The sequence below is a fragment of the Strongylocentrotus purpuratus genome, unplaced genomic scaffold (assembly GCF_000002235.5).
Source record: "Strongylocentrotus purpuratus isolate Spur 01 unplaced genomic scaffold, Spur_5.0 spur5_scaffold_9, whole genome shotgun sequence".
In the NCBI taxonomy this organism is placed as follows: Eukaryota; Metazoa; Echinodermata; class Echinoidea; order Camarodonta; family Strongylocentrotidae; genus Strongylocentrotus; species Strongylocentrotus purpuratus.
The window spans coordinates 7,372,789-7,426,630 of record NW_022145615.1 but is presented as its reverse complement, the minus strand read 5'-3'; the positions used below and the strand labels follow the sequence as shown (position 1 = coordinate 7,426,630).

The 53,842-nt window shown below is 38.2% G+C and overlaps 2 protein-coding genes across 2 annotated transcripts; both read left to right on the top strand.

Annotated features, from left to right (window-relative positions):
* Window positions 1-17,319: 17,319 nt before the first annotated feature.
* On the top strand, window positions 17,320-18,804 carry LOC115920706 (solute carrier family 35 member G1-like). The gene has a single exon (XM_030977184.1). The coding sequence runs from the start codon at window positions 17,589-17,591 to the stop codon at window positions 18,702-18,704; it is 1,116 nt and encodes a 371-aa protein (XP_030833044.1). The 5' UTR covers window positions 17,320-17,588; the 3' UTR covers window positions 18,705-18,804.
* A 5,400-nt stretch (window positions 18,805-24,204) lies between these two features.
* LOC100890113 (stimulated by retinoic acid gene 6 protein-like) lies at window positions 24,205-50,526 on the top strand. The gene is made up of 18 exons (XM_030977252.1): window positions 24,205-24,420; window positions 28,371-28,456; window positions 30,453-30,589; window positions 31,871-32,000; window positions 32,863-32,905; window positions 33,740-33,862; window positions 34,044-34,120; window positions 35,076-35,137; window positions 35,658-35,719; window positions 41,250-41,325; window positions 41,999-42,074; window positions 42,913-42,985; window positions 43,924-43,972; window positions 45,033-45,129; window positions 45,604-45,708; window positions 46,385-46,548; window positions 47,187-47,327; window positions 48,100-50,526. The coding sequence occupies exons 1-18, from the start codon at window positions 24,319-24,321 to the stop codon at window positions 48,267-48,269; spliced, it is 1,773 nt and encodes a 590-aa protein (XP_030833112.1). The 5' UTR covers window positions 24,205-24,318; the 3' UTR covers window positions 48,270-50,526.
* The last annotated feature ends 3,316 nt before the right edge of the window (window positions 50,527-53,842 follow it).

The window sequence follows — 53,842 nt, the reverse complement described above, 5'->3', positions numbered from 1 at the left end:
CAAACTATGCGTGTATTATATTATTTATTATTGTAGCTCACAGCACACCGATTATTCAATTCAAATTTATTTCCATGTTTGGTCAAAACAAAGAAATAAATACAATCAACATATAAATATATGTAACAAAGACAAAATCGAAAACATGATTTAGGTAAAATATCTGAAATATCCAATAGCTTTGGTATAATTAATCGATATTAGAAAGTTCTTCTTCTTAACGAATACAAAGCCATGTGCTCATTATTCAAACTGATTTACAGTTAATTGTTATTAATTTCCGAGAGATTTTGAAAGGCAGACGAAAAAAACAAAATATTTAAGTGGGATACATGCTTTTCATGCAATTAGAGAAAATAATTCCAGCATATTGCTTTAAAAAACAAAACATAAATAAATAAATAAATGACTGATAATTATTCGCCGAAATGATACGTCAGGTGCGTTATCGTGCAAACTCTGAATTGTCATCCAAAACATTGCGTCATACATCAACGGATCCGCCATCATGTCCATAATAAAGCTGACATTGGGAGAAAGAAGAACTATAACATTTTTCAAAGTTAGTACTATCATGGAAATGAGCTTTCAATTATTCCCCTGTATCAGATCCACTAAAAAAAAATACGGTGACCGTTAATTTAATAATTTAATAATAATATCAATACACGGGCTGGCTGGTTGTGCGAATAAACCCACGCAAAAAGGGCAAACAAAAATCCAACATTGGCATTTGCTGGATTAAAATGTATAAGGCGCTATCTCGATTGTTCAACGGCTGGTTCAAAAATTATTTTTAAATCGTTATATTTATGGATATTTCAGCCGTGACTGAACCAATTTAGATCGAACAAAGATGATTTCATCATTAACATTGTATGCTCTTTCAAATATGACACTCAATTTTGTATTATTTCACCAACAAAAAATAGTGTAGCGCCCTCTATACCAAAACTCAACTGTCTCTTTAAAGGGAAAAATATGGACTGATTTGTTACTAACGAGAGTAGTGCTTCAAAAGGTTATCTTCTACAGTTAGTGGTTTGGGATGTATAGGCGCAAGCTATGAACCCCACCAGCCAGTATACTCTTGAGGTATAAAGTATTTAAATCCAGGTCTCATTTCATGCATTATTATTGTTTTGACAGATCGCTTGAATTTGCTTCTATAAACACATCGTATGTTCTAATGGATAATAATTGTACCATGTCGAAACGAGAAATCATTATGACCAATTCAATTCAACTCAATTCAATTCACTTTATTTGGCAGGATAACAAAATTAAGTACATAAAAGTCATAAATGCAGTATATTATAATAGGCAAGGACCCCCAAGAAGCAATTTGGGCTTGTAAATGAGGCCCCTCACAAGTTAAACACAACATCAAATCAAATCGGAGGGAAACAAAAGTTACATTTACAAGCTACATATTACATGTATATCACAATAGACGACAGCAGGTATCCACCTTATAGAATTCTCATAGACACACCAACAAACATCGTGTCACTGTTGTCATGCAACTAGAATTCATAGTTTGGTTTATGTCACATACACACACACGCGCGCGCGCGTCAACGGGCAATCATCCGATTCTGCTTTCACATTGCAATTTACACTGACGTTTGGCGGGATTTTCGCCTGGGTTTTTCCCACTAACATAAAAGGCAAAGACACTCAGTGAGATTCCCAGGTTTGCGTCGCTATCAATATTGAAAGGATGTATTGTGTTGAAACTGTGAAACGTTCTCTCTCTCTCTCTCTCTCTCTATCTCTCTCTCTCTTTCTCCGCACTATGCCAGAAGTATTTGTCATAACGACGAGACCGACATGAGAATGACACTACCTGGCGCAAAAGACGAACAAATATTGCATTATAACTTATGTACAATAAGTACAATTACTCGGAAAGAAATATTATATCCAATACAACAAAATCCAACGACTTCATGTCAAAGAAAATCAATGACATTCGCATAAATTTGCATAATTTACTTATTATGTAGAATAGCTGTGTGTATGTGTATCATGGGCGGATCTACGGGGGGAAGGGGGTTACCCCCCCCCCCCCCATCCCTCCTCGGCTGCCAAAGGAAAATGTGATGTGCATAGAAAAACGCAATCATGTGTCCAGACCCACGCAGTATTAGTAGATGGTAGATGCCAGGAAAACATCACTTACGGGGGTTCAAAATAGCCCCCAAAAATATTTTAATTATTATCAATATTATAATTATTATTGAAATTATAAATACTAAATTTTAATCACTCATGCGTGAAATATGCATCATAATGAATTGCATCAAATGAAAGAGGAGGATCTAAGCTTTCCAAATATGTGTCATTTATTAATTATAAATGTGATTAAGTCATGATAAAACATCGATAATTCTCGGTTTCGTTTTTTCTGGGACGCACTGTATATATATATATTGTTCAACGCTTTCAACTTTTGTACGAGAGGTCTCGGTTCGATTCTTGCTCAGTTCTGACATCCTTGGACAATAGTTATGCCCCAAAAATTATTTGGCCTGCATGAAGATATTACAAATACTGGTGTGGCTACCCTCAGTAAAAAAAAAAAAAAACTATAGCTGCCAAACAAAATTCTATTCTTTTGAAATTCTTTGAAATTGATTGAAATTTGTGAATGAGCAATCGATTCCATATGCAAATGTATACAGATGCGAGAAACAATGTCGGAGCTTTAGAGGAATCATTTCAACAGGAGGCATTCGGCGTGTTTCTATCTAAAGCCATTATCCGCCATTATCCGGTTAATGGCCGGTAAGGGATAAAGTTTTCCTAATAGAAACACACTTTCTCCGGCATTATCCGGATAATGCCGGAGAGAGCTTTTACGCGTTCACCGGCAAAATTATCCTTCTTTTAGAAGGATAATGCAGGGGAGGCTAACCGGATAACGTAGATAGAAACACACCCCGTTCCGATTGAGTGCACATGCCGGTGAGAAACCGGAAATAGGAGTGATCACGTGATCGGAAAATTTTACCCCGACACGCGCGACACTACAATCCCGGGTTGACCTAGCAGTCCCACAATACCTTGCGGTGACCTGTTTAGCCAGAGTTCGATGAACTTTTTCACCGCCTTTTTTCTGGCTAGATCGGAGTGGTGTATTTTATCCTGGTAATGCGCGTAGATATTAACTGCTCTTCCCTGGCATTATACGCTTATTTCTTCAACCGGATAATTCAGTATAACTAATATACCCTTTTCACATCTACCAAATATTGCTTAACCCCGGGAAATAGGTGGGGCTAAGGGGGCTCTTAGCCCCACCAATTCCTTCCTTAGCCCCACCAATTACCCGGGGTAATTTTAGCCGGCTTTCTGTTCACATTACGTTTTGCCAAAGTGGGCTAACCCCACAAATAGTACGGGACTATCTGGCCCTGCAAAATAGCAGGGTTAGCCGGGCAATTGCGGGGTTAGCCGGGCAATTGTGGTGCTAAGCTGCGTAGTGTGAATCCGAACCGGGCTAAGGAGAAGCGGGGCTAAGCAACAGCCAATCACAGACAGCGTGGTCGTGTGGTCGTGAATTTGCATTTATCGCGCGCTATGCATGCAGTTCACGTTACGCATGCATGCAGTTCACGTTACGCATGCGCGGTAGCAAAAGCATTAATATTCATGAGCTATCGAATAGTCCGGGGCTAAGGCGAACGTAGTGTGAATCGCTTGAAATTTCTTAACCCCGGCTAAGCACATAGTCCGGGGTTAAGAAAATAGATGTGAACAGCAAAAAAAATAGTATGGGGTTAAGGATAGTATGGGGTTAAGGATAGTCCGGGGTTAAGAAAAATAGATGTGAAAAGGGTATAAGAAGTTGATTAAATGTCTGTTGCATGAATTCATATATGAAATAGGTTTACTTCATAGAAATGTGTATTATTTGGTAGATGTGAAAAGGGTAATAGAAACACGCTGATTGAGTGGCCTGATAATATATTATAAAAAATGGTGAATAAATCACAATATCTCTGTGGAGTATCTAAATAATAATTATAATATTGGATGATCAATTTTCGCGAAATACGTGAAATATTGTTACTCGCTGAAGAAAAATATTTTCACGTATCATCCATTATTATGTGTATTCAGTTCGTTATCTCCAAAGTAAAGTGCGGTGCACGCCTCTGCGCCCATGAATCCGCCTATGTTCAGATCTCTTTTTATCTACATGTGCATGTATTTTCAAATAAAAATTTCTTATAGTCATTTCTTGCATCTAAATCTTAACACTCTGTCAAATTATCTGTTCAAATTTCTACTATTGTTTGCTTTCACTTTTACTACATATTCTTCTTTATATAACTATTTATGCATACACATACTCCTGTATCTTTTGTATTACTTCTCTGACATTGAAGGATTAGATTACCTTCACGAAAAAAAAAAAGTATATGAATGTAAAGCAGTAAATAAAGTGCAAATGAATTCATGTAAAACTGGTGTATAATTTCCTTTATATGTTATGTGTCTGTACATTACACTAGACAAAGTGATGAATGGAAAAAGAGAGAAAGAGAGGTCTTATAAACAAATATCATGAATTTAAAATGAGAAAGAGAGAAAGGGAGAGAGAGACAGAGGTCTTAGAAACAAATATGAATTCAAGAAGTGAGAAAGAGAGGGGGTCTTAGAAACAAATATCATGAATTGAGAGCTAGAGAGAGAGAGGTCTTAGAAACAAATATCAAGAAATGAGAAAGAGAGGGGGGGGGTCTTAGAAACAAATATGAAGAGAGAGAGAGAGGCCTTAGAAACAAATATGAAGAGGGGGTTAATGAGAGAGAAAGAAAGAGGGGTCTGAGAAATACATACGAGAGAGAGAGTGGGTCGAGAGAGAGAGGTCTTAGAAAACAAATATGAATAGAGATGGGGGGGGGGGGCGGGGGAGAAATGGGTCTTAGAAAACAAATATGAAGAGAGATGAGGGGGGGGGGAGGCCTTAGAAAACAAATATGAAGGGAGAGGGGTCAAGAGAATTAGAGAAATTAGGTCTTAGAAACAAATGACATGAATTTAAAAAATGAAAGACGTGATCCCACAATAATAGAAAATGGTACGAGTGCAATATTTAAATCACAGTTTATGTATTACATTACCATTACACATATTATGTCGAGTGTAGTCTGTGTATGTGTCGATATGTGTACACGTGTGTTAGGGGGGGGGGGGGGTCCGAATCAGCAAATGGTTTGAAAGTAGGCTACACGTCAAAAATTGAAACCCTGAAGAAGGCGGAATTAAACCACAAAAACCATAATATTATTTGATTTCTCTCTTTCCTTACTTTGATTAATTCCTTCTCTAATTTCTCTCTTTCTTTCAAGTTAGTTTTTGTTTTCTCTCTCTGCTTATGACATTCTTTGTTTCCTCTCTGTTCTTTAATTATTTATTGTTTTTCTCTATTTCCTTCTGTTGTTATTCGTTGTTTTTCTCTCACTCGTACGTCTCGATACAAAAGTACATGTACCGCGTACCGCGACACTGGACATATAGGACGTACGTTGAGCATTGCAGAAGAGCTACGTGCGCGCGCAATATCTTGTCATGGATAGACTTTTCCCAGTCGGTTCCTTGAAATTTATTGGGAAAAGGTCCAGGCCAGGGTGTAAAACGCAAAGTCGCGGCCGGGGGAGGGTGCATGAACCGGTCTCACCCGGTGAACGAAGAGCAACCTTTTTGGTAAGGGGCGTGGGCAGTGGCCGGGTCCTGTCATATTATATGGCTACCCTTTCCTCTCAACTTGTATTTTCTCTCTTTTGGGGGAACTATACTTCCTTTACATACGAGAATATATCCAGGAATATACCCCCCCCCCCCCCCCCATAGCTAGCTAGCTAACACTCCCTAATTGCAGGTACAGGTTTCGCAGCTGTAAGTCTGCACATTAGACTACAACCGCAGCTGATGGTGTGAATAAAGTCATAATAATAATGTCCTTTGTTACACAAGTAGGTCAGCAGTGCGACTCATGTTGATATGAAACCCGTTCAAACTACACGATTACTTAATTGCTCTTTCAAATGCAACATTCATTTTCGAGGGTATTCGATTACACATCAGAAAGCATCATGTAGGTGTATGAGTGTGTATGCAAGTAAGTGTTGGTTGCGTCTTTGTTTCTGCGTTAACCCTAATAAGGCCCGGGGGGCATTATGCCCCCCCCCCCCCTCCACGTTTTTTCTGATTGCTCGGGAACGCATATGGATGGTGCCCCGCCGCTCGCTGACTTTTTCCTTTCGAGTCTTGCGATCTTTTAAAATAAGTTTTTTGTAAATCGGCCCTACGGCTATAAGGTCAGGTGACCTTTAGTCTTTGCATGTCAGCCCGAAAATCGCTCATTTTCGTGATTTGTGTACAAAACATAAGGAAATGTCATTTTTCCTAAAAATAGATCAAACATTGGTTACTGGGTCTTGTCTAATGTTTAGATGATTGTTTTTGGAGTCAAAATAGTTGAATTGTAGTTAGAAATTAAATAAAACAACAAAAACAATAAAATACACAAGTTAAAAAAACAATGAAATTATCAAATCAATATCAATGTATTACCCATATAGTTATTATTCATATTCTGATTACGTAACATGTCTTTGTCCTGTTCGTCTACGTGACGCACAAAGCTAATAAACTAGCCTTTATTTCTTTAGTACTTGCCATTGTGTTTTTAAGCTTAACTGGTCGTTCTGAACTGAACTTTGAAACAATTAACCACCAATGCACAACATCAACTCTAACCTATATTTTGTTCTTTATAATCAGGAGCGAATCGGAATGAAATTAATATTTGATTCCACGGGCCGAAAAGTGTTGAAAACCGGTCAATTTGTGGCTGGAGGGTCGGTTTAGTAACTCCAGAGTTTATCCCAATTTTAGTTCCTATAACCAATGCAAGAGTGTATATACCGCATTATATCTCTATGGAACGTATCCGTATTTGCTTGGTCGTGATATTTCCAATATACACTGTCGCTCATAAAGGTGGAATATTTATTTTTTATCCCAATTTATGGAATTATTTTAAAAATTATTTAAAAATAATAGATCTCGATAATAGTATACATTCTCAGATTTTATTGAATAATAATTTGCCAATGTGTGTTTTCCTTCTTCTTCTTCTTCTTCTTCCTTTGCTTCTTTTTCATCATGATCATGATCATGATCATCTCATTCTTCTCTTCAATGGGGAATACGACCTCTAATGTAAAGACGTAATATTTTCCATAGCTATAGCTTGCACTCCCTGATCTACATTTGCCACTCTCCACCCAGGTGTTAAATGGGTACCGGTAGGAAGGAATTCCTTAAAATGATGTGAGCGTCGAAATCGGCAGCCTAGCATAGCCGGGTAATGTTGGAGCGCCTTGAGGACCTTCCAAGGTCGATACGTGCGCTATATAAGAATCTAATATTATTATTACTAGCAGGACCCGCGAAAATCCGCGGGATTCTACAGGAGGGGGGGGGGGGCGGGTGGTGTAATATATAGAGACTGTCTAAATTAAAACCACCAAGAACTTGATTTGCCATTCAGGCCATTGAAAAAATATACATGTTTAGCGTCTCCGCCCGCTTCCTTTTTGGGGGCCGCCTCCTATTTTTTTTTATTTATTTTTTTTTTGAAAGAAAAAAAACATGAAAAGCACTGCTAAAATGTATTTCTGATTTTAAAAAAGAAAAAAAAAAAATTGTCGGCCGCCATCTTGAAAAATAGTCTAAATGTCAGGGAAAATGTACGGAGCGGACATTTTAAAAAAAGAAAAAAAAAGGGCCTCCTCCTTCCCATTTTTCGGAAAAAACAGGACGCTAAACATGTTTTTTTTTAAATTTGGCCTTATATAAAAAAATTAAAAAAACGATCCAACTGTACCGGTAGTTATTCTTTAAGCCACTGGAACTGGGTAGAGTTCCGTAGTGTGGCGTACCGACTACGCAGAAATTAGGCTGCGTATTAATGGGAAAATAGTCCCTGCGTAGGTTATATGCGTAAGCTGGCGTACAGGTTTGTTTATGGTTGCTTACTGTGTGGAAAGCTTTTACTGCTTTGTCGATCTGGCGTAGGGTAGCATACTGTTGCGTAAAAAGGCGTACTTTCTGCGTCAAGTTTCTACGCCAAAAGTACGCGAAAAAAATTTAACATGTCGAATTGTTTTCGTTTATCTTGCGTACCCCTTTACGTCCCTCAGCATATAGTAACGTAGGCCAGCGTATTTGGTACGCAATACTACACAACTCTACGTATTGATCCCACGCCATTAATTAGAGACCTGCCAGTGTCACAAATAAAGTATTAAAAATATGCTCATCTGACCTTAATTAAATGTCTAAAACCCTCAAGCTTTCGGGGGTTTGGCCCCTTGAAACCCGTGGACCCTACACCTATATTATATATAGAGGTCTACACTCAACTCGCTGCGATCTGATCTCCGCCCCCCCCCCCCACTTTGAAGAACGTTTCCTGGAGCCTACATGTTACATGGAAGAATGGTGCATGGTGATGCAGATTTTCTTTCTGCATCGATTCCCCCCCCCCCCCAACGATTTTACTCATTACGCAACTGACTGTTTTGCAATGCATGAAGTCACATACTTCTGTCTGGTTGATATTGAACTATTTATATGTAAATGTACAATTCATAACCTTATATAGACTCTAATGCTTTCTTGTAATTTACTGTAAATATTAAGAAACAAATTTATGGCACTTCGGCCTCTACGCTGTTGTGTTGACGGGTTCTTCGATGGATGGATAGACGTATATGTAGTTGTAGGCCTATAGTTATACGAATATTGGCCTGCTTGGCCCCCCAAACTCTTCGACTCTAGCGCAGCTCAGTCAAAGCATCTTCGTCAAAGCGCCCCGGCCGCAGCACCGTGTGTACTGTATGTGTTGACTGAAGTTAGCTTGTGACTCAACTGTCAGTCCAATGGTTTTCTTGTCAAAACTTTCCTTTAGAAAATGATAATCAAAATTGAGTATACATGGCCGTAATAATCACAAAATAAGCTTTGATTTCATACCTCCATTCACGAAAACTATATAATCGCGGCAATCATGATGGAAATAGGTCTCTAAGTTTGGACGTCGACGGGAAGCCCCGTGTATCTCTTGTGCAGCTACTACATGCAAAGCACATCCTAGCTACAACAAAGCACATCCTATAGAAAGATGCTTTACTCGGGTAAGCCCGACCCTGTGCATAGTGCATTTAATACGCAACTTAATGTGAGTGGATGGTCATCGGTCGTGTGTCTACGGATGTAATGTTGAATATCCATGAGGTATCTCTGTCGTCACGCATATCCTGCATTATGCATGTCGCGTCTGTTTTCGCCCTGGACGTCGACACGGAGGAGGACCTCGGGCGGAGTATAGCCAATTCGACAGAGTAGACTCTCCCGCGGACGATGGCACCGGTCACCGGGACCCCGAGGGGAGGGTTCAGGAGGAGATAGCTGCACCAACTTGGGTCGGCGATCTCATTAAAAAACAATAGAATACAAAGGCCAGCGGAGACGTCATGCCCCCCGCGGAGCCTTCTCGTATTATTATTATAATTATTATTAATTGGAGATACAGATTTCGCAGCTGTTAGTCTGCGTATTAGACTACGAGGCACCAAAATGATAACATCCATATCCGAACTGCAACCGCTGCTGATGCTATAAATAAGCTCGTAATTTCAGTGTCCTTTGTACGTGATAGGTCAACAGTGCAAATAACGTTGATATGAAACCCTTTCGAACTTAACAATTACTTGCTCTTACAATGAAAACTGTATTTTCGAGTTACACATCAGAAGGCTTCTTATTAACATGTGTGTGTGCGTGTATGCGAGTGGAAGTTGGGTGCGTATTTGTTGATGTGTCAAGTGAAATATGAAATGATTTCAAGGCGTATGTTGTATGATATTGTGCGAATTCATTGAACAGTACATCTAAAATGTTAATATTGTGAGATGAACAAAGAACCTGTTAATGGTTTAAGGGTTTTTATGGCCCTCTTTGTTTATGTGTATATTCAGCTCGGAGTAATTTATCGCCGGGGCATCATTGAACCATTGTTGGATTAAATCATCTTCGCTGTGTGTCACATTAATAACAGAGCTTCCCATGATTGCATGGAAACTGAAGTTTTGTTGAAAATTTATTGAATGCAGGTAAACAGAACTTGGTGAAATATCACTCCACGAGGACGGCTATAAGCGGCATTCGTAGGATATTCAGCAGTCTCGAATAATGTTCAAGCGAAAGAAAACTGACTGCCAGAAAAGACATAATGACATCGACTATCATGATGTTAACGTCAAGGAGAGTACGACAAGTGATGACAATGTCCGCAGCGACAGTATTGCACCTCCATCTGTGTCTTCATGGTCAGTTATTATTGGGACGTTGTACCATCATAGAGGTGTGATCTGGGCCATCATGTCCGTCTTAGTTGCTACAGCATGTTCCTTATGTATCAAACTGCTTACAGGTAAAGTGGCAGCTACTCAGATACTCTTCTTCCGCGGGCTTGCTCAAGTAATATTTTCTCTGCCCCATCTGGTGTTTTATAGGATTTCACTTCGGTTCCCTTTGAAAATAGTAATGCTGATATTGTCGAGAGCATTAGTTGGATCTCTTAGTGCATTTCTGAACTACTTCGCGTTTCAAGTCATTCCAGTCGCAACTGCTAAAGCGTTGCTGTACAGTTCTCCGCTATTTACTGGTATCTTTGCACGTGTTTGTCTGGGTGAACATTGCTCAGTTGCAATAGCGTTCTTCTCGTTTCTCACCGTCATCGCCGTTACCCTTGTTGTTCAACCACCGTTCATATTCGGCGGTGGTGACATCGGAAATTTGACTGGAATACTATGCGCGATCGTGGGTGCTGTTGTCATGGCCGGGAACACCATCATTTTGCGATTCATGCAAATCTTACGCATCGATGCACACGTCATCATATTCATCTATGGATTCATTGCCATGTTCTGCAGTTGTGCCGTGACCACAGCACTCGGTGAATGGACGACCCCTCACTGCGGGATTGACCGCTGGTTTGTAATAGGGCTGGCAGTATCTGGGTTCCTGGAGCAGGTCACAGTGACACTCGCTCTGAAGACCGAACCGGCCCTTGTTGTTTCCATTATTCGAACCAATGATATTTTCCTCGCTTTTGCGTTCGACTTTCTTATATTCCACATCGTGCCCAATGCGTGGACCGTTGTCGGAGCGATCTTGGTCGTCGGAAGCGCAATTGGAATGACGATATCGGCAAATTATGAACTTAAGAAACAGATGCAGGTTGAGAAAGAGGAGGAGGAGGAGGCCTCTTTCTAGAACAGGGATGATCATTTATCGCGGATCTAGGATGTATAATAACTAACCTATCAGTTCAAGTTGATCTAGCACACTTGCCTTGTTTAAAAAGTGGCCTTTACAATATACATTGAGGGCATTAGTAAGAAATACCCAAACAAGGTACCTTTGGAACACGCCGAGGGTGTTTGGACTATTTTGAAGGCCGAGTGTGGGTAATTTTACTAATGCCGGAAAAATTATGTGTATCTTTTGTTTTATAAGATTATTTTTAATTTGTTTTATAAAATGATGTTTTATAACATGAATTTACTAACGACCGGTCATTATCAAAACTACGTGTTGAGCAAAACAAATGCCTTGTCACCTGTACGCTCACAACCAATCATTTGATTAGGATCCACGTCATCATCTTATAAACATGGATAACAGATTTTGATATTCAATTTTTTTCTCCTAATAGTGCATCATAATTATAATCGTGTGGGGTGATAGTTTTAGTTTTATAGTACAGGGGTGTACAATAAATGTGTAATAGTTCATGTTATATGTATATTCATGTGCACGTTTTTTCAATATTTTTGTGTTATTTTCATGCATGTTTAATTCTTCTCTTATTTCTTTCACCCTTTCTGTCTGGATCTTTTAGGATAAACAGATCCATTAAATCAATGGCTTTGAAAAGAGCAATGCAGCCGTTATTTGTTTATGATAATTATTATTACTTGTTATGTTCATACATGTATGTATGTATATATGTTTTTGTTTGTACTGAACATAAAACCAAACCAAAACGTTAGGTTTGCGAATATGCAACTGTTTTGCACAGCGCTTGTGATACAGTCACATGGTTACATTTGGAAAACGAATCCTTAAGACTGGAAAGTGTGGAAGACTATTCACCCCTCACCATAAATTTCATTTCCCGTTTCAGGGATACTGTACCATATACGTACCATTCTACGGCGCAGCATAATTTTAATGCGGACATAATAAATCACAATTGAAACCTGACAACTGTATTGTGATTGGAATAATATCCGAATAAGATGACAACTGGGAGGAAAGATGAACTTAAGATGGAAAGCTAGAATGTGTTTTCTGACTGCCCTACGTGTGGAGCAAAAAATTAACGGCAACCATTAGGAAAGTTAAAATTTCTTTCAAAGTGACATCCCTTCGCTTTTATGGGTGCATCTAGAGGAATACTGATTAATAATAGCATGTACCCAACTGTATCGAACATTCATTATCGCCGCAAAAGACACGTTGAGTACAATGAGTGTTTAATACGTATGGGAATTCAACTTATGAGTATGAAAGTCATATAGTCAAGTCATATATTCAAGTCATTGTATTCAAGTCATTGTATTTATAAATCCAAATTTATAAATCCATGATACAATGCCATTTTGATTAGTGTGATATAGTCTATGCAAACACAAGGGTTACGAACTTACGAAAACTTCAAACTTTACAAAATAAAGCGCTAAAAGCTGTTTTAAGGAAAGACCCAAGATTCCCAACAGATCAGCTGTTCCTACTTTTGAATTTAGATAACATTTTAGAAAGATTTTAAAAAAGGACATTAATAGTGGTGCACCAAATATTTTATAATAATGTACCAAACCTATTCTTCGTTTCTTTGAAAAGCGCAACCCTGTGTATAATACCTGACACTCTTTTCATAATTTCGCATAACCTAAAGGCCAAACGAATTATAAAATAAGGTGGTTAAGTTATAGAGGAGCGAAATGCTGGAACATAATTTTACAGGAACTGAAAACCATAGAGAACAAAAATGTTTTTAGAAAACACATCATGTCACCACCTAGGTAGCGGGGGGGGGGGGGCTGACCCTTGGGAGGAGAGTCAATCAGACTCTCGGTTGACAATACACTTCTCTGTTAAATATCTACTTTTTATTCATTACTGTTCATTTGTATTTTGTACATTATAATAATTCATGTTTTCTTTGTTTGTTTTTAGTTGTTGATTTGATTCGATTATTTAGCATATTTCTATGTTTTGTTATCTTTTGTTACTTGATTTTGTTTTGTTCAGTCACGGACTTTCTGAAAATCAACCGTTAAGGCTGAGAGAGTGACCGTGCTTAAATGAATAAATAAAATGAAATGAAAAAATGTATTCAAGTCATATATTAGCGCCATATACTCACGTCATATATATATATATATATATTGTGTGACAAAGCACCTAAATATACATTTAAAATGATTTAATAGTTGGTTTCAATTTCGAACGTGTACCGTACGTTCATTATCCATAGAGTACTGACCTATCAAACGTTTTGCCACTACGGGCACTACCTGACTACGAATGCATCAACATGATTTGTATTTATTCCGCAAGATTATTGGAGATTTGATACATTGGACATGTTTACTGGCATTATTAGTTTATCTCTTAGCTCTACGTCCTTGAAGGACGTTTGTAGTGGACAAATAACGATAATATTTGCTTTCAGTGAAGGCATGTTGACAATCTTTAAAAATATATTTATCACGTTGACTTGGTCAAAGTACAATGGGTGTAAGGCGATAAAGATCAAAACTTGCCTAATCAATTTAGCGTCCCTTGAGCCAAGTTAAACTCCGACGAATTGAGTCCCCTCTGATATAGTCCGTCCATTTATATGCATCAGTGTCCTGGAAAAAAATCACCCGATGTTTAGTCGCATGCAGTTTACGGACGTCCATGAATCCAGAAGATGGTAGACTTGTAGTTAACCTATGTCTATCGCACTGTCTGTGTTTCTGGTGATACTTCGAGAATATATGGTTCGACTCTGTGCTCAGGAATAGAAATGCTGATTTGTATGAAAATATAGTCATCTGAAATCATGTTAAAACGAAATACGACTGACTCCAAAAATGAACATGATAATATTGACTATCATGGAGTTAAGGATCACAGGGTCGATGTCGCTTATGACAACATCAACAGCGTGAATGCCATCGCGCTATCTAAATCCTCGTGGAGAGTAGTTCTTGGAAGGTTGTACCGACACATCCATCTGCCGTCGCATCCATCTGCCTTTAAACTGCATACGCTCTTTGTGTCAAAAGCCTGGCAGGTAAAATGGCAGCAAGCCAGGCGTTGTTTTTCCGCGGATTTGCTCAGGTACTCTTCTCTATGCCACATCTAATGCATTACAGGGTGTCGTTACACTTACCACTTAAATTCACCCTGCTGATACTAGCCAGAGCATCGATAGGGTCTCTCGGAGGAATTCTGGGTTACCTCTCCTATCAAGCTGTCCCAGTCGCTACAGCCAAGGGAATTATTTACAGTTCTCCTCTGTTAACAGGTATCTTCGCGTGTGTGTTTCTTGGAGAGCGGTGTTCATTTCAAAAAGTGTTCTTCGCCTGCCTCACGGTAATCGCTGTAACCCTTGTTGCTCAGCCACCCTTCATATTTGGTAAAGGCTACGTCGCGGAAGGAAAACTTACTGGCATCTTAATTGTGCGCTGTTTTCACCGCCGTTGGCGTGTCTTTGATCACAATTACGTTGCGATATATGCAGCAATTGCGAATCGATGCACAGTTGATAATTTTCATCTATGGAATTTTTGTAATGTTTTGTTTTGGAATAATGGCAGTGGCACTCGGAGAATGGGCGAATCCTCAATGTGGGATGGACCGCTGCTTAGTAATCGTACTAGCAACCGCTGGATTCCTGGAACAATTAACACTTACACTTGCTCTCCAGACAGAACCCACGTTGGTTGTATCAATTATTCGAACTAACGATGTATTCCTCTCACTGGCCTTTGAATTCCTTGTGTTTGACATCGTTCCAAATGCCTTGACCGTTGTCGGAGCGATTTTGGTCGTCGGAAGCGCAATTGGAATGACTGTTTCGGCCCATCGAGAGAACAAGCGGCGATTAGATGCGAGAGTCCAATCTGAAGACCATATCGGGGATCAGGAAGCATTGTAATGGGGGGGGGGGGGGGCTATAATGTATTTCATTTCGAAATGGGAAATTTTGACAACCTTATCATTTCTTTTTTGATTGTTTCCGTTCTGAAAGACCGCAAAATCCTGAATCTTTTAGACGGTCGCAAAGATTTTAAAGAAATTAACTTATCAGCAAAGTCAATGTATTACCTATATAGTTATTATTCATATTCTGATTGCGTAACATGTCCTTGTCCTGTTCGTCTACGTGACGCACGAAGATAATAAAGTAGCCTTTATTTCTTTAGTACTTGCATCATGTTTTTAAGCTGAACTGGTCGTCCTGAACTGAACATTGAAACAATTAATCACCAATGCACAACATCAACTCTAACTTATATATGTTTGTCCTTTATAATCAGGAGCGAACTGGAATGAAATTAATATTTGATTCCACGGGCTGAAAAGTGTTGAAAACCGGTCAATTTGTGGCTGGAGGGTCGGTTTAGTAACTCCAGAGTTTATCCAAATTTTAGTTTCTATGACCAATGCAAGAGTGTATATACCGCATTATATCTCTATGGAACGTATCCGTATTTGCTTGGTCGTGATAGTTCCAATATACATTGTAGATATTACGGTCCTGGAAAACCTAATCCACCGTGTATTCCTTTTCCGAAATGGAAATTCTATGATATTTTATTTTAGAATTGTTATTAATGATGTAAGCTTGTTATTGTGGCCAACTGTCGATAATAGCGACCGCTATATAGAACCTTATAGGCCCGGAGTAAATTACTGTAGACCCTCTGTACCGGTCACCTGCCTAACGCGGCCAGCGGCCATGATTGTATCTTTTAGGAGAATCTTTACGAATTTTGTAAAGCTTGTTATTAAAAATAAATGTATGTTTATTTTATCAACTTCTGTTTCTTTGTTTAGTGAATATGTATAATAATAATATCGGTTATTTATATAGCGCACATATCTACCATGCAAGGTGCTCAGGCGCTCCAATACTATCCCGGCTCTGCTAGGCTACCGATTTCGGCGCTCACAGCATTCAAGGAATTCATAATTCCTACCGGTTCCCATTTAACACCTGGGTGGAGAGTGGCATATATACCCTGTGAAGAAAAAAACCAAACCCTAGCTGCAAAACAAAATTCCAGTCATTTGAATTCTACGATTTTGGGGGAACTATACTTCCTCTGAATTCGAGAATATTAAGGGAACCCCCCCCCCCCCAACCCCAACCCCCACCCCAAGTAAGCATTATATAAGATTTCATCTCGCACACTATGGTTGAATTAAGTGTTTTCTTCTCCTTCTTCTTCTTCTTCTTCTTCTTCTTCCTTTTCTTCTTCCTCATCATGACTATCATGATCATCATTATCTTATTCTTCTCTTCACTGGGGAATACGACCTCTAATGTAAAGACGTAATATTTTCCATAGCTATAGCTTGCACTCCCTGATCTACATTTGCCACTCTCCACCCAGGTGTTAAATGGGTACCGATTGGAAGGAATTCCTTAAAATGCTGTGAGCGTCGAAATCGGCAGCCTAGCATAGCCGGGTAATGTTGGAGCGCCTTGAGGACCTTCCAAGGTCGATACGTGCGCTATATAAGAATCTAATATTATTATTATTATTAATTGGAGATACAGATTTCGCAGCTGTTAGTCTGCATATAAGACTACGAGGCACCAAAATGATAACATCCATATCCGAACTACAACCGCTGCTGATGCTATAAATAAGCTCGTAATTTCAGTGTCCTTTATGATAGGTCAACAGTGCAAATAACGTTGATATGAAACCCTTTCAAACTAAACAATTGCTTGCTCTTACAATGAAAACTGTATTTTCGAGTTACACATCAGAAGGCTTCTTATTAACATGTGTGTGTGCGTGTATGCGAGTGGGAGTTGGGTGCGTATTTGTTGATGTGTCAAGTGAAATCTAAAATGATTTCAAGGCGTACGTTGTATGATATTGTGCGAATTCATTGAACAGTACATGTAAAAAGTGACCATTGTGAGATGAACAAAGAACCTGTTAATGGTTTAAGGGTTTTTATGGCCCTCTTTTTTTACGTGTATATTCAGCTCGGAGTAATTTATCGCCGGGGCATCATTGAACCATTGTTGGATTAAATCATCTTCGCTGTGTGTCACATTAATAACAGAGCTTCCCATGATTGCATGGAAACTGAAGTTTTGTTGAAAATTTATTGAATGCAGGTAAACAGAACTTGGTGAAATATCACTCCACGAGGACGGCTATAAGCGGCATTCGTAGGATATTCAGCAGTCTCGAATAATGTTCAAGCGAAAGAAAACTGACTGCCAGAAAAGACATAATGACATCGACTATCATGATGTTAACGTCAAGGAGAGTACGACAAGTGATGACAATGTCCGCAGCGACAGTATTGCACCTCCATCTGTGTCTTCATGGACAGTTATTATTGGGACGTTGTACCATCATAGAGGTGTGATCTGGGCCATCATGTCCGTCTTAGTTGCTACAGCATGTTCCTTATGTATCAAACTGCTTACAGGTAAAGTGGCAGCTACTCAGATACTCTTCTTCCGCGGGCTTGCTCAAGTAATATTTTCTCTGCCCCATCTGGTGTTTTATAGGATTTCACTTCGGTTCCCTTTGAAAATAGTAATGCTGATATTGTCGAGAGCATTAGTTGGATCTCTTAGTGCATTTCTGAACTACTTCGCGTTTCAAGTCATTCCAGTCGCAACTGCTAAAGCGTTGCTGTACAGTTCACCGCTATTTACTGGTATCTTTGCACGTGTTTGTCTGGGTGAACATTGCTCAGTTGCAATAGCGTTCTTCTCGTTTCTCACCGTCATCGCCGTTACCCTTGTTGTTCAACCACCGTTCATATTCGGCGGTGGTGACATCGGAAATTTGACTGGAATACTATGCGCGATCGTGGGTGCTGTTGTCATGGCCGGGAACACCATCATTTTGCGATTCATGCAGATCTTACGCATCGATGCACACGCCATCATATTCATCTATGGATTCATTGCCATGTTCTGCAGTTGTGCCGTGACCACAGCACTCGGTGAATGGACGACCCCTCACTGCGGGATTGACCGCTGGTTTGTAATAGGGCTGGCAGTATCTGGGTTCCTGGAGCAGGTAACAGTGACACTCGCTCTCAAGACCGAACCGGCCCTTGTTGTTTCCATTATTCGAACTAATGATATTTTCCTCGCTTTCGTTTTCGACTTTCTTATTTTCCACATCGTGCCCAATGCGTGGACAGTTGTCGGAGCGATCTTGGTCGTCGGAAGCGCAATTGGAATGACGATATCGGCAAATTATGAACTCAAGAAACAGATGCAGGTGGAGAAGGAGGAGGAGGAGGAGGCCTCTTTCGAGAACAGGGATGATCATTTATCGCGGATCTAGGATGTATAATAACTAACCTGTCAGTTCAAGTTGATCTAGCACACTTGCCTTGTTTAAAAAGTGGCCTTTACAATATACATTGAGGGCATTAGTAAGAAATACCCACACAAGGTACCTTTGGAACACGCCGAGGGTGTTTGGACTATTTTGAAGGCCGAGTGTGGGTAATTTTACTAATGCCGGAAAAATTATGTGTATTTTTTGTTTTATAAGATTATTTTTAATTTGTTTTTATAAGATTATTTTTAATTTGTTTTATAAAATGATGTTTTATAACATGAATTTACTAACGACCGGTCATTATCAAAACTACAGATGGCGAAGGAGGAGGAGGCCTCTTTCGAGAACATGGATGATCAGCTATCGCGGATCTAGGATGTATAATGACTTACCCAGTGGCGTATGCAGGATTTTTTCAAGGGGGGGGGGGTTGAATCCCCCCCCTCCCCCTGCGTACGCGCCTGGACTTCAATCAATTTAAGTTGATCAAACACACTTGCCTTATTTAAAAAATGTCCCTAACAATATACATTGAGGGCATTAGTAAGAATAACCCACACAAGGTACCTTTGGAACAGTCTAACACGCCCGAGGCGATAGCCGAGGGTGTGTGGACTGTTTTGCAGGCCGAGTGTAGGTAATTATACTAATACTCAAATGAAATTATGATTATTTTCAGTTTTATAAGATTATGTTTAATTTGTTTTATAAAATGATGTTTTATAACATGATTTTACTAATGACCGGTCATTATAAAAATTACGTGTTAGGCAAAATCAATGCCTGGTCACGTGTACGCTCTCAACCAATATACATTGTAGATATTGTCGTCCTGAAAAACTTAGACCTCCATGTATTCCTTCTCAAAAATGGAAATTCGATAATATAATATTGTAAAATTGTTATCAATGATGTAAGCTTGTTATTGCGGCCACCTGTCGATAGCGGCCACCAATGCACATCAACGCTTACTAATAAATATTTTTCTTTATGATCAGGAGCGAACTGGAATGATAGGAAAATCTCATTCCACGGGCCGAAAAGTGTTGAAAACCGGTCAATTTGTGGCTGGAGGGTCGATTTAGTAACTCCAGAGTTTATCAAAATGTTAGTTCCTATAACCTATGCAAATACCGCATTATATCTCTGGAACGTATCCGTATTTGCTTTGTCGTAATAGTTCCATTGTAGATTTTTGCGGTCCTGGAAAACCTAGTCCATCTTGTATTCCTTCTCAAAAATGGAAATCCTATGATATATTATTTTAGAATTGTTATTAATGATGTAAGCTTATTATTGCGGCCAACTGTCGATATAGCGACCGCTATATAGAAGGCCCGGAGTAAATTACTATAGACCCTCTATACCTTTCACCCGGCTAACACGGCCAGCGGCCATTATTGTATCCTTTAGGACAGGCCTTTTCAACTTGTGGCGCTTGCGGTCGGTCGGAGTTGCGCGCGACTGTTGCAACAACAAAAAAACAGAAAGAAATATATATTTTAGAACTAAATACTCAGCTAAATCAAGAACTTGCTGTCGAATTCGAACCCAAAATGCCTGTTTAACAAACAGGAAGGAAGAGGGAATTTATCGTTTTTTACCATTTTATACGACTCTAAACCTAATCTCTGAACAACAGTTAGCTTACGATGTGCTACTTATTTTAACATTGCCATTCTCTGGAAACATCTTGTTTTTGTTTGATTGATTTTCACTTTATTTTGACATTTCCCGTGTTTATTGCACCCTAAAAACTACGTACAAATTTACCTCCAGTGTAAATGTACCCAGGAATTGTACTATTTTGTTCACATCAATATGAAATTAGGATTGATTATATTGTGGAATGAAATGGTGTTAAAAATGCTCCATTTGGGCCTTTAGAAAGCCCTAAAATCCAACAGCTTCAGAGGGCTCCGCTCCCTGCTACCCCCCGTTGGGGCTTAGCCCCTCGACCCAATCCGTTTTCGGATGGGGTCTACATTATTATGAACTACATTATTTTGTGCAAATAGTCAGGTTCATTACAAAAACACTGGGAAAAGAATTTTACAAAAGCCAAATACGTGTTACATGTGAGCCGTATGTACCAAAACACTGGCACCCATCTTTAAACAAATACTACTTATCTACTTTGTGCAGATTTCATGCGTTTCGGTGGGATTACATTGGCATTCAAATATTAACACTTAAGTGTTTCTCCACAAGAGCATATACGATTAAAATTTGTCGTTATAGTTCATTATGAACATTGTTTGAAGTCAGCTGTCAAGCCTTACATTATATATTGGTATTGATATTGGTATTGATATTCCATCTCTCAAAATTCTCAATTTATGTTTACATTCAATTAAGGTGAGAGTGAACGGAGAATTGGGTGATGCGTGCGTGGGTGTGTGTGTGTGCGTGCGTTTGTGTTTGTGTGCGCGTGTGGGGGTGGGGTGTGTTTGTGTGAGGGAGGGGCAGGGAGGAGCAGGCATTGTTCCAGTAAAGTAACCTCCAGATTTGTTTAAGTTTTTAAATTATAATTGAATAACATTTATACAATTGACATATATATTATGTTAAGGTACTTATAAGTTTATACTGGAAATAAGTTTTTTTGTTTAATTATGTTTATGTATAATCAATTGATGTTGAAAACGTTTATTTTATTCAATTGTATGTAATTGTTTGTATCACACATTTAGAGAAATAAAACAAAATTACTTTTTGTAAATGTGTGCGCGCGCATGTGCGTGTGTGTGTGCGTGTGTGTGTGTGTGTGTGTGCGTGTTTGCGAGTGTGTATGGGTACTTGTATATTGAACATAACCCAAACTTTGAATTGATTTGCATGACAACATTGATGTATTAAATAGAATGTGACGTTTGTGGATGTGATAGTCTATGAGACCATGGGCCCTACCATGTGGTAGATTAAATTATGAGACTGTATGAGGTAGATAGCTGCTGTAGTTAATGGTCGTTTTTTGTGATATACTGTACTTGTACATGCTATGTAGCTTGTAAAATTGAATTTAAAAAAAAATGATGTTGAGTTTAACTTGTGAGGGACCTCATTTACGAGCACAAGTTGCTTCTTAGGGGTCATGTGGGGGTGTTTCACACAGATCCTAAGTTGAACGTATCTCTAAGTTGTACTTTACAATTATGGAAAGCCGTTAGCAGCTATGAAAATATTATGTAAAAGTTTAGGCATAAGATGTTGATTCAAATCATTCATATATTCTAATATCAAGGAGCTTTCATATTCTTGATGTGGAATTTATAAAAAGTCTAAAATATTAGATTTTTCGCTTTTGAATATATTTTATTTTAAGGCTAATATGGCTCTCCATAATATCTAAGTTCATCTTAGAGTTAAGTTTGACTTAACAGGATCTTTGTGAAACACCCCCTTGCCTATTATATATACAATATTTCGTATACGTAGCCTACTTTATTTGTATACAGTAGGCTTGCGGATAGTCAACCTGTTCGAAACGTTGAGCCACTCATCCTCTCCAAGCGCTATAGTTCTCCTTAGAACTATAAGCAAGCTTAACAAACAGTCCTTTTCAGGACTACACACCCCAAGAAAGATTACCGAGTCAGAGTCCTTTTTCAGGATTCCTCAATCCTCTCTCTCTCTCTCTCGTTCTCTCTCTCTCACACACACATGGTGCACCCGCAAGCCTACTGTATATCTACATCACCATGCAAGCCGACACTTACAAGCAGTACTTTATTTTTGTTATCATGCCAAATAAATTGAATAGATCATAAAGAATTCTCGTTTCTATGGTACCATGGTACAATTATCCATTAGAAATACGATGTATTTATAGAAGCAAATTTAAGCGATCGGTTAAAGTTGATGTTTATTGATTTTAAAAACTAACTTAATTTCATTATTGCAAAGTTGAAACGTTGATTCGACAAGGTTATCAAAATTCAATGCTTGGAAACATTCGAAATAATGATTATTATAAATTATAAAACGCTTAAATACAGCCCCGTCATAGCACCTGAAGAGCTCCCCGAACGCTGCTGAGATGCGTGAGATCACAGTATGGACATGACTTGCACAAGCAGACGATGTCCCATGACATCTCACACATTTTCAGTGCCTGTGTTTTCATCTTTTCTTGAGTTCTTTCTCTTACTCCACTACCGTCAGGCTAAATGTATAATCTATTGCCTCACTCTTAACCCCGCACATGGTTTTATTTTGATGACAAATGCAGCGATACAAAAATAAAGGAATTTGTCGCTTGTAAACAAATAAGACGCCATTGAATATTCAGCTGGACACACCGCGGTATGTTCGGCGTTTCAAGAGGGAACAAATGCCGTCCTCAACATCGTTCCGGGGGTTTTCAATTCGAAAGTCTGGTTTCTTTGACTGTTAATTAACCCCTATCCTGTGTATTTACAAGCAAAAGATTTTAGTTATCGGAATCGGGTCATATCCCCTTTTGAATGGTTTGACATGCCATCACATTTATATACACTAAACTCATTATAATTTGACAAATAAAAGCTTTGCAATTATGTTCATTCTCTATGGGATGTCGTCTGCTTGGGCAGTATTGGTCCATATAGTGACGTCATTAAAACATCTTTATTTTTCCGGCGAATCTCTCGTATATCCCAGCTGCTATGCCGGTGGTTGTATTTGTATTTTTATAAATCACCCGATATGTAGTTGACCTAAAACTTGTACGATGGCCATCTGTTAGCTTACCAGTTTCTAGTCATACATTAGTTGACATATTTGTGATTTTCTTTGAAGTTCAACTTTAAAATAATATTAATACATAAGATGAGACCTGGATTTTAATGATTTAACATGCTCCACAATATAGTGGCTGGTAGGCTTCATAGTTTTCCCCTACACACCTCCGCCCCTCTCCAGCCCCCCTCCCCCCTCCCGCCAATACTGAAAATATTTTTTCCCCATATTTTTCCCTACACAGGGATTTTATTGATTTTCATAATGCTTGGCCGTACAGAGTATTTAAGCAATTGCCTCGTAACTGCCCCAGGATAAAAACCGTTTCGATATGCTATATTAATGCCTTTTGTGAGGCGTTAACCCTCATTACTGTCAGTTAGGACTTAAAGACGTAGGTCCTCTAGTTGATAAGCATAGTAGCATACACATGCTTAAGCAGTTACGCTAAATAAACATGCGCAACTTATTATTCAATAAAATTTGAGAATGTATAGTATTATCTAGATCTATAAGGAATAAATCATTGTCAAAATTATTCCATAAATTTGGGTAAACATAATTATTTCACCTTTATGACCAACATAACCTAGTAATTCTTTAAAACCCATTTTTATCTAAATATGCCACAGTTCCTGGTACCGGTTTCAACTGGAGCAAAGCACACAACTCAATGGGGTCCGGCGTGGTACCCCCATCAGCATTGTTAAATTCCATGGTGTGTGCCAAGTTATACGATATGCATCGATGCACTTTAAAGAACATCATTGAACCCGGAATTGACGCGCTATTTATAGGCATGTTCATTATACATGTATTACATTCGCATGCTTGTGGAGGTGCTGTATCGGAGTATTGCTAAGTACACAATTCATTCTGGCGATTCATACCCAAGATGTCGGAGAATTATAACAATCCAGAGGCAGTGCGTTGTGCTTCTAGTTCTACATATCTTTATCTTAATGGATTATGGTTGGCAGGCAATGCAGTAGCCTCGGTAAGTTATAATTATAATACTTGTGTTTACCCAGGGAGGCCTCATCACAGTGGCGTCAATCCGTTTTTTTTTTTTTTTTTTTTTTTTGGGGGGGGGGGCGGCAGAGCGTCTTTCAAGTGGGGAGGGGGGCACCACCGAAAAAGGGCACTTTCTGGAAAACGTTGGCAACTACAGAGGGAAGTCTCAAAGAGAAATATACAATTTTTAGACATTGGTATATACCCCTACATTGTGATTTCATTATCAGGGATGGTTTTAATGTTTGCTTCTCTATGTACACGGTCCAAGATACTGCTGATTGCATTTGGGTGTGATTGACTGAACATTTATTTGCGAGCGAGCGAAGCGAGGGAGCAAAACAATTAAGATTTGTAAGGTCGCAGTGCGAAAATTTACATCTTACTAATTTGAAAGAACAAACCTAATGCGGTTTTAAGCACAATTAATCTAATCATTAAAGACTTTTAAAAGTATCTTTAATTAGAAACATAATTACATTACTTTTAAAATGCGAGCGAGCTTTGGGTGAAATTAAAGAAAAAGTTGCTACGAGTTGCTTTAAAATGGGAGCACATTTCACATTGACAGGAATAGAGGTACATATCCAAAGAGAAAAGGACACTTATTAGAAAAGAAAAAGAACACATGTCAAAGTAAAAAGGAGAATTATCGGATGTAAAAATGGGGCACTCCTCGCACCTGAAAAGGGGGAATCACCTGAGATGAATCGGGGCACATAATATTAAAATGGAAAAGGGCACTTATTACAATGAAAAATGGGCATTTGTCGATGGAAGAGTGGCATTCATGAGATCTCAATAGAGGCATTTATCAGAGTTTTTAATAAGTCTTCTTAGAAGGGGAAGTGGCTCTTCTTAAAAACGAAATGAGGCATTTATCAAAAGGATAAAGGGTACTTGTTATAGTAAAATGGTTACCCGTTAGATTCAAATAGGGGCAATTATCATAGTCAAAGGATGGAAAGAGGCCCTTATAAGGGATGTAGAATGGGCACCTATTTGAAAATAAAAAGGGACACTTATCTGAAGTAAAAGGGGTACTTTAGGGGTACTTGAAAAAGTTGGGGCACTGTGCCCCCCCCCCCCTAGGCTCTGCCGCCTCTGGGTTCGGAAGCTCTTTGGTTTTCAGACCTTAAAACGCATATATTTTATTCCATTTGTCAAACCAGTTTGGAGAAACAAATCAGTTGATATAAGGACTCATTATTTTATTTTGTTTAAGTGATACGTAAATATTCTCTACTTATCTTTTACTTATATTTAAGTTTTTCGATAGCCGGGCTATCTAGCCTTTTCCCATAAGTCTGTATTGATTTGATAAATAGTCGCTACGACAAGATATCATCCATTTCACTCTCAAAATAAAAATCGTTTCAAAAGTCAAAATAACTTGTTATATCTCGAGAATATTTTAAAATGTCGGTACTTATGATACTAAAATATCTTGATTACCGAATGTTAGGCCTAGTAGCGTCAATTTTTTTTTTAACGGTTTAATGCGATTTGGTTTATAAGTTTATTAAACATTTAGATAAACTGCCAAAGCCCATTAAAATACAAATCGCACGATTTTGGGGTCACGTTTTGACAAAAATCTACAATTGTTGAGGGTGAACATATACATTAGGTCTTAAATTTGCATCAGTTTCGGCGCCCATTTAAGGTAATTTAAAAAAAATGACCCATTAATATTACACATTATCGGCGTCCCAGGGCATAAGTAGTGCCCTCCCCCTTAACGGTGAGAGTGGGGGCGCAAAAATGGCAATGCCCATGGTGCGAATATGTTACTGAAGCTATCGATATTTTATATAGAAAGCGTACTAGAAACCCTTATGAAAGATGAATTTCGTATTTATGAGAAAAAACTGTATCAGTTTAATCAACAACAATTGTCATTGATTTTTCTTTTCAACTGTTAATTTGGCGCCCCTCTTAAAGGTGGCGCCCGGGACATGCACGCCCCCCCCCCGGCTACGCTATTGAACATTACGTCACTATACAACATCACATCAGACTCGGATTATATGCAATTATACTTCAAGGAATGACTTCAATATCATCGAAATAAATGCGAGCATTGGGTTTGTTGATATGACATAGGCCTTAGACTCAGTATCCTTATAATATTCATTGTCAAATAAAGGGCTTAGTATAAGCGAAATTAACGGTATTTTTAAAAATATTTTGGGACATTGTAGAATGTTTTCTATCAGTCTCAAGTTAGTCAAAATATAAGATGCACAATAATTATGACATAAAGGAAGCAGTCGTAACAAGAATCCTTTAAAAAAAGGAAATGACTTTTATTCTATATCCTGGTTATCATAGTCATGAGGGCCTGTGCTGAAAATTATTTAAAGTGAGTGTTTCGATGAGATTTATCAGTGTCTTCATCTAGTAAAAGATATTTAACGATGGAAAAAGGTTAAGTATCATGATTTTCGACCTTCCATATTTAATTCGGGAAAAAACGAATACACAGGATTGCGATTGATAACACTCAATTTTTTCATCTAGGTATCCACAAAATGCAGAACTAGTATAGTGCGATCGAAAAAAACGCGTGTGCCATTTCAAGTACCTCTTGATATTAAATAATAACATTTATGAATAAAATTACCAGTAGTCATAATGGCTCAAACATGGAATCCTGAAATAACAAATGCAATTGTTTCCCGGGTTGTTTAGGGTATGTTAAGGTTTAGAAAATAGAATACTTGCTCAGGGTGTGATGTGGGGCTTTGATAAAATCTTTGTTAAGGGTACATGTTGAAAGTCCATGTTTGCGCATGATGTACTGTTGTACAAACGTGATGCACACTTGAAAGTTTGTAAACGTGGAGCAAGGTATCTCACGATATGACCATTATCAGCTACTGGGAATGGGGGAACAAAACCAACCACTCAACCATTGTTGTCTATGTCCCCGGGAAGTGATCCAACTTTTTTCCTTCTCAGTATTGTCTGTAGACAAAAGATTTATTGCATTGGCAGCTTAGCATCATGCATTTGCAGCATGTCAAAAGCCTAGCTATCTTGTTCAGACGGAGGCAAGTTACCCCGGGGTAAAGATCATGTTAAGAGCTAGTCGGGGTAAATATGGGGAGGTAGGTGTAAAAGTCGGAGTAGTTACCGTCTGATCGATGGTCGTGTTAGCTACGCCTACCTTTACCCCGACCTATTTTTTCCAGGAGTAACTCGCTAACACGACTAAAGGGTAGCGTAAGTTGACCGTGTGGATGCTCTCACTTACACCCGGAAGTATATGTGACCTTTCACGAGGGTTGTTTGTTACAATCGAAAATGAAAATTAGATTTTGCACGGTTTAGGTCTATGTTTAGATGCGGGGTCGGGTTGAGGTCGGCTAGTGCGGGCGTCACCATTTCTGTAAGTTACGCTGGTCGGTGGAAGGTTGTGTTTAATCGTAGCAAGTTGGTCCGAGTAAGAGCGTGTTGACAAGTTTTAAGCGAAATATACTGTAAATGAGGTATTTACTGCTGCAGGGATTAATTTACGCCGACTAGCAAAATCCTGTCTGAATATGGCTAATAGCAATTGCTCGCTTTCGAGTATACGGCCTATTGACATTTATCAAGTGCTATACAAATGTCACTTTCATGGTTATAAAGGTTAGGGTCGCAATGATGTTTTGGGGTTTTATTGGGTAAGAATTCGATAAAATGTGTCCTACACCATCTAAATGATGATTATTTAGATGAACATGGTGATCATTAATATATGAACTTTCATTATTATCAATATCATTATTATCATTATAATTATCATTATATTTATTGATATTTATCATTATTAGTATTATCATCATTGTCAGTATTATAACTATTATTATTATTAGTAGTAGTAGTAGTAATATTGCTGTTATCGTATTTGTTCCAAACAACATCAACAAATTTGTTCTACTACAGATTGTCCTGATCATCTTTCTGACTTGTTTCCAGTATGGGGATAGGTGTGGGGATGTCAGGAGAAGACAGCGCAAACGTCTTGTCTAGTAAGTCATTATTGATACTTTGTAATTATTTATCATGTTCATTTATTATGTAGATGTTGTACATTGTATAAACTGGCCCCATGTAAGGCCAGCAGCAACCATGTAGTTACAGCTGAAAATGGGCTACAAGCCGTATTTTGTCCTTTCTTCTCTGTATGATTACCTTTTATGTATTTTATCTGATTTTATTATACGAAAATAAAAACAACAACAGAAAAGCAAAGCTATATTTTAATTAATAAATGTATGACCATCAATAGTATATTCATGGAGAATTGGTTAGAGGGGTTGTATTAATTAACATGAAATATGATTCGGATTTGTTGTTATCTGCATTCAATTTTTTACCAATTTTTTTTTCTTCTTACCTTTTAAACATTGTTAATATTGGAGTATATTATTGAATTACTTTTTGCAATATAGCCAGGTCCATCAAATGAAAATTGGGAACAAAAATTATAAAAGCGGAATAGTTGGTGCTTGTGAACCATATGTATCAAAAGACTGGCATCCATCTTTGTAAAATGCTACTTTGTACATATTTTATGCTTTTTATTGGGATTTCATTCACATAAAATTCTAAGTTTTAAATTTTTTCTCCACAGAACACATCAAATTCAATTTGTGTTTATAGTTCATTATGCAATGTTTTATGAATTTAGCTGTCATTATCGGGCCCACATTGTATTGATATTCTATCTCTAAAAATTATAAATGTCAGTATCCATTCATCCTTATCATTCGATATTCTCCCCACAGAACTTTCCAAAAACAAGGCTCTTCTAGATGGTTAATTATGCAAATTTATGCGAATTATATTATTATTAATATTATTGTATTTTTTTTCCCTTTACATGAAGTCTTTGGATTTTGTTGTACAGGGTAGAATATTCCTTTCCTTTGGTCATAATTAGGGATAATGCAAAAAACAATTCGGTCCACTGTCGGTCTGTTGTTATTCTCGTGTCGGTTTCGTGAGTGCGACAAATATATTAGGCATAGAAAAGAGAGAGAGAGCAAGACATATCTATAGAGAGAGAGAGATAGAGAGAGAGAGAGAGGGGGGGGGAGAGAGAGAGAGAGAGAAAGAAAGAAAGAGGGGGAGAGAACGCTTTATAACAACACATCATTTCAATAGCGACGCAAACCGGGGAATTCCACGGACAATATTCCCGCCAAACGCCTATGTATTTATTTAACCATCCATTATTTAACCAGGGACATGATCTGTTCCTGATTTAACGGTGGGAGTGAACTGAAAATTGGGTGTATGTGTGTTTGTGGGGGCGGGCGGTAAATACTGCGACTTGAGGTTGAGCAGTTCTTGTCAGGGTTTTCAAGGGAAAGGTAAAGATTGACTGACATATAGATGGATTGATAAAGATATCTTTTATTTATATTTTTAGGATATTTAAAGAATACTTAGGGGCAATACAAATACAGCGGGAATTTGTAATGCCTTTTATCTTAATTGGCAGTAATGTCTATGTAGTATGTATAAACAATAACCGCAGGCGGTTCAACCCGCCTTAAAAGCCTGACGTGTTCAGAGTAGCGACGTCTGGCTCTCGATCCGACTCTGAACCTAAAACTGAACCACCTTCAGAGGTGGTTCAGTATTGTCTACCCACATACACTCGTTCCTCATTTTTCAGTTTTAAAAAATCACAAAGTTTTCATTCTCCATCGAAGCAACACACAATATATCTCACCCAAGCTACACGTCAGCTGCTATTCCATTACTGTTTTCATCTTTTAATCACACATGATGTCTATATATATATATATATATATATATATATATATATATATATATATATATATTAACATGTTAATCTTCATGATGATGACGACGATAATGATGATCACAATAATATTAATACTTATAACAATTATAATAATAATGATACTAAAAATAATTTTAAAAATCATAATAATATTGATATGTTTTTATAGTTGTGTTGTCGTTATCATTATTTCGGTTTTATTTTGTCAGCCCTGTAAACTTTCTGAGGAATTATGATCATCGTCTGGCCTATTTGCTCTCCTTCATCGCCATGAGTGGTGTCGTTTTCAATTTGTTTATCAATGGAATCCCCAAACCGGGTGGAAAAATAGACCACAACGGCGAAGGTAAGGTCCCACCGCAGCATAAATGTTCTTTGGCAAGACATTTATCTACATTTGCCATTCTCCACCCAGGTGTCAATTTTCCCGGTCAATTTGTAACCGGTAGGAAGGTATTCGTTGAATGCCGTGAGCACCGACATCGGTAGCCTTGCAGAGTCGGGGTAATATTGGAGTGCCTTGAGCAGGTTCTAAGACAATTACCCCCTGGACAATTACCCCCAAGGAAAATTACCCCCAGAAAATTACTCCCTAGGACAACCAACCCTCCTGAAAATTACACCCTTGAAAGGTGTCCTTGGTTGTCCTGGAGGGGGGGGGGTAATTGTCCAATGGGGTAATTTACAGGGTTGGGGGTAATTTTTGTCGTGGAACGGTTTTCCTTATTGGTAATCTTTCGGGGGTGGTAATGTTCCGTGGGTGACTGTCCAGGGGGGATTTGTCCTAAAACTTCTTGAGCACATTGCGTGGTGGATAGTATAACGTGCACTTTACAAGAAAATTGTTGTTATTACTATCATTATCATTATTAGTGTTATTATTATTATTATTATTATTATTATTATTGTTTTTATTTTTATCATTATTCGAAGTAGTAGTTGTCGAAGTAGTATTACCACTACTAATATTATGACGATTATTATTTTTAGTGATTATTATCATTAGTTATTATTATTCAATGGTGTAGCGTGACTCAACCCATTGAGGGGAAGAGGATTTTCCCACAAATGCTCCAGGGACAATTGATCCGGTCTTTATTTCGCAGGGGAAAAGTCTTTATGATGTCAAACTAACAAACCTTAATACTTATCAAATTAATTAATTTATAATTAATAATAATCAAATCGTGAAATAATAGGCTATTGGAATCCTTCAATGACAAATTTGATAAAATACTTACAAGGGCATCGGCAAGTTATGCAGTGCAAGATATTTAAATACAGCCATTGAAGTAATATATGAAGAAGAGATTTTAATTTGTTTTTGCTCCAAATTAGAACATGGAGTCGGTTAACTTTTCGAAACCTGGCTCATACATTAAAACTTAAATCCGGATAGATCTCTGGTGATATTTCATTCATTTCATGTATTTATGTTTTACTCACTGATGGTTTTATTTCCAAGTATTAAGTTTAATTCTACGATAGACTTAGACATTGAGTTTCATCATCGCTTAAATTTATTTTGACGCTTTTTTCATTCTCATTTTCTTTCTTTTTTTCTGTCTTGTTTTCTTTCTCTCGTTATTACTTTCTGTTTTTCATTTTTCCTTTCTTTTATCCACAGCCTTTGTGTCTATAATAGTGAAATATATTTCAGTTTGCTTTGTCGGTCTCATTTTCTACCCGTTCCCGCTTTGCGTCTCCTTTGACAATGTTCCGATGAATGTGGTGGGACTTGTGTATACCACTAACTGGTAAGTCTTTGTCCATTTTAAGGGGGTCTACCCTGATGTTAAGCAAACGAATGAGAGGAACAGGTTCAAGGAACAAGAATCTGCTAATTCCGATTAAAAATAAGAAAGTTATGATGGGTTTTTTTTAGGTTGCGATCAATCAAACAAAAAAATGGCAACTGTGGAGGGAGGTTAATCACTAGTCAGGTTTTTGTATCTTTTTCTTTTCTTTTCTTTCTCATTTCTCTTCCCCTTTCCTTGTTCTTCTATTTTTATTCTTCTTCTTCTTCTTCTTCTTCTTCTTCTTCTTTTACTCTTGTTCCTTTTTTACTACTTCTTCATATTCTCCTTCCTTTACTTTTTTTTTTCTATACCATGATTTACCAACATTAAACATGTCAACTTTAAACTTAAATACTAGTACTCCGCAGTATTATCAAAACAAGTTGTTGTTTTTGTCTAGTTAATTCAGTGAGCCAATATTTACGATTTATTCAGTAGTTGATTATATTTAACTTAATCTATATATAAATTTCCAAATTTGTGTAGTAATTGTCATATTTGTTTTTATTATACTTATGTTTTGTAAAATAAAATGTTAATATACGTGTAAATGGAGTCTTCCTGATAAATACAAAAATAAATAAAATGTCTTTTGATAAATTCATTAAACCTATATAGGCCCGAATTCACAAATGAGGTTTATGTGCGTCATATGACGCGTTTCAACGCATAAACCTCCTTAGTCCGACCTGAAACTACCTGTCAGTATTCTAACCTTGTAGGTGTTAAGAGGTATCACGTTTAATGAGAAAGTACGCTTCAGCATTTTTTTCCCTTATTGATTTGGAAATGAAGTGTTTCTTGTATTATTTTTATACAGGTTGGCCTTTACTATCTCCAGATTCATCATATGTCCATTCGGGGTGAGTCACTCGCTTGCAACATATTAAGGACAATTACAATCAATGGTTTAGAATTGGTCCAGCCGTTGAGGGAGGGACGAATAAGAATGCATCTAGGGCATCTATATGATTCATCCATTCACCTACCATTGTGTAGTGTAATATTTGTTTTTATTGATACATTTGTTGTAATGCGTCTATAGGGAGGTGACATAGCATTTGTTTTATTCAACTAGAGGGGAGGGAGAACTTTTTACTCTGCGAATCTAATTTTGGCCAGCTTCTTGGCCTTTAAAGGGCTCGATGTATTTACTTTTAACCCAAATGCTGGGTCGCTGGGTTTTATATTTTGTCCAAAAGATAAGATAGTCTGAGTTCTAACTTTTCCATTAGTTAAACATGATCTTAGACCAAGTGTCGGGTTTGATTACTACTCTCAAGGACTGCTCTCAATTTGTCTTGACAACGTACTCGCCCACCCGCAGAATTACGCACGGATACACACTCTCAGAATATTTTCTTTTTTCCGGTATGTGAATTCGTGCGATGAGCCACTCCAATCTAATCCAAAAGGCATTTGAAATAGCGCCTTTTCCTTTAGCTCGCGCATGCACGCACCGAAAGGTAAATTATTAAAAAATGGCCAGAATCTGGGCCCTTTTCCGAGGCCCTATTTGTGAATAACAAATGCTAAACTTCTATGACAAATTTGCTCTCAACCAATTAAACGCCACGATTTCAGTAGCTTATAGCAGTAACAGGAATTTGTTATTGATAACACGTTCTATGAAACAGGGCCCAGGTCTTGGTGGTTAGGCTGAATGAGTGGGATTACAAGGTTCTTTTCTCTTTTAGACGGAAGGGGGCGATATACAAGGAGCTGTAGACATACCCGTTGTCCTCTCTCTTATTGGGCTCGAAGTTTACTTCATCCGGAGGATAGTGCGCATGTGCAGACGATTTCTTACTGCAGATCAGGTAACCATGGAAACGTGTATTGAAATTATGTCTTTGCTTTGAATGATTATCAAATGATTATCATAATGAACTGTTCTAACTCTGTCTTAATTTAACAGCATAAAACCTACAAAAATAAACCATACATAACACACGAATAAATCGATGCTTCCTTTTTAATTTTTCATGGTGGATCACCCAGGAGGAAAAGCAATTCGAGGATACACACTACTGCGTTCGAGTTCGGTATCTGTTGTTGTCCACCACCGCGTGGGCAAGGTAAGGATTTGGCAAAACGTTTGTTAAGTTTGATTTGATTAAAAAGCTACCAAACTCTTGACTGTAAGTTGCCTGAAATTTTGAGCACACGTATTGCATTGCCTATAAACAAAAACATTTCATACTTTTCCCTCCATAGGGATTATAATGATTTTTTTTCATTTGCAACAAATTAACAAACATAAAATCGAGGTAGTTAACATTTATAATATAAATAAAGTTGACTACTCAAGACAAAAAATATTTGTTGAACTGTCGAGCTAAAGGAAAAGGCAAGTTTTGGAAACGCCCCCCTCTCAAAAATATTAAATGGAAGCTCTTATTACCAATCATGTAAAAGAATATGTTTTGACTAATACGTGATTATACAAATTTTGCCGGGAAACCGCCTACTAATTGATATATTTGGTTAATTATTATATCTATCCAGACCTGTTAGATAAATAGGTCTTCTTCTGGCTATATCTATATCTATCTGGCCTCCGAGCCTACAATTCCTTTTTCAGTCTAATAATTGCAATGGGAAATTTTATTTTACTCCATATTTTTCCCTCCACAGGGATTTTATTGATTTGCATTTGCAACAAATTAACAAATATATTTTCAAGGTAATTTACATTTATAACAAAAATAAAATTGACTTCTCAAGATATAAGTATTGTTGAACTATTAAGTTAACAGAAAATTAACAAACTTTAAATATTTTTTTGTTGATATTAATGGAAAGAAAAAAAGAATACAGAAAAATATCATGTTATCTTAACAAACAAACAAAAAAAAAGTCAAAATTGAAACCATTTTCTTGTGAATTTATTATTTCTGCAATTCGAATCTGCAATATGCTTTTCATTTTTGAAATAATATATAATCGAAACTCTAATATCATCAAAGTCGGGGAATTTAGTACTAGTATCTAGACTCTCCAGGTGTGTTTACTTTTTCGTTCAAATTCCAGTAGGAACAAGTCAGGCGGAGCAGCAACGACCCTTTTCAGAAGATTTTACCCAAACATACCAGGTAAACTTTTTTTCTCCTCCCTTTTTTAAAATTATGTTTTAATTTTGCTCTAAAATCATTGGTTTATTGCTAAATGCATATTTTTTTCTAATTACATGGCGTACTTATTTAATGTTGTACTGCTAACATTTTGTTCTTGGTTATTAATATTGTGTTGCATTTAGATTTTTTAAAGAAAAATACTGTCTGCTGATATTTAAAAAAAAAATACATATCCATGACTGTAACTGGTCATTTACACATACATACATCATGGATATCTTTCTCTTGTTTATGCGCAACGTAAATCGAAATTTAATTTAAAATTGATACTAAAACTGAAATCCGATTGGCTTCCAAACATCAGATGAAAATTTGCATGTATTATGTATGTTTATTGATGATGTGTCTACACTTTTTTCTATCCCATTCTATCTATATTTCAGGATTCAAATACTCTACTCGCATCGTTTGCACAGTAGGTCTCGCTGTTGCCTGCATGTATCAGGTAGGCCCCGCCCCCTATCTATCTATATTTCAGGATTCAAATATTCTACTCGCATCGTTTGCACAGTAGGTCTCGCTGTTGCCTGCATGTATCAGGTAGGCCCCGCCCCCCCCCCCCCCAACAAATAAAGAAAGGCAAAAAAGGAATGAAAGAAAAGAAATATGATTAAGTGATTGATTGATTGGTAGGTAATTATTTATTTTTCATATGGCCTACATATCATCACAATAACTGAATGTTAATATAGCATCATACACAGGTTAAAGGGGGCATCATAAACACAGCTTGTGCTTGATTGAAAGGGAAATTAAATTGTTTGCAATTTTTGACTCAATGTGAAAATATATTTGAAACAGGCTCAAGTAGTCGTCCAAAGATCGTAGCATTTCTTCTTCTTTTTCTTCTTCTTCTTCTTCTTCTTCCAGTAAAGTACAGACCGCCGTTGGCGTATTATCGTACTTGCGCTTGTCGAGTGCCCAGATGAATAGTGCAAGTAAAAAAATCTCACTTCAAGTTGATACTATGTGCGGCTAAAAAACAGGAGAGGCTTAACGAAGCCTCATTTGTTGCACCCCCTGCTTGAAGATCACTAAGGAGGTGCTGTTGACTATAGTCGGGATAGTCTGATCGCACCAGGAAAGAATGTCTTTTGATACGTTTGGGTTCTGGCGAAGGGGACTTGGAACTTGTCTGGATTCCCACGTGTAGATGGCCCAGCGGTTGGAATGAGATGTACGTCAGCTGGAATGTCAATTAGTCTGTGGATTATGCAGTAGACCATACATACTCTCTGTCGTGCCCTTCTTTCCTGAAGTGTGGTCCACTGGAGTTGCTTTATCAGTTACGCTGCTTGTACGCCTAAAGTCTCTTAAGGCAAAACGGGCATAGCGACGTTGTATCATTTCTAGCCTTGTGATGTTCTTCTGGGTAAATGTATCCCATACCACAGCAGCATACTCCAGTACTGGAAGGACAAGTGTTTTGTAGCACAACACTTCTGTCCCGAGAGGGCAGTCTCTGATATTCCTCTGCAGGAAGCTGCTAACAGAATTTGCCGACTTGGCAATGACATCCACATGGTGATTCCACTTCATGTTTACCTGGACGTTAACACCAAGGTGTTTAGTTTTCTCGGTTTCCATCAGAGGCGTTCCATGGATGCAGTAGTGTGTTGAGCTCTTGAGTACCTTCCTCTTATTGGTAACATGCATAACTTGGCATTTATGCGGGTAAAATTGCATTAGCCAGTCTGCTTCCCATACTTGAAGAGCGTCCAGGTCCCTCTGCAGTTGTTCAGTATCTTCCTGTGTCTTGACCTTTCTGTACATGATGCAGTCATCAGCGAAGAGCCTCACCGTAGACTGTGCTGAAACATACTCTGGGAGGTCGTTGATGAAGAGGAGGAAGAGCAGAGGTCCGACCACGCTACCTTGCGGAACCCCTGAAAGAACAGGTGATGTATGTGACGCTACTCCTTTAAGCAGAACCCTCTGGGAACGGTTGCTGAGTAGACTATCAATCCAGTCATGGGTACTGTCTCTGATTCCATAATAGTTGACTTTGTACATCAGCCTACCATGGGGAACCTTGTCAAAGGCTTTCGACAGGTCCAAAAGAATAACATCAAGTTGTTCGCCATCTTCAATGCCTTTGGCAAGATCATGCACAGTTAGTAATAATTGAGATGTGCATGAGCGCTTCTTACGAAAGCCATGTTGGGCATCACTTAAGATGTTATGGTTGTCGAGATGATCAAGAATACTACTGCAGACGATATGTTCCAATAAGTTCTTGCACACAATGGAGGTCAGTGAGATTGGTCTGTAGTTTTCCGCTTTACATCTCTCTCCCTTCTTGAAGATAGGAACTACATCAGCTTTCTTCCAGTCACCAGGAATGATGCCTTGGTCGACTGATGCTTGAAAGAGGATAGTGAAGATGGGTGTAAGCTCCATGGCAAGCTCCTTCAGGAGCCTTGCGTGTAGACCATCTGGACCAGTAGCCTTGTGTAGCTGCAGAGTTTTTTTTTTTTTTTTTTTTTTTTTTTTTAATAATAATAATCTAATAGTCCACTCCAAATTTTATTAAACCGAAACGGAAATTCTTTTTGCCCAATTGATCGTGAGCCCGGCAGCCACTGAGCAGCGCCAGATCGACGTTGCTCTATCCCCTTATTGTTGAACGCCAAACAAGGTAGCAACAACTCCCATCTTTTAACGTCTTTTGGTATGACGCGGCCGGGGTTCGAACCCACGACCTCCCGGTTGTGAGGCGGACGCTCTACTGACTGAGCCAACACTCCGGTTATCTGCAGAGTTGATAGCAGCTTGTACACTCCAGCAGGATCGATGTGGATTTTGTCCATGTCTGGATAAGGGCTTTGTCCCTTGTCTTTGATGGTGTTCATATTTTCATCCTCGTTAAAGACAGGTGCAAACTGATCATTCAAGATGTGTGCCTTTCCAGTGCTATCTGAGATTGTCCTTCCACTTTGAGCTTTAAGAGGTGCTACTCCAGTGTTGTCATTCCTCTTGCTGTTGATAAAGCTCCAAAAGCGCTTAGAATTCGAGGTCATGTCTGGACTTATAATGTGATTAATGTAGTCACTCTACGCTTGTTTGCAGGCCATCCGCGAAGACTTGTTCAGATCTTTGTACTTTTGGAAAACTTATGGCTGGCTGATAGAGCGAGCTCGTACAAAAGCACGTTTCTTCCTTCTGGCAAGCCGCTTAACTGAAGAGGTGATCCACGGCTGATTGAAACGGCTTGAGGTCATCTTTGACGGTACATGCTTTTGGAGCAAGTTCTGTAAGGTGGTCTTGATTTCTTCCCACATGTTAGTGACAGAGCTCAGTTCATTATGGGTTTTAATGACGTGCTGTTGATATACGTGGCACTCGCTCTTCATTTCCTCAAGGTTGGCATTCTTCCAGATGTGCACTAACCTCTTCACTGGTTTTCGCCTCTTTGCTGTTACATCTGTGTCAACACTGGCTATGTCATGGTCCCCAAGTCCTGGTAGTGGGGTGCACTTGTTGACCAGAGATGGTCGGTTGGTCAGAAATAAGTCCAAAATGCTCTTTCCACGTGTGGCAAAAGTTACCATCTGTTGGAGGCCGCAGTTATAAGTCATGTCCAACAATCTGTTGTTCATGTTCGCTGGATAGTTATGACCGCTGATGCTGAGGTTCACCCAATCAATATCTGGGAGGTTCAGATCACCACCAATCCACAAAGCTGCTTTCTTGTTTCTGGATGCAACCTTCTCAACAATAGAACAGAGGTCATTGAGATAATGTCACTGTTTGGGGGACGGTACAAAGCACCAATTATTAACTTGACGTTAGCCCCGAATGAAAGTTTAGCAAAGACCTACTCCCCAGTATTTGTCGTGTCCATGAAGTCGTACATGAGATCATTCCTTATCGCCAGTAGTACTCCGCCATAGCCATCTTGCCTGTCTTTGCGAATTACTTCAAAATTGGAAGGGAAGATCTCTGAACTACTGATGGTAGGATTGAGCCAAGTTTCTGTACCAATAATCACAGAAGGATATGTTGTCTCAATGAGTACAGCCAATTCTTCCTTCTTATTCCTGATGCTCTGAAAGTTTATGTTGAGCACTTTCATAGTTCTAGGTTTGGTGTGTTGTTTCTCCCTTCTGTCGTTTACTGGCAAAGATGACTTTCTCACATTTACTGGCTATGATATGTCCGCAGTGGTGACCCAGGGCCATTCACAGATAATGAAGAGCTATTGGTCGGTGTCTCTATGCTGCTTGTAGTGACATCACTCGATCCTAAAACATCAAATGTGTTGCTGACCTCTATGTTTGTGGAGTTAAAGAGGCTGGACGAGAACTGAGGCATGCCACATCTAATACAATGCCAGGACACACTGTTCACGGCTTCATACACTTGTGCTGACATTTCCATGCAGTCAGCGTGGTGCCACTGATCGCAGTCATCACAAGCTACACCACGATGTTTCCACGTTACAGCACGTGAACATATCTGGCATGGGTATTTCAGTGCTCTGGGCCCCGGGTTCAGTTCAATGTCAGCAGCATTTGATAACAATATAAAACTCAAGTAAAGTAGAGTATGTCTCTTACAGTGTATAGTGTACTGACAATTCCTTGATTTCTTGCGGGCGAGTGTTGACATGAATAGAGAATCCTGCAACCAGTTGGCATCGTTACTCTTAGGCTTGCCAAGGTGATTGCCGTTGTAGCTCATGTTCTGATACATATGCAAGTTCGTCAACTCAGGATCATCCCTACACTCTGTCTTGAGTAAAATGGGTCTATTTCTGCAGCTACGTGTACATGTAGTTTCACGATCAGACACGATATGCCCTCGATGTACATGAATGTTGATGACAGAAGCTGCTAGGAATATCCAGCAAAGGTGATCTAGGAGAAGGCTAGGCATGATGACAGCATAGGTTTAGTATAAGCTGTCAAACCATAGATCTGAATCTTACCTAGTCTCAAACTCACTCAGCATGCATGCAGAATAATAGACAATCAGTCAATATCGATATCAAAAATCACATTGGTAAAATAAATACTTGCTGTATCATTGTGAAATCACATATACACAAAGAGGTCCATGGCTGCTGTTAAACTTAAAGTCAGCAGGCACTCATTGATGTCTCCACACAACTTGGGTAGACTATGTCCAACATTAAACCTAATGTATGGGACAGGAGTGAGAGTGTATCATTCAAACAAATGCCACTGGGTGGAAAAGAATCCTCTAAAATCTCTGCAATCCTACGCAAAAAATCCCTCAAAAGCCATCCTTGAACTTCAACTGTCCTTGCTTGTCGTCTAAAAATAGGTTTTAACGATTATTTCAAAGATCTATAGCACAAAAAAGATGAAATTTGGAGGAGATTGCACAAGCACAAAGACAGGGCACTGACATCACAGAGACTCTTGTAAAAAAAATGATGGGGTCACTACAAATGTTATTAATTTGACGAATCACTCCTGACAATAACAATGATTTCAAATGCATTCTTGCTGTCATATCTAGTAATGTGCATGTTGTACCTTTTTCGTTGTCAGATGATACAATTTCATATAAGTTTACAGCCGTATCATAGAATCCTACCTTTTTTATTAGGATCTCTGTCCAGTAGTGCCGTGTTTGTGCCATCGAACTGGATCGACCAAATCAATTGATTCATAATATATGTATATGCAATATTTTTACCCGTAACATGAGAGTAATTTTAATAGTTTCATACTATTAATTAAATGTATTGTTAACTGTAACTGTATAATTGTTTTAAATGGGGGCACGCTACAAGAGTCCTATCTCGCACCCGGGGCAACGTGTCTGACACGGCCGGTTGTAGCAACTACTCCGAAGATCAAGATTACAGTAATCTTGATCTAAGGAGACACGAACGAACGAACGAACGAACCTTGAAGCAGCCCTGTTGTTTAAAAACTTTATTTTTGACCGTAACAATGCAAAATTTGAATATATTAAGTTACAAATCTCTAACGGTTTAATTCAAGAGGAAATTAATGAATCTGACCATTAAGATATTGTAATGGAACACGGAAGGATTCAAACTCAATTCCTACATGTTTATATCATTATTATACAGACATGTGCTTATTACGTCGCGGTTGTGCAGCCCTGGTTGGTAGTAATTGATCCGGATTGGCTACAAACTATAGATGGTGAGTAACACTGCTTGAACGGTAAAAATCAACAATTGCTATCGTTAGCAACATGAAAAGAAAAATCATTTTACGTCTATCATGTATTCATGTAGTAACCAATGTAGGAATCAAATCTTATCTGTGCATAATTAGCATGATTGGTAGGGTTCTAGGACACCTACCCCCTGGACATCCACCACCAGTCAACTACCCCCTAGGACAACTACCCCCTAGGATAACTGCCCCCTAGGGCAACAACCCTCTAGGACGACTTCCCCCGGGACAACTACGCATTAGGACAGCTACCCCCTAGGACAACTACCCCCGGACAACTACCCCGCAGACAACTACCCTCTACGACAACCATCCTCTGGGACACCTACCCCGGAGGGAGTTGTCCTAGGGGGTAGTTGTCCGGGGGGTAGTTGTCCGGTGGTAGTTGCCCTAGAGGGTAGTTGACTGGGGTGGTTATCCGGGGGTGGGTGTCCAGGGGGTAGGTGTCCGGATACGGATTGGTAGATCTACCTTGGTACATGTATATGAAGTGACACAATTTTTAAAAATTCCATTTTATAGTGAACACAACTCATGAGGCAAAAATGGGAAACAACTCTCTAAATAATATGCCAAACCTGTATTTCAAGTAATACCAATAAAAATGATGTTTTTCTTACATGTGCGCACTTGACAGCTACCTTTTATGCATCATGTATTTTGGCATTTGTCATCGCTGTCACGAACAGTTTCTTCACTCTGCGTAACTACAGGTAATTCATGCGATTTTCATGGTGTTATGATGATCAGGGTGACGACGATAATGATGACGATGATGATGATGATGACGGTGATGATTATGATTATGATAATGATGAGAATAATGAGGATGGTATGACGTCGATAATGATTGAAATGATGATGAAGACGATGGCGGTGATGACAATTACGTCGATGATGATGGTGATGAAGATGATGATAATGATGACGAACATGACGATGATGATGATGAGGACGATATTGATGATGATGATGATGGTGATGAAGATGATGATAATAAGATGATGATGATTCGCCGCTAGAAAAAATTCAAGAGCTCCTGAAAAAAGTGCGACTTTGAAGACAGTAAAGATGAGAGTTTGCTAATATCTAATGGTATGTTATTCCAAAGTTTCGGAGCGGCGCAACTAAAAGTGAAATTTGCAAGAGTTACTTATCTGTTTTTGTGTGAGGCAGCCTCTCCTGTTTACCTTATCAGTTACGTGTACCTGGATGTGATTTGGAAGATAACAATTCGAACAAATTATTTGGGGCTTGATCTTTCAGTGCTCTGTAAACAAGCAAAAGTATCTTAAATGCCATTCTATGCCTTATTGTCAACCATTGCAACTTGATTTAAAAACAACTGTAAAATGGGGAACTTTTGAGGAATTGGACAAAAAGTCCTGCACATACATTCGCAACACGCTTCTACTTAATTATGCGCAAATCCAGCCGGCTGCTAATAGTAATACATTTGTGGTTCATCACTTTGTAAGTGATACGGCACAATGGCATATGTTGTTATATTATTAAAGTGCCATTTATCTCCCTACATTATTCAATTTATAGGAACCATACACGTAGTCTTTGGATAGGCGATTACTCCTTGACCTACATACAACAGACACCCCCTAGAGTTGTGGTAAGTTTTTCTAGTAACTGTTTAAGAAGAATATTATATACATGTGTTGTAAGCAGTGGCTGAGGTTCGAACAGTCCTTGTAAAATGAAAAATAGTTTGTGAGCTTCCTCTTTCATTCTATATAGATATACATTTTAGGAGGAATATAGCAAAGTAGGAATTATGAAGATAGCTCTTCAAAGGCCTCATAAAGAGAAATAGCTAAGAAATTCATAGCAAATTTTCATGCCATACGTATAGTCCCACATAATGTTCTTTCTAGTTTGTGTCAGTTTGTTTTCCTTCCGATTATTCCAAAGCATCACGCCATAGGCCTATACATGTACTACATAAAGGAGACCTTTACCGTAAGCTTCACGACAATTTCTTTTACCAGGTAAACAGCGATTTCGGAGATGGGACTTGTACAAATTACCCCCAATTGTCTACAGATCTTTTACACAGGAAGGTGTCCCTCTTTGTCCATTTCAGAATAGTCACTGCTACAGTAATAGAGGTCCTTCATGAATACCTTTGTTTGCCGTCTTAAAAATAATCCTTCCACCTGAGTAGAATGGTACGCCCGTGCATAAATGAATAGTAATTACATACCCTTCGATAGCATGTATCCAACAGTCGTATCGATGGGCTTCAATGTTGAATTTTAGATGTGCACGTCGACATTGTGGACTGCTACGTGTGACGTCCTTTTAAGGCACCGGCAGTGCATTAAAAGGACTTCACAGTGCCTCAAAAGGACGTCACACGTAGCAGTCCACTATGTCGACGTGCAAATCTAAAGGTCCCTATTAATTTATTTTGTACAAACATGGCTTAGCCATGGTACAAATGACCTTTATCAGCCCGTGCAAAGATACATGTAGTATCTCCGAAGTGGCTTTTCGCGTCACAAGCTTTCAACTTTACCTTTAAATTCGTCCCATGTGTTTCTTTTTTAGGTCTCAGCTTTGAAGTTTAGTGGATACACCATTGCCTTTCTCATCACTGGTTAGTATTTTTTTTATTTTTTAACACATTTATTCATGTTGTAAGATAATGGCATACAAAGATGTAAGCAAAACAATAATATAGATGAGGACGAATAGTCTTCTCCGTGGTGATGTATGGAAGTGTATGCTGGACAGTAAAAAGAGAAGAAGAAAAGGTGAAAGAATTTGGGCTCATTTGAAGAAAAATCATGGGGTTGGCACAGGATGCGTAGGATCACACGGACAGCCAGCAGAACAGATCAGTGCTTGATTAAACCTACAACCAGGGAGATGTGAGGTTTTAATTGGAGGCCATGATTGCGAGACAGAGACTTGGCTTCTCTGGACACATTGTAATATCTAAGGATATGGTGCAGGATACCACCTTCAAAATATCATGCTTGGTATTAAAAGTACAAGGTTAAATTACGAGAAGAAAGGGGCTTAATTGCGGAATACCCCGCACAATTGACCCACCAATGAGAAGAGTCTACTAGCTAGCTGTGGGAGAACATCAGGGAAAATTGATCCCTGAAAAGCATTGCTCTTCAAATGCCACAAATTCTACACGGGAGTAACAGCTTAAGATGATAGCCCGATTTTTGTTTTCATGCCACATGTTCGTGTAGTCCCATATACATCTTTCTGTATACAGTACTAGTTACTTTACCAAGACTGCCAAATTGCTTATGATTTTGGCGACTCCAGAACCTTGCAGTACACACTAATATTTATGTGCTACATGATCGAATTTTTTTTTTCTGATCGATTCCACACCATTTCTCTCACAATGCAATTGCATGACCGGAACTCGACCAAATCTTGAAAATGAAACCCATGACTTTCCAAACAAGAGTCATCTTTAAAAAGTGTAGAGGGCGCACAAGCTTTCTTCTAAATTTAATGTTGTAAATAAAATGTTAAGCATTTAAATGCATATACTCCACTCCGCGCCCTTCCTTCATTACCCCGCCCTTTGTTACCTCTGTTAACAAATCCCGAGCTTTACAGGGAAGAAACAAAATTCACAAGTTCATATTGTCTTCTACATCATGTTATACTCTTGATTTTGTTTTCAGGATTCATTGTGCTACAAGTTATGCTCTGGGCAATATTCTTCGTACTCAGTCTGCTCTTTCAGTCCGGCCTATTTGTTATGCTGATGAGAAATTACTGGTATCTACTCGTATCATTATTTTTTATATTCTATCTATTGGTCTGACTTTTTTGTTACCACCTTCGTAAAAATGTTAATACATCATCTATTGTAATCGTCAACCGTCAACAACCAAAAAATCATTCAATTTTTGCCGGATGTTTCCAATTTCACTCTCTTATCATTCGAATAAATTATAATTTGAATACACTTAAAAGATATTTTATGAATATAGGTGATGAAATGAAAAATTGCGATTTTTTACAAACAGATCTTAAAATAATTGTTCTCTTAATACTTATCACTTGTTCGAACATATCCCAAACCCAACGAGATACTAGTAGGTTTACAATACATACCCTCCTATTATTCTTCTCTCTCTCTCTCTCTCTCTCTCTCTCTCCCTCGCCGTCCGTCTGTGGAGGGGTGGCAGTCCCCTTATGACCCCAGGAGGTATGCCACTGATAGTTTTGATATTTTATTCATCTTTCCAGGCTACACCCTGTGATGTTTCTTTTTCTCTACATCGCTCTTCAAATTGTTGCTCGTTGTGTTCTCCTCCAAGCGAACGAAGATGGCGCACTTGTACTAAAGAACCTGTGAGTGAATGGGTAGACAATAATTAAGTATTGTACATGTTTACGTTTCATTTCCAAGCGAGTGACTTTATTCTTTATTTTCATTGGTTTATAAAAAAGAAATTAAATCAAGAATATTGTTTAGTAGATATTAAACAGTCTTGTCATTTAGACAAGTATAAAACATTTGAATTATTATGAGATTCTAAGAACGAACATCATTTGGAGGATTTAAAAATAATTTAGTCAATGGATTCCAGTGTTGGGGTAAAAATGTAACCTAATTTTCCGACTACATTCAATTTTGCTAACTTGTTAGTTAGTTATGTGATAATATATATATATATATATATACAGAGACCAAGAAGAACGGCTAGTCATCTACGAATGTATTACTTTTTACTAACGTTTTAAATCCAGTTGCGAGAATAAAATTATGCAATATAATACAAGCTATTTTCGGAAAATCAACTAAAGGGCAATTTCTATAACTTATTGTATAAGTCCTAAGGAAACCATATATTCGAATTACGTAATACCTTATTGTTATGTTCGCATATTTTACAAGTAAAGGTGACACACAAAGCTATTGTAATTGCTTGATTTTTCTAAAGTCCATATAGATGCAATCGTGTTGCAAATTTCCCATCATGTTTCAAAGTCGTTTCATTCTTTTATTTTGCTCATACGTTTACAGGCACTTGTTTCACATCATCACTTTCTTCTACATCTTCCTGTCCGTCCTTCTGGGAATAGTGGGGTGCATCTTTCGGATCTTGAAGGCGGCTGTGGTCGGGCTCGTACTCATTGGCCGAGTTGACCAGTGTCTCCTCGTCCGCGGGTTCGAACGCTTCGATCGTGGTAGGATGACGGTCCGTTGTCGTGTTGATAATAATGATGGTGGTTATGATGATGATAATAATAACAATAATAATAATAATAATAATAATGATTATCATCATCGTCATCATCATCATCATCATCATCATAATAATAATAATAATAGTGTTTTGTTTTTTTGTATTTTTTTTTTTTTTTTTTGGGGGGGGGGGGGGGTTAAACATATCACAATAAGGCAAGAGCTTTCTCAATAGCTTTGCCCACGTCGATTTTGTTCAACTAGGTTCCTTGTGATCATTCACTCTCCATATTTTTATTATTGTGCGTTTTTATCAACAAACATTTTTTTTAAAGAGATTTTCCATGCAACCTTATCTTTTTATTAGTTTTAATAGAACCAGAGAAATGAGAGAAACAATAACAAAAAATGTTTTTAAAAAAAAGCTAGATTTTCCCTAAGGAAAGGTTTCAGAGCAGTTTGATTGATTGCGCGTTAAATTAAAATTAATTCGTAATTTTTAATCGGTTTTTGCTGAAACTTTCACTGAACTGTTTCTCTCATTAGTCTGCTTCTATTGACACCAACGTAATATCAGGATGGACCTCCCCTTTAATGTAATAATTATATTATTTTCCATTTTGTCTTCCCGATTCCCTAGGTTACATGGCTTATCGTGGATATCTCACGCTTGAGGTTAGCATGACACATCCCGTGCTCGTTACGTTCTGTCAGCTGCTATGTCGGTCAAACAATGAAAGGAAGTACAAACCCGAAGGCGAGTGTACCACTGAAATGGAAGGTAAACAATAATTGAATGAATAAATATAAGAAAAAGAAAGAAAAATAATAATTTGTATGAATTTGTGAATGAAAAGATGAATGAATAATACATAAATACGTAAACGAATAAATGAACAAGTAAATAAAAAACAAATAAATATTTTCTTTTGAAAAAAAATACCTATACAACACCAACATCTACAGAACTGAAAATAACAAAACAAATCAAGAACAACAAGAGCGACATCATTATTTGCTTAGCTGAGCTCAATTAACATGTATAAATCCTTCAAGCGAATTTTCCTCTTTTTTCTTATTTTTCATTTTTTTTTTATTACAATAGTGAGGTTTTACATAACATATCTTTTAGAAAGTGACTCGGTAACATTGCCTCAGATTCTATTTTTTTTTAGGTCAACCAGCAATCCCATGATTATCAAGATATTTATGATTGGAAATCGAAATTTCATTTTTCGTTTTTTATTACAATACAGTCTATTTTGAAAATGAGTATGGTAAAACTGGTCACTCAAAGATATTTAATTTTTTGAGGCATTTCCATTTTCGGTTTAACTTAATCAAATTTGGAGTGGACTTTAAAGATTATTATTATTATTATTATTATTCATGATCATTTTGAAGCGCAATTTGTTAGGGCTTCAATATTACACCATATCACAGACACTAATAACGCGTAGGGCCATGCACCTCAGAATAAACATTGCTAAACAATTTGCCTTTAAAGATCTTGATTTTCTTCAAATGGAATGTTTCACATATTGTCCCCTCAGATTCAGCGGCACCATCACCAAGTAGGAAGAGGAGGATCGCCCGCAACCGCTGGCTTGTGGCATACACTTTGATCCGTAACCCGCAACTCGCTTACAAAATACCTCTCCGTGTTGACAACCAGAACAAATCTTCTGTTGCATCTGAAATGAAGACGCCCCATCTTGTTTAAAGTTGCCGGGCCGGTGAAAGTGGTTGGTTTATGAGGGAGAGTTTGGCTCCATAACGTCACCACATTGTTATTATTGTTTTTTTAATTTTCATATCATAAGCACTTTAAAATACGATGGCAAAGACTTAAAGAAAATCAACGTAAGCCAGTTTCAATAACCGGGATAAATTGTTTGCATCACCAATTGAAATATGCGAACATGACAATGTCATACATTTATACATAATTTGAATATGATTTTTGTACTCTTATAGGCGAGCGTACTCGCATTGATTTCAAAAGAAGTTTACCCATCCAGTTCTAATCTCCATGATCTTTAGGAGTTCCTGCCTTGATAGACAAATTTCTTTTCCTAGTTGAACTGCATAAATTCATTGCGAGGCGACCTCTGTTGCGTTTGCACCTTGAAGGCTACCAGAAGAGCATTTGTGAAAAGATTTCACCTTTGCTCCACCTGCAATGACCAACGGAGGTGGCGTTCTCTTCTTCTGATTAATTTATATACTTGCTATAGGTAATTCTATAGGTAATCGATATTGCCCTTAGTTTGATTTCTTAAAGGTCTTCGCGATCATGTTTTTACTGAGTTTGCTCCGACACTGAGCTCCCATTTCTTAACTAGTTCATCGACGCCTACTAAAGGCCCTTTGCATACGCAATGTTAGTCCAGAATCTGGCCTATTTAATTTTGATCTCCACCATACCAACGCTACCACCCCCTACTTACTTGCAACCAGCCGAAGATGGCGTGATCATTAAATTAGGATGCCCGACGAAAAATAGTCTCGGGCTGGGCTGGTGAGCATGACTATGAGTTCGTTGATAACGCCATCTTCGGCGGCTTGAATCGAACAAGTGTGTAGGGAATGTAAAGAACCAGCCAGATTCTGGACTATAAACGCATTGTCGCTTCTGCGAATGTTGCGGCCTATGGCGCACCATCTGAGAGTGAAATAAATTGCCCAAGCCTGATTCCAGGAGATAAATGGTTAATGGTTAAAGGTGTTTTTTGTAAATAATTTGTTCCATTTGTTACAGTCGTTATGTATATTGTAGATCTGTTTATGGAGAATGTTAACTGTTATAGCTCGCTTGAAAATGTCGATTAGCTAATCAGTGTATATAATCAGCTTACTGAGCTTAGGTTATAAAAATACCCTAATAGTTTTCAATGGCTATCATCATGATCGTTTAAAGATTCTCTTGTCTCGTTAAATACTTGTTCTGGTCCGTTTAATACAACAGCTATTATATTGAGTGCAACTGAGTATACTATGACTATGTATATAGAATTGTCGTTTTCCGGATCTCGATAGATTCAGGTGAGTCTCTTGTTCTCATCTTGGTAATTTATTAGGTTGCTTTGTAAAAAAAAATACTTAAAGAGCGTACCACTCTTAAAAAGATACTGGGTGCGCAATGCCCATAATGAGTACAATTATGTTTCTGATCAATTTGTGGCGGTTTCCTGCCCATTTCTGGTATTTTGCCCAAATCATGATTACCTTGTAATTCAAATTTAGCAAGTATTCACGCGCATGATTGCCCTCACATTGGTGAGTAAAAGTAAAACTTTTTTTTTTTCATGTGAGAATAGATGTGAACAGATCAGATTTGTTCTATTTATTTTTGTTCTGGGCCGTGGTGTTTTAATAGAATAAGGATGTCAAAGTGATTGTTAGCAACGTAAATCACACGATACGTGTATATCATTCAGGAAAGCAGTGGAATGTACTTTTATGATATTGTGAAAAGCGTCCTCTCGTGTCTGAATTTTGAAAGATTATATTTCAGATGATAAAGTAAACCTCTGAATTAAATTCTGAAGTGAAATATTCATGTCTTTTTGAAAGAAAATTACCTGATGTACCGACTCAGTAACGCAACATATTTTATTTGTTAAAAGCTTCGTTGTCCGGACGTCTACCAAATAATATTTAGAAGAGTAAAGTTTTTGTTTCTTGTATGTATGCGATATATGTATTGTAACTAAGTTTTAATACTTCTGCTATGTTTTCATTTTAAGTATATAGATTAGTTTTGTGTTGTTTGTTTTTATTTATTTTTTATCTGGTACGTGTTTTAATTGTTTAGACAGAGCCCCTTTGAAAGCCCGCATAGTACGAAGGAGGCAAAAATAGTTGTTGTACTTGCTGTCAGTATCAACTTGGACCATTTCGCATTTTTCCGTCTTCAAAAAGTGCTTTGAATTTTAGCTATTCTTCTGTAATAAAGCGAATGGTATACAATTTGAAAAGGCCTCAGTAAGAAAATTATTATTGATAATTTTTTTTAATCGGCATATGCTAACTATTTTATTGACATCACTCACTCCTTTACCACAACAGCGCCACCTCTATAACAACGGTACAACCAAGAATCATGACAAATAAACAATACAAATAATGGTCCCTCAAAACCTCATATCAGGCCCCCTCTGCAACTCATCTTTCTTTTATCCACGTGTCGGGTCTCCCTGATTCTGTCTACATGTCTCTCTGTCTTTCTCTGTCTCTCTGTATCACTTTCGTCCTCCCTCCCATCCCGTCTTTCCCTCCCCCCCCCCCTCTCTCTCTCTCTCTCTCTCTCACTCTTTTTATTATTATCACTTCTCTTCCCCTCAATCTTTATTACTTTTGTTTCGCAATTTCCCAACTGAACTGGCAACAGATATGTATTTTAAAAACTGTTGTTAAGTGATTAAATGAAAGCACTGAAACAAATACCCATATTAAACATGATACAAAACTGTGTGAATAGTCTTGTAATGTTCTAATTATCAATAAAGTGACTCTCACACTCTGCCGTGTAGGCCTACCGTGTACCACCGTGCGCGAAAATGTCTGCGGACGGTGGAGAACGGCGAGGGCACACGGCGGTTCGTTATCAAAGCGGACAACACGTTAATAGGGCGTTGGCGCTTATTTACACCCGGTGGGACCCGGCGAAAGTTTTGGGCATGTTCAAAACTTTGGCCGGCTGGCACCGGCCGCAAGTAAGCGGCAAGAGGACGGTGTTGAACGGTATGAGGACGGTATGAATACGTTATGAAAACGGTCACACTGTATGAACACGTTCACAACACGCTCATAACCCGTTACAGAACGGTGATGAAAAATGGAGAGCGGACTGACCGTTGCCGTTCAAATCGGGGTATTTATGGCAGTCGTGTCATGACGTCAGCAGTCCGGGGACTAGCTCACAGGACGCTCCGAGCGGTGAGGGGACGCTAAGTGACTGGTAGGTGGCTGCTACAAACCCGGTGCACACGTTCGAGACCCGGTATGGGCCCGGTATGGAAACGGCCAAAATTTTTAACAAAAGTCAATCTGGGCGGTGAAGACGGTAGAAGCACGTTCAACACCCGGTATGCGCCCGGTGAGAACGGTCAGAAGATGGCAACGAAACGGTGAAAAGATTAATTTTATGAATTTTTTTTTGCGGCCGGGGACAAGTTCGCTCAAAACCCAACGTTCTGGACTCTGTTTTTTTTTTTAATAGCCCGGCAGGTGGACGGTAGGCCTACACGGCAGAGTGTGAGAGCTCCATAAGGTTCTGAGAGGTTCTGGTTAAAACTATCGCGCAGGAGGTGACTGCGCCCCGAAGCAAATGGTATTTTTGGAGTCACCGAGGCCCATAGTTCTAACCAGTACCTCGAATATAAGGCATGGTATATTTGTTTTATATCCTGCATCAAAATTTATTTAATTTTTTTATTAAAAAATGCCTTTTTTTTGGGGGGGGGGAATAATATTTAGAACCCCAAAAATGTCAATTTTTACCTAAAAAGGTGGTTTAACTGATCCATATCTTACTATTTCATACAATCGCCAATACGTTTCTCGTTCATTTTCCTTATCCGTTGTGACACCTGCCGTTAGAGCTAACATAGACGAAAAAGCCTCCTACCCCCCCCCCCCCCGCGCCTTACCGATCGACGACATTGTTAATTAACTGATTATCGTCCACCTAATATACCGCCCCCCTCCCCCCTTCCCCCACAAAGCTCCTCAACGACTGGAACTTCTCTACGCCACTGCTAGGAATCATGATTGGTAAATGAGCAGTACAGGTGTAACTCATAATAAGAAATCAACTGGAGATGACTAATTGCACTAGAAAGTTAGTTTGGAAGGTAAAATGTCAACTAAAAGTTCAAAGATGATGAAAATGCAGCTGAACCATACCGAGTAAAGAAGAGAAAAGAGGACAGAGAAACAGAGAGAGAGAGAGAGATAGAAAGAGAAAGAGAACAGAGAGAAACACCTGAGAAAGAAAAGTGCAATCTTAGGGTCACTTCATCGTCATCATATTTTTGTGTTTGTTTGCCTGTTTGCTTTTCTTTCAGTGCTCTTTGCTCTACCATAGATGATGGGACAGGGAGTATGAGATGGACACACAATAACACATCAAACAGCGTTAAGGTGATGTGTGTTTTGTACAGTCTCCGGCACGTTCTCACCGGCCGAAGGTCATTGCCATCGGCGGATGCAGGGGGAAATTGCTGGGATAAAAAGGGGTAGGGGTCAGGGGCTCGGGTTATTCATGAAAACAGGGAACGTCTATAATACAGACGCAATGAATCATGTATGAGCACGGGGTACTTAATGTTTTTTTTGTACTCGTATTCTTAAATGGTTATTCATTCCCATAAACATAATAAAATAATAACATTTAAAAGTTGAGAATTCGCAAAATTATGAAACAAAGTTATATAAGCTGCTTAGACATGTTAAAGGTACTATTTGAATGGTCAAAGCGCTTTACCGAAGAAAGAATACTAATAAAATTCTTTCATGCATTTATCTTCTTTTTTTTGGGGGGGGGGTAGGAATAGCGATACATTAAATCGATGATGTATGCGATATTCACGTTGGCATATCTCGCCTGCAAGATTTTATCTTTCTTTTTTAATCAAATTTTCTTATCGTCTTACTCTACTTTTCTCATCTTACTGTACTCCGAAGGCCTGCCACTGTCTATCTTTTTAAAAATAAATATTTGCTTATTCATACAGTATTGAATAGAAGATAAGGTATAAACCGAAACAAATAAAATTGCATCCGTTTTTCATTTCAAAACGTATTTTGTATTATACATGTAGTTTTCTAAAACATGGGCTTTTTTTCCTTATAAATAAAGGTTTTACGGGCAAAGAATGTTTAATTGCATTGTATGCTTTTAAAACGTGAAAATTAAAGGAAATTTATAGTAATATCAAGAGTCCCACATGAAAAGGAAATTGAGATCGAACTTATATTTTAAACTTATTCCTAGTATAAACAATATTTGTATTGTTATACGCCTACATTTTGTATACGTAGTCAAAATGTTAGAAAAACTGAATCACTAGTGATCTAGAAAAGAGAGTAAAACATTGACCATGTCATGCCTACCCAGCTGTCATATTCTTATGATTTCAATCTGTTAAAGCTGATCAATTTATTGTAAATACCTTGCTATCTGAAGCAAATTCAAAGAAATAGGAGGAAATGGTTCTTAAAGAACTGGCATCGGCTTTTTAAGAAGCAAAAAAGCATCCTTACTATAGATCCCACTCAAATGAATATTCT

What these genes read in the sequence shown, in the direction of transcription:
- LOC115920706 (XM_030977184.1), top strand. Translation starts at nt 17,589, where the DNA reads ATGTTCAAGCGAAAGAAAACTGACTGCCAGAAAAGACATAATGACATC.
- LOC100890113 (XM_030977252.1), top strand. Translation starts at nt 24,319, where the DNA reads ATGTCGGAGAATTATAACAATCCAGAGGCAGTGCGTTGTGCTTCTAGT. An exon ending in TTCACTCTGCGTAACTACAG is followed by an intron (nt 42,075 to 42,912) that starts GTAATTCATGCG and finishes TTCAATTTATAG; the next exon opens with GAACCATACACGTAGTCTTT. An exon ending in CATTGCCTTTCTCATCACTG is followed by an intron (nt 43,973 to 45,032) that starts GTTAGTATTTTT and finishes TTTTGTTTTCAG; the next exon opens with GATTCATTGTGCTACAAGTT.